Below are 72,089 nucleotides of genomic sequence, written 5' to 3'. Positions count from 1 at the left end.
TGTCTACGTTGGATTGCGTGTTGTTGATTGATGATTGAGATTAGACGGTGAGCCGTACGTTGGTGCTCAAGATCAAGTATTTGAAGACCAGCAGGCTCAGGAGAGCTTTGATCAAGGCAAGTATAACTTGGGACCATCCTTGATTACCTATTCACTTATAACTACATATATATATCATATGCATGCTATCACCTTGTCGACCTTAGCAAAATCATAGATGATTGTTACCTGTATTCCTTGCTACCTACTTGATATGCATTTGGTGTAGATGTGCTAGTGCTTGATATAATCCATGATCTTGTAAGATGATTAATAGCTATGCAATGAACATAAAAGAATGACAAATAACTATATGAGATCTTGTCTGTAAGTGATCACCGGGACAACAGTGCAACCATGAGGGCTATAATGGCTCTGGCTTTAGCTCAGTATGAAGCACTTTTCTAGCTGGTTAGAGGTTACCCGAAAGGGCGGAGGGGCTGAACCGTTTTGGGTATAGTGTGGCCTCTGTCTGTATGAGTATAGGCTGCGAGTCATTGTGCCATCGGAAGGGGGGCTCTATATCTGCGCGCAAAGGAAACCTTGCGGCCCTAACTTGTTAGACGAACTTTTGAAAGGCTTCATAGTGATCCCTGCCGACCTCCCTAGGAAGGGGGTTAAGAGATTAGCTACCTCGGGCGAAGGGGTAAATCATGACTCATGGGTAAAGATGTACAACCTCTGCAGAGTGTAAAACTGGTATACTAGCCGTGCTCACGGTTATGAGCGGCCTTGGGGGTTCTTGCTGCGCCGACAATGAGCTTATTAAGTTGTTATGTTAATTTGATTATCGTTTATGCTATGAGATTAATTATGCTTACACATGATCATGGGATTAATGGATTATTTATGCTTCCTTGACAATTGCTATTTAATTATGAACATGCTATCCACTATTAAAAGCTAAATGCAGTCAAACCAGTGTCAGCTATTTGAGCCTCATGAACCCCTGGTTATACTTGTTGAGTACGATATGTGCTCACTCTTGCAATTTCCCAACACCTCAGGGTATGATAATGAAGATGACTGGAATGAGGATTATCGGTATGAGTACTAGGTTTGGAGTCAACCAGTCAACAGTGTCCCTGTGTGGAGCTTCCGTCGAGAGCGTTGTTTACATCTTGCTATCATTTATGTATAAGACTATGTGATTTCTTATGTTTCGCTATGTAATAAACACTGCAATGGTACATTTGAGATTTGTCTACTTATTTGTGCGACTATTCCTGGGGCACATATGAGTCTTTTATGCATCCTATCTTGTTCTTAAAATATGGGTGTGACAAATTGGTATCAAAGCTTTGTTGACTGTAGGACGCAAACCTAGTTAGCAAATGGTCGAAAATTTAGGTCCTTATTTTACTTACTTCATGCTTCCCACTATGGTCTTGTTATTTGTTAAAAGTTTATGCTTCTCTATCTTGCTCTATTGTGAAATTATTGCATCCATCTGATCTATGTCTAAAAACTTTTTGTAGATGCCGCCCCGCACCCGTAGTGCTGCACGCATGGCTGCTGAGGAGTACCGTGCCATGTTCAACCTAGGAGGACAACGTGTGGATGGAGTTCCTGAGCTGGAAGATGAGGAATCAAGGGTGGAAGCTCAGGAGGAAGGGCCTGAGGATGAGGAGATGCAAGATCTACCTCCACCACAGTCTGCTAATGCAAGGATGGGATGGACTACGGAGCTGTGGATTCCAGAGGCAGATCCCAAGGATTTCTTCCATGAGAACTTGGTGCTGACATTGAAACACCATTACCCAGATTTGCAAGCCACACTGGAGTATAACTGCACTGAGCACAAACACCCTCTGAGGAGATCACTTTGGATTGCAGAGCTGATAGTCAAGACACTGGATGCCACTAAGGGGATTCGAAAGGTGGAATCAAAACACATCGCTCGAATCAGCCGGGACACGATGAGAGAGAGCATGGCAGATGCAGCTTACCAGGCCTTGATCTTTTACCGTGGTAGACGCTTTGAGGATGTTCAGTATAATGCAACATACCACTATCCTCGCTTTGTACCAGAGAAGATGACTTGGGCCATAGAAGTTGCAGATGCTTCACAACCAAAGCTTCAAGCACAAGTGGAGTTGACTTATGAGCTGACACTCAAGGTGATAGAGTTGGAGAATGAACTACACCGTGAGAGGAAGCTGCTGGAGAAAGAGCAAAGGGAAGCGGATGACCTTCGAGCAGAGTTAGGCCGTCCCAAACTTCATAAGAGGCTGCATGTTGAACCCATCTTGAAGGATGCTGCACCCGAGGAATAGAAAAGAACCCATATGTAATAGGAACGTTAGTAGTTTACGAGTTATTTCGAGTCTTTTGCTATTGTGGCGTGAACTTGGTGTGTTTGCTGATTTGTTATTATGAATATGTGTGATTTGGATTTTTGTAATGAGTGCTGGGACTTTGTGGGCATGTCCACAAGTTCCCTAGTTAAGAACCTTAAGTAAGAACATGAATAAATAGTAGTTTGGGGTCATATCCTGTTTCTGTCTTTTGCTGTTTTCTGGACCAGTCTGCAATGATTCTGGAATAAATCAAATTCTGCTCGTGCAATGTTCATCAAATTTTTCTGGGAAAAAGTAGACTTTCATATATTTCCAATGCCGCAAGAATGACCAAATTATCTATTATGAGCTGTGAGTTATGACTGTTTAAAGTTGAGGTTTCTGCGCAGTCTGGAATTCTGGAACAGTTTCGGTTGTACCCAGTTTTTGGTTAATCTCACGTTGGAATCTGGTAATATGATCTAAATGAAAGTTGTAGACAATTTCTTTATCTTTCCAACGGTGTACAGTATGTATCCTTTTGAATTCTGGAACTCGAGATATTACTGATTTTCTGACCTGCTGACGTTGGATGTTACCCAGAAAATTTCAGATTCGGTTAACTCTTGTAATTGTCATGTTGGGCATTACTAAGATGTGTTTATATACCTTGGAATGCAGATGGCAGCAAGAGGAAGAGGCAGAGGCAGAGGCCGTGGCAATGGCAATGACAATGGCAATGGTGGCAATGCCCCAATCACTGTGGAGGAACTCATGCAAACCCAAAATCAGATGATGCACGTTTTCATGCAGCACCTGCAGCAACAACCTCCACCAACACCACCACCTGTTCATGTGAGGGACAAGCGTGGAGAGTTTATGAAGGGAAGACCTCCGGTATTTACACACTCAGCTGATCCCATGGAGGCAGATGATTGGTTACGTGCGGTGGAGAGGCAGCTAAACATAGCACAGTGCAATGACTTGGAGAAGGTGTTGTATGCTTCTGGACAGCTTCAAGGTGCAGCTCAGACATGGTGGGAGTCGTATCAAGCTGCTCGCCCCAACAATGCTTCTCCTGTCACATGGCTGGAATTCTGTAGGGACTTCAGAGCTCGACATATAAATGAAGGAGTGATGGAGCTCAAACAAGAAGAATTCAGATCACTCAGGATGGGCTCCATGACTGTGGCAGAATATCATGACACATTTGAACAGTTGGCTCGCTATGCTCCGAATGATGTCAGGGAAGATGCTGATAAGCAGCGTCTATTCATGAAGGGCTTGTACTATGAACTCAGGTTGCAGTTGGCAGGAAACACTTACCCTACCTTTCAAGCTCTTGTGAATCGTGCCATCGTGCTTGATAATATGCGGAAGGGTCAGGATAAGAAGAGAAGGATGCTGGCACAAGGATCTGGGAGCAACAACCGTCAGCGATTCAGTTCTCATCAAGGCCATCAGCAGAGGTTCCAGGGACCAGTTAGTCAGTGGAACCGTAACCAGCAACCCCCGCGTTTCCAGAATCAGTCGCAGAGTGGGAACCAACGTCCTCCATTCCAGCAACGTAACCCCCGACCGCAGCAGTTTAGTCAGCAAACACCTCGCACCGGGAATTCAGGTGCTACCCCCATGAAAAGAAGTGCTTCCAACACTCCTACGAGGTGTTTCCAGTGCGGAAAGGAAGGGCATATGTCATACGATTGTCCTGAGAAGTTTAACAAGCAGAACAACCAGAAGTCTACGGCTTATGCAGTAACAGTGAACAATGTGGCTACGGAGACAGTTCAGGAGGGACCAGAGATTATGATGGGTACGTTCAGCATCAACTCTATCCCTGCTACCGTTTTATTTGATTCTGGAGCTTCGCATACTTTTATATCACAAGCATTTGTTAGAGTTCATAGCCTTCCACTAGTTGCAATGAAAACACCTATGCTAGTTAATTCACCGGGTGGGACTATACCAGTTTCTTTACGTTGCCCCTCAGCAAGTCTTTCTTTAAGGGGGGTAGATTTTCCTATCAGTCCCATGGTTATGAGCACCTCAGGCATAGATGTGATCTTGGGTTTGGATTGGATGAAGCAACATGCGACAAATATTAATTGCAAAGAGAGAGTGGTGGCTCTGACAACACCAAAGGGAGAAAGAATCAGTGTTGATGTAACAATGCAAGCACCACCCACAGCTAAAGTGAACCAACTGACTGATGATGTTGATCCTCCGAATCTGGTAGTGGATGAGTTTCCGGATGTCTTTCCAGATGAATTGCCAGGTATGCCACCTGACCGAGACATTGAATTTATTATTGAATTACTACCTGGTACTGCACCCATAGCTAAAAGACCATATAGAATGGGGGTTAAAGAACTAGAAGAACTTAAGAAACAAATTAAGGAATTGCAAGATAAAGGGTTCATTCGTCCTAGTTCATCACCATGGGGTGCACCAGTTATCTTTGTTGATAAGAAGGATGGTAGTCAGAGGATGTGTGTTGATTATCGGTCACTTAATGAGGTCACTATCAAGAATAAATATCCATTGCCTAGGATTGATGACTTATTTGATCAGTTAAGAGGTGCTTGTGTGTTCTCTAAGATTGATTTGCGTTCTGGTTATCATCAATTGAAGATTCGGAATTCAGATATACCAAAGACAGCTTTCACAACAAGGTATGGGTTATATGAGTATACAGTTATGTCTTTTGGTTTGACCAATGCACCAGCTTACTTTATGTACATGATGAATAAAGTATTCATGGAGTATCTTGATAAGTTTGTGGTGGTCTTTATTGATGATATTCTGGTATTCTCTAAAACCAAGGAAGAACATGCTGAACATCTGAGATTGGTCTTACAAAAACTTAGAGAACATAAGTTGTATGCTAAGCGTAGTAAATGTGAGTTTTGGTTGGAGGAAGTTTCTTTTCTTGGTCATGTTGTCTCTAATGGTGGTATTGCAGTGGATCCTAGTAAGGTGAAGGATGTGTTGAATTGGAAACCACCTACAGATGTAAGTGAAATTCGCAGTTTTCTTGGTTTAGCAGGTTACTATCGTAGGTTCATTGAAGGGTTCTCAAAACTTGCAAAGCCTATGACTGCTCTATTAGAGAAGAATGCTAAGTTTGTGTGGTCTGATAAGTGTCAAGCTAGTTTTGAGGAGTTCAAGAAGAGATTGACCACTGCACCTGTGTTGGTTTTGCCAGATCTGAGTAAGAGTTTCTCTATCTATTGTGATGCTTCTCGTCTGGGTTTGGGTTGTGTTCTTATGCAAGAAGGTAGGGTTGTTGCTTATGCATCTAGACAATTGAGGAAACATGAACTGAATTATCCTACTCATGATTTGGAGTTAGCAGCTGTGGTTCATGCATTGAAGATTTGGAGACACTATTTGATTGGGCATAAGAGTGACATATACACTGATCATAAGAGTTTGAAGTATATCTTCACCCAGACAGATCTGAATTTGAGGCAACGAAGATGGTTGGAACTGATAAAGGATTATGACTTGGAAGTGCATTATCATCCTGGAAAGGCGAACGTCGTAGCTGATGCACTTAGCAGAAAGAAATATGCTAATGAACTTCGGGCGACACCTGAATCTGAGGAGTTGTGCGCTGAATTTGCATATTTGAACTTGGGAATTGTAGTAAATGCTACGGAGATTGAGATCACTCCTACCCTAGAGGAAGAGATATTGAAAGGACAGTTGGAAGATGAGAAACTAAAGGAGATAACACAGAATGTGGTACTAGGCAAAGCACCAGGATTCAGAATAGATGACAATGGTGTATTGTGGTTTGGAAAAAGGATATGTGTTCCGGAAGTGAAGGCTATACGAGATATGATTCTGAGAGAGGCTCATGAGTCAGCCTATTCCATTCACCCTGGTAGCACCAAGATGTACCTAGATCTGAGGCAGAAGTACTGGTGGTATGGTTTAAAGAGAGATGTAGCTGAGTATGTTGCTTTGTGTGATACTTGTCAGCGAGTGAAAGCTGAACATCAGAGGCCAGCTGGACTGTTGCAACCAATGAAGATTCCGGAATGGAAGTGGGAAGAAGTGGGTATGGATTTTATAGTGGGATTACCACGTACACAAAGAGGGTATGATTCAATATGGGTGATAGTGGATCGTTTAACCAAAGTTGCTCATTTCATACCTGTCAAAACTTCATATAGTGGAGACCGGCTGGCAGAATTATACATGGAAAGAATTGTTTGTTTGCATGGAGTACCTAAGAAGATTGTGTCAGATAGGGGTACTCAATTCACATCTCACTTTTGGAAAGCAGTGCATGATTCCTTGGGAACAAAGTTGAATTTCAGTACAGCGTATCATCCACAGACAGATGGACAGACCGAGAGGATAAATCAGATATTGGAGGATATGTTGAGAGCTTGTGCCTTGCAGTATGGGACTAGTTGGGACAAGAGTTTGCCATATGCAGAATTTTCCTACAACAACAGCTATCAGCAAAGTCTTAAGATGGCACCGTTCGAGGCACTGTATGGTCGGAAGTGCAGAACACCCTTGTTTTGGAATCAGACGGGAGAAACTCAGGTGTTTGGGACAGATGTGCTTAGACATGCAGAACAACAAGTGCGGACCATTCGGGATAACTTGAGAGTTGCTCAGTCTCGTCAGAAAAGCTATGCGGACACACGTAGGAGGGAGCTGGTTTTTCAAGCAGGTGATTATGTCTACCTGAAAGTGTCACCAATGAGGAGTGTGAAAAGGTTTAATATGAAGGGAAAGCTAGCTCCAAGGTATGTTGGTCCGTTTAAAGTATTAGAAAGGCGTGGAGAAGTAGCATATCGGTTAGAATTGCCGGAAAGTTTGTCTGGTGTGCACGATGTGTTCCATGTGTCTCAACTTAAGAAGTGTTTGCGTGTACCTGAGGAGCAACTACCATTGGAAGAACTTTCTGTTAAAGGTGATCTCACTTATGAGGAGTATCCGGTCAAAATATTGGAGACAGCTGAGAGAGTCACCAGAAGTCGGGTCATCAGAATGTGCAAAGTACAGTGGAATCGGCATTCGGACGCGGAGGCAACTTGGGAAAGAGAGGATGATCTGAGGAAGTCATACTCATATCTGTTCGAGTAAGCACCGTTCCATCTCGAGGACGAGATTCTTTTAAGGGGGGTAGAGTTTGTAACATCCAAAATTTGAATTTCAATTAATAGGATTTAATTTGAAATATTTAAGAATTTTAGTGAGCATTTAATGTAGCAAATAAACAATTTTGTGGAAATTTAAAATTTATCATAAGCTTAGTAACATGATTTTGTGCATTCATGCTGAGACATATTTTATTTTGTGTTGATTGTATTTAGTTTATATTTAATTGTCCTCAAAATCCTTTTTGAAAAAGGTTTTAAAAAAAAAATAAAACAAAACAGAAAAAAAAAAGAAAGGAAGCCTTCCAGGCCGAGGCCCAGCTCCCCTTCCCCGCGCCCCTCTGCCTTGGCTCGCTGACGAGCCGGCCCCGCAGCACAGTGTCTCCTTCTTCCTTGCGTAACAGAACCGAGGAGAACTCCGGCTTCCGTTGGCAAATCCCGATTTCCACGGGAGTTATCGAGTAGGAGATCTTCCCGGAGCCCTATAAAGCGCTCACGCCACCCTGCAGCTTTCCCTTTTGTCCCCAAGCTCCATAATCCGAGCCCTAGCCGCCATTAGAGCACAAACCGGATCTCGCCGAGCTCGTGCTCTAGCCTCCATCACCGCGCGCCGTCTCTGCACCTTCTCGGCCCCAACCAAGCGCTTAGACGAGATCGTGGTGAGCTCCTCTTCATCCCGGTGTTTTCCTTTCGCGAAACGGTGCTCGGAATCGAGAAGTCCGTCGTCGCCGGCGACCTCCATGGAGCCACCGCACCGGAGCTGGTGACGGTCGGTTGAAAAAAAAAATGCTTTTTCTGCTATTTACAAGATTGCCATTGATTTTGTTTTGCTCATAAAATATTCGTTTTAACTCCGTTTTTATCCATTCAAATTGCGTCAGGTTCGTAATTATATGCTCTACATGTTAGAAATATTAGTTTACTGTTTTGAAACTTTTTAATTCTGCAGTAGCATTTAATTAATTATTTCTCTATAGGAAATCTTAGAAAATTCATATCTTTCACGTTTTAATTCCGATTTTCGTGAACTTTACGTTTGTGTGATCGTAGCGCTGCGTAGAATATTTTGATAAACTTTTATATTTGTTTTACCACTGTTTGGTGTATTGTTCTAATTATATCTTGTTTGCTTCGTGTATGTTTGTCTACGTTGGATTGCGTGTTGTTGATTGATGATTGAGATTAGACGGTGAGCCGTACGTTGGTGCTCAAGATCAAGTATTTGAAGACCAGCAGGCTCAGGAGAGCTTTGATCAAGGCAAGTATAACTTGGGACCATCCTTGATTACCTATTCACTTATAACTACATATATATATCATATGCATGCTATCACCTTGTCGACCTTAGCAAAATCATAGATGATTGTTACCTGTATTCCTTGCTACCTACTTGATATGCATTTGGTGTAGATGTGCTAGTGCTTGATATAATCCATGATCTTGTAAGATGATTAATAGCTATGCAATGAACATAAAAGAATGACAAATAACTATATGAGATCTTGTCTGTAAGTGATCACCGGGACAACAGTGCAACCATGAGGGCTATAATGGCTCTGGCTTTAGCTCAGTATGAAGCACTTTTCTAGCTGGTTAGAGGTTACCCGAAAGGGCGGAGGGGCTGAACCGTTTTGGGTATAGTGTGGCCTCTGTCTGTATGAGTATAGGCTGCGAGTCATTGTGCCATCGGAAGGGGGGCTCTATATCTGCGCGCAAAGGAAACCTTGCGGCCCTAACTTGTTAGACGAACTTTTGAAAGGCCTCATAGTGATCCCTGCCGACCTCCCTAGGAAGGGGGTTAAGAGATTAGCTACCTCGGGCGAAGGGGTAAATCATGACTCATGGGTAAAGATGTACAACCTCTGCAGAGTGTAAAACTGGTATACTAGCCGTGCTCACGGTTATGAGCGGCCTTGGGGGTTCTTGCTGCGCCGACAATGAGCTTATTAAGTTGTTATGTTAATTTGATTATCGTTTATGCTATGAGATTAATTATGCTTACACATGATCATGGGATTAATGGATTATTTATGCTTCCTTGACAATTGCTATTTAATTATGAACATGCTATCCACTATTAAAAGCTAAATGCAGTCAAACCAGTGTCAGCTATTTGAGCCTCATGAACCCCTGGTTATACTTGTTGAGTACGATATGTGCTCACTCTTGCAATTTCCCAACACCTCAGGGTATGATAATGAAGATGACTGGAATGAGGATTATCGGTATGAGTACTAGGTTTGGAGTCAACCAGTCAACAGTGTCCCTGTGTGGAGCTTCCGTCGAGAGCGTTGTTTACATCTTGCTATCATTTATGTATAAGACTATGTGATTTCTTATGTTTCGCTATGTAATAAACACTGCAATGGTACATTTGAGATTTGTCTACTTATTTGTGCGACTATTCCTGGGGCACATATGAGTCTTTTATGCATCCTATCTTGTTCTTAAAATATGGGTGTGACACTAGCGTTATAAAGACTAGAGCACTTGATGCAAGCGGGAATCCAATAAATAACTTGAATGTAAATAAAAGTAATTAAAGAACTCAGGAATTATGAATTGAAGAACCTGGAGAACGATGAAGAACGAACCAGATGCTGCAAAAGTATAATGTTGAAGAAGATCCGACAGATCCGGCTCCTCCTCCGCTCTCCTCTTCTCTCTCCCTATTTTCTAGATTACAACTAGAACTAACTAGAACTAGAACTAGAGGAACTAGAACTAGAACTAGATGAACTAGAACTAGATCTAGATGAACTAGAGGTAGAACTAGAAGAACTAGAGGGATCCTCTCTACTTGGATGAAGAATTGAAACCCTAACTTTGATTCTGTAGAAGAGGTATGATCTCCAGGGGCTAGGGGGTCTGGTTTTATAGTCCCTTCAAGTGAATATGGGCCGTTGGATCAAACCGACTTAGATTGAACGGTTATCCTTGATCCTTTAGGTCGGTGGAGATCTCCCGCAAAGCAGAGTCCTGATTGGACTCAGGAGGTGGGCGGGCGCCCAGTAGGACAGGGCGGGCGCCCTGTCTCTGGCCCCGTTTCGCCTCCGCTTCGGTCTCGTGGCTTCTGGAGTCTTCTAGATGTAAGATAATTGCGCAGCACGTTAATATCTCTATGTAAACCCGACGTGTGGGCCTTTCCTCCGTATTTCCTGATATCCCCCTACAGAAATAGACAAACACCAAAACTCGTGGAATTCTGTCAGATAAAACCCTAAGTCTATGTGTTGGTTGCATTTGGATCCTTTTCCATGATTAGTTAATGCTTAAATGTGAGCATTAAGGACCGTCAACAAGCTCCCCCAAGCTTAACCTTTGCTCGTCCCTGAGCAAAGATGGACTCAAGAGTTTCTGCAGTGGTTTCATAACTTAAAGATACACATGCGTTTAAACAAGATCTCATCTCTGGTTAGAGTAAACTGTTAAGACTTAAAACTTACTCATTTACCTTTCACCATGGGACTTGTAACCGTCACTTCTGTCTTGAGTAGTTAAAAGATAGAACAGTCTAGTCAAGCACCATGTCTCTTGTTCTTCGATTAACTATAGCTCTGGAGTTTTTGCATATTTTCAAATAAAACTCAGAGATTCCTTGTATGACTCTCTCTAGTCTCTCTTTTGTGGTATTTCTGGATCCTTACCAAGGTATTAATGGTGTATGCCTTCTCTCAAAGTATGTGGTATTTGTGGTATAAGGCATAGTGATATTGCCTTTTCTCTCACCCTACTCTAATAAGGCTTTTGATATCTGGAGCTCATAGGTGGAAGACAGCTAATACATACTTACAAGACATTTATTGCATAGTCAAACCATGGATCCAGAAGAACAAGTCAATAAGTCAAACCAAGATGTGAATGTGTGGCGAATGAATGGTGTATGGTGATGATGGTGATAACAATGGTGAAAGTCTAATTCTACTTATGCTCTTTTGAGGGGATACATACCTTCCTTGCTCTTTTGAAACTTTTTGAGGAGAATGAGATGCTCTATATTTTCTTTTTTTTTCTTTTCTCTCAGGTGGGTATCTTGTACCCCTAATTCTACTGTCGAACACTTGTCCATTTTTACCTCTCGTCTCACTTTTTTTTCTTTCGAGGTTCCGGGCACTTGCCCCTTTTTATTTCCTCGTATCTTTTTTTTCCCTTTTTTTTTATTAGAGCACTCATCTCCTAAAATAATATAGCAAGTGGTAGTAACCAAGATAACTTGAGCATTTATTTCAAGGGGAAAAACAGAAATGTTTTTGGCTATTCTCTCCCGGATTAGGAGTAGAATATTTTTTGGTGGCTCTGGAGATGGAAATGGGTGGATATATGTGGATGGTACTTCCGGAGTAGAAGTAGCATGTGTGAGTGAACGTGCAAGTGAATCTTGACTTAACCACATGACAAGCTCCTAAGGGTCTACACAGCTTGACCACACTCAATGCTCATAAGCAGTAAAAAGTAAATGTGTGGCTCAAAGTCTAGCAAGCATGTATATATGGCTGTGGTAGGAATTTAAACTCTCATCATACAGGAACTCATCATGTGATATTTTAAAGATTTTCAAAGATAAAATTCTCCAGAATTCTAGCATCTCTAGGAATAGATAAACAGCAGCTCAACCTTCCCATATCGTATCCGTTAACGACTTAGACTTTAGATCAAGTACTCTCTCCACAAGTTCAGGTTTAGAGAAAATCTTAATTAATAACAGTCATGCCTAAACTTGAGAGAGATTTTAATTTTGAGAACTAATCATGACAGAGCAACTACTCATCATATCCATGTGAGAGCTTATCATGAGGGTTCATAACGATCTTTATTTATTTATTTATTTAGCAAACTAAGCAAAGATATATATATATATATATATAAGCACAAAATATTTATTTGGGTTTTATGATTATGCATCTTTTTATTATTAGAGTAAAGTATAAACGTGAGTAGAATACTTAGCTGGATAAACGGGGGTGCTCTCCCCCAAGCTGGATTTTTGACGTAATTTCTTCTGATGTAGCTAGCAGGTGGTGGAGGTGTATTTGAATGTCGGCAGCATCTTGACAGCGGTTAGGATGTCCTCCGTCTGCTAGTCTTCTTTGATCCTTGAATCCTCTTGGCAAGGCGTTCGGTGTTTTTAAGTCCTCCGAACGGGGCTCTCCGTTTTCTCAGTCGTCTTGGGATTCCCTGGATGGCGTAGTCGGTGGTTCCGGCGGTGCCTCCTCTTTGTGTATAACTATCTTCTCTCTCCACACCTGACTCGGTACTACGATCTCCTCTAGACAGTTTTGTTCAAGCTGTATGTCTTCTGACCTTACAACTTCTCCTTCATAGTCCGCCCATCCGTCCTTGATAATTTGCCTCCTCTGTTTGCGGTTGCGTCGTCTTCTTCTTGTTCTGACCTGCTTAGAGTCTTCAACTATATAGTTAGGGTCAGTAAAATAGCGGCGTACCTTCTCAGAGGGGAAGTTCATGTGGACTTCTCCGGTTCCAATGTAGATGATTGCTTTAACGGTGCTGAGGAACGGTCTTCTAAGGATGATGGGTGGATCGTACTCGTCTTCTCCCATGTCAATAACCTTCAATCTTTCAGAATTTCTGATCTGCCATCTAGAGCTGAATGTATGTTGGTTGTAGGGACATGGTTCCATACAGGAGCTGATAAGTGACTGCGGCCATTATGTTGACGTTAGATCCGGTGTCGTAGAGTGTCTTCTGAAAAGAATATCCATTGATTGTGCACTCGATGCTTGGAACACCAGGGTCGTCCTTCTTGATCAAGAAAGGCGACTTGAGTTGACGATCTTGACCTCCTTGAACTACAGTGACCATCTTAGCTGACTCGGTCTACATTTGCTTGTTCCTGTTCCTCCTGTTGGTCCTCTTCCTTGGTTCATGTCGGGAATGCTCTGAGATTTGTGTAGTCTTGTTTCTTGAAGGAAAACGTCTCCTTCCTCCCCTCGATGTAGAAACTGATCTTGGCAGCACTAGCGTAGATGATAGCTCCCGAGGTGTTCAGGAATGGCCTCCCTAGGATGATGGGTGCCCTCTCATCAGTATCAGTCTCTATCACCACGAAGTCTGCTGGAGCGTATAAGGTACCAACTCAGACGTAGAGGTTCTTCAATATTCCCTTTGGGAAACTTAGCGTACGATCTGCAAGCTGCAAACACATGGTTGTTTCGAATAAAGGATGTGTAAAGAATTTTTCATAGAGTACCCTGGGCATAATGTTGACGCTGGAGCCAAAGTCGCAGAGTGCTTCTGGGAAGTCCACCATGCCAATGGAGATCGGGATAACGGTGCATCCTGGATTGCCTCTCTTGACCGGCAGAAGGTCAGTAATTACTTCCACAACAGGGTTACTCCAGTAGTTATGTCCTCAAGCATCTCAGGGCAGTGATTGCCTGAGTGTCCAGTATCCCTAGTGTGTTTGTGCTCGTAGATCTAGGTACTTCACTTGGTGAAGTCTGGGAGTTATAAAAGTCCTTCATATCTTGCTCGAAGTGTTCCTGCTCATAGAGACAAGGCAGAGATCAAGTGCATGGGCCCTGTTGGTGGAAAACACCAACAGAACCAAAAGTGTATTTGTTCTCTCTAACCTTAAGCATAGTGAGCAAGACAAAGTTGATGGATAATAAGATCATGAGTGTAGCATTTAAAACATTTGTCAGATCAGATCACTCAACCTAATGGAAAGATAATCTATCTATATATATGTTTTGTTTATATCTTCCAAAGATTGAGTGTGCAACATTTTAGCTAATATGAATAGGAGTGTGGGATCACAACGGTGGAAGGACTAAACATATTGAATCGATTGGGCTGGTTAATCTAGAGTTGTAAATCATACATGTTTGTCTTTTTTATTCATGTGAACGCCAGAACCAAGGAGAAGCTTATAAAAGTGATAGCCAAGTACCTTAAGATGTTACCTTACATGAAGAGTGATGGTAAGTATCACCTTGTGGAAGCTTTCCTTTCTTAGTGGTTGTGCATCGTATTTGTAGCACCCTCCATGGATCATCTCTTGTGAGCTATGCCTTCCTTGTGTAAATTGTTAAACTTCATGTGTCTCCTTTATCTCTAATGAGTTTGTATATCAGGACTTCCCAGGTCGATATTGAAAGTTTTCCTGCAGGGGTTAGTCCAACAAAATATCCAGTATCTACTATAGCATACTATCGGCTCAAAGATCAACCTAGACACCATGTCTAAATTGATTTAGGAGGGCATTTTAACCTAAGCACCATGGTTAATTTAAAACCCCTTGGAAGTAAGATCATCATTCCTAAACTAAGCACCAAGCTTAATTAAGAGATAAATGAAACTACTCCAAACCTAGACATATACTAAAGCAAATAAAGGTAGCATGAGAGCATTTATAGAGTTCTACTCAAGTGGAGATGAAGTAGTGTGATTAGTATTTAACAAATTGAGCATGTCTCAAAGGTAGGGACAACCAACATAACAACATGGCAAAGGATGTTTTTATGTAAGTACTCCCCCAAGCTTGAATTTTGCAAAATTCAAGTTTGGATGAATTTAATTCAATGTTGTATGATAGTTGGTTGGACATACCTTGTGCTTGTCATTCATCCGATCTTCTTGCTCCAATCCTGAAAAGGTTAGTGACAAGAATACCCGAAGGAATTTTTTTACAATTATCCTTACATGCTCAATACACAAGGTAATGTTGTAAATAATTAAAAGCTCATGTTACAATCTGATCACTGCTTGTTTTAGGACACTAAGCTTGTCCTTGGGAAACCATCAATTTATGTTGGCGAAGTGGTTCCCCCTCCAACACCAACCTATATCAAGATCAACTCAACGAGATCTGCAATATTTAATATAGACATATGCATCGACAACCGCCCTTTTAAAGTTTTTATAAATAGAAAGAAAGAGGGGGTTGGAGATCTCGAATGTGGTGATGTTGGAGAGACCAATGGATTGTGAAGATGTTGCATATGAGCATGGAGTAAATGAAGTGCCTATGAAATAAATTCCATGCTCATTAATGCTTAGAGTGAAATCCATGTGGTATGGTGAAAATGATAAGGTGAGTGTGGTAAAAAAGGAAAAGAAAAAGGATACACAGATGACTTGGTTCGAAACTAGCACAGCTACCGTTCCCCGGCAACGGCGCCAGAAAGCTTGTTGGGTATTTTAAACGCAAACAGAAAAATCCGCAAGCGCACGGATACCGATGTAGCCTTCACCCGGGAGTATTCCAGAGTATCGATTTTCCACAGGGAACGTGAGTGTACTAATTAAGATCCAAGATCGCCCAAGGATAACTATATAATTATTTTTGGTGGGAAGAGAGGAAGTTTCCTGAGAGTTCTCTAGTTGATCTAAGAATCAAGAATTACTTCAAGATTATCTATATCGGGACATCAGAACACTAGCCACAGAAAGAGATGAGAAGGGGGCTAGGAAGCTCCGACTACGGTCCTACAAACACCGATCCGAACATGGTGGAATACGTCGACCGTTAGGGCTGTCACTACCCTAGGGCTACCACCACAATCCGCAGGATTGGGTGCAATTCCAGGTAATCGCAAGACTAAACACCACGTCTAATCTATTAATTACTACTCTAGCGTTATAAAGACTAGAGCACTTGATGCAAGCGGGAATCCAATAAATAACTTGAATGTAAATAAAAGTAATTAAAAAACTCAGGAATTATGAATTGAAGAACCTGGAGAACGATGAAGAACGAACCAGATGCTGCAAAAGTATAATGTTGAAGAAGATCCGACAGATCCGGCTCCTCATCCGCTCTCCTCTTCTCTCTCCCTATTTTCTAGATTACAACTAGAACTAACTAGAACTAGAACTAGAGGAACTAGAACTAGAACTAGATGAACTAGAACTAGATCTAGATGAACTAGAGGTAGAACTAGAAGAACTAGAGGGATCCTCTCTACTTGGATGAAGAATTGAAACCCTAACTTTGATTCTGTAGAAGAGGTATGATCTCCAGGGGCCAGGGGGTCTGGTTTTATAGTCCCTTCAAGTGAATATGGGCCGTTGGATCAAACCGACTTAGATTGAACGGTTATCCTTGATCCTTTAGGTCGGTGGAGATCTCCCGCAAAGCAGAGTCCTGATTGGACTCAGGAGGTGGGCGGGCGCCCAGTAGGACAGGGCGGGCGCCCTGTCTCTGGCCCCGTTTCGCCTCCGCTTCGGTCTCGTGGCTTCTGGAGTCTTCTAGATGTAAGATAATTGCGCAGCACGTTAATATCTCTATGTAAACCCGACGTGTGGGCCTTTCCTCCGTATTTTCTGATAACCCCCTGCAGAAATAGACAAACACCAAAACTCGTGGAATTCTGTCAGATAAAACCCTAAGTCTATGTGTTGGTTGCATTTGGATCCTTTTCTATGATTAGTTAATGCTTAAATGTGAGCATTAAGGACCGTCAACAATCACCAAAATTCTGCTCACCGCCTATACCCGATCTCAATCATCAACACACAAACAATTAGAGCCAAACATACACGAAGCAAACAAACCTATAATTAGAACAGTACACTAATAGGAGCAAAACAATATGAAAAGTTTATAAAAGGATTCTACGCATCGCTACAATCACACGGACATAAAGATTACGAAAACCGGAGCTAAAACGGGGAAGATATGAATTTTCTAAGATTTTCTATAGAAAAGAAATTAATTAAATAGGGTCACGAAATTAAAAAGTTTTAAACTGGTGTAGCAAAGTTACTAACATGTAGATCTCGTGAATACAAATCTAACACAATTTGAACGGGTCAAAATGGAGTTAAAACAAATATTTTGTAAGTAATATGAAATCACAATTCTGTAAATATAGAAAAACATATTTTGAATTGAAACAGAGAAACTACGAGTTCAAAGAGAGAAAGCGTATTCCTTGAAAGGCGCCTTAGGACTGCGGGTTTATTCTCAGAAAACACAGGGACTCTTTAGCATATTTACAATCGAAGGGGTATCTTCAATTTTTGGCCGTTGATCTTGAATCCAACGACGGGAAACAATCCAGTGGATGAGGAGGGTGACTGCTGGCTGGAACAATGTCATTGCAGTGGCGCCATGGTCGGAACATCACCGGAGCTCGTCGTTTTGGCGTTTTAGTGCACGATTCAATAAACAAAAAAACACGGGAAGAAAGAGGAGTTCAAGGGGATCTATGTAGGGCAAAATCGAAGGCGCGGAGGGCTTTGAGGGGAACGACGATGAGAGATGGCGGATTAGGGAACCTCCTGCAAGTTCAACGTCGATGTGAGAGCAGTATAGTGTGATAGAGAGTAAGAGGAGAGGCTCAGCATCTTCGTCACCTCAACCCAAAGCTCGGCAAGGTCTTGAATTCGATGACGCGGCAGCGGATAGTGAGCTTCACCACAGCGGCGAAACTGCTGGCTTAGCGAGATCCGAAACGCACGGAGCGAAGGCTAAGGCGAGTCCAAAATTGTGAAACTAGGAAAAAAGATACGCGGGGGAGGTCACGAAGCTTTATAGAGCGCTCGGTTACGCGTTTAGGCAAGGAATCTCGGAGGAAATCAGGATTAGGGCTTGATTTCTATCGATGGAGAGTCCGGCTTGAGGAAGGAGAGGATGATGCGGCTGACTTGTGGGTCCCACCTAGCGGTGACTCAACGCTAGGGGCCGGTTTGCCACGGAGAAGGAGAGGGTGACGTCCACTGTGGGGGAGGTCATGGGCCGGCCTGCTGCACGCTAGCCAACGGTCCGAGAAAGACAGGTGGAATGGGCCTGCGGGTGAGAAGAATGAGGCTCGACCCTAGAGAAAGGGGAAGAGGGAGTTGGTTTGCAGCTGCTGCTAGGCTAAGAAGGCCGAGTGGGCCAGATAGGGAGGAGTGAGGGATTTTTTCTTCTTTTCTTTTATTTCAAGGCCATCTTGAAATCATTTCAAAAATATTTTGAATCATTCTGAGTTTCTAGTCAAAACCACTCATCTCAACAAATAAAATGCAGTGGCATGCATGCTCAAACACATTACTAACTCCTATGAAAAATTTTAATTTAATAAAAAATACTATTTCTCTATGTTTCATGAACACAAAAATACATGAGTAAATCATTTTAGCTCTATTTTCAAGAAGACAAATTTTAGGGTGTTACATAAACAAGGCCTTAGTCCATAGCCCTCGGTGGGTGGCTCACCCATATCACAACTACATAACAATTTTCAGGAACAACTTGCATAAGCAGCTCTATTACCAACTACCTCTAAACACTAGTACAAAAATGATTTTGCAAGACGGTGCTCTTTTATTAACGGAGGCAGTCATAAAATCCAATCACCTCGATTCATGCCTGTGATTAACTGAGGCGGGCATTTTTCATTTACCGAGGCGGTCATGTTTACCCACCTCATAAAATCATTTACGAAGGTAGGCGGCGTAAGGGAACCGCTTCCAAAAATGCTCTATTAATGGAGGAGGTCACGGCAAATGCCTCCAAAAATCAATTAACGGAGGTGGGCACACTATACGGAACCGTCTCCAAAATGCTCTATTAACGGAGGCGGTCATCTTAAGCCAAACGCCTCCAAAAATTAATTAATGGAGGTGGGCACATTGACCCAGCTCCCAGCCTAGGGCTCATCTCTACCATTCTACCGGGCTTGTATATAAGCAACAGTTAACAAAACCCTAGCCTCACATTGCTCCTCCACAACACTGCTCCCCTCCCGACCCTCATCGCGATTCCGCAGCGCCGTTCCACATCATGACTCTCCCTAGCGCCCTCTCACCAGCGTCACTCCCCTCCTAATTCTAGAGCCAGATACAACACCACTCCCTCTCCTCTCTCTCTCTCTCCCTATCTCCTATGGCTCGAGAGGTCTCTCTGGCGGCATCCTAGTGTGGAGGCTCAGACGCGTGGGTCCTGCTCGCAGTGTTTCGACGAGTGAGCGGCTCCTCCTAGCGAGCGGGGCTACAACACAAGTGACTCCTCCTGGCAAGCTCGAGCGACTCCTATAGGCGACCAGGCCGGCGACACAACCGACTCTTCCTAGTGGCGGCCCGACGATGCAACTTTGGCTGGTGGGTGCAGGAGCTGATGCAACAACGACAAGTGCTAGAGTCTACGGCAACAACCGTTGCTTCACCCCGATGCTCGACGACGAGCCACACCCCTTCTCCACCCTAACGGTGGCAGATCCATGACCCTTCCCCACCATAAAGCTCCTAGCAGTGCGCATCCTCTGGTGCGTTGGGGCTCATAGATTCGATAGATGCAACATCGGGGCTCATGGTCAGACGTGGGGGCTCACAGATCCAGTGGCAGGGCTCGTGGATCTATCATCGAGGCTCACGGATCAGGCGCCGGGGATTGCAGATCCAGCAGCGGGGCTCCTGGTGACACGGGCTTGCTGGCGGTCTCAAAAATAGGATCGCCATTGGGCTTCTATTTTTTTGTTTTTTAAATTGATTTTCGCAGGCAGAAGCAGTATAATGCCCGACTCCTTTAATTGATTAATGGAGGCAGGCCATTCAACCACCTCTGTTATGTCACGATTAACCGTGACCTATCATTGGAGGTGGTTGTAATGCCCACCTCCATTAACCCTTTTGCCCACCTCCAATAAATTTTCTGTACTAGTGAAAATGATTTCTAATTCGACTCTTCTCTAGAAACCGGTTTATAGAGCCAACTGAAAAGTCAAATCGTCTCTAGAAATACAAGTTCTATTGTGGATAGGTTTTTTGGCCATCCCTAAAAATAGAGGTATTTCTAGAGACAATTGGAAATTCGACCCAACTTTAGAAGTGCTTTTTTAGAGACAGTTGCAAATATGACCATCTCTAAAAGTAGATGCAACACACTAAAATTTATAAATTCTTCAAATCAAATTGGATTGAGACAAAACTACATTAAAGTTATAGTACTCGAAGTGATCTAATTTTTTTCATTTGGAATCATTTAAGGTCTAAAAATTTTATTTGGAGTTTTCATAATTTAAACCATAGTTTTTATGATTTTAACGATGATATCAGATGGATAAGTGACCTAAACCTAAGTGTAGTGATCAAAGAGATCTACAATTTTGTAGTACATTATTTTCATTTCAAATCATTTAGTGCCCAAAATTATAGTTAAATTTTTAAAATTTGAAATCCATTCTTTTGAATTTTCAAATGGCTTGGGTGCAGAAGATACCTAAACCTTACTTGTATTAGTTATATAGATCTAAAAAATTTTAGTTCAATTTTTTTATTTGAGTTAGTTTAGAGTTTCAAATATGAATTGCAATATTTGTTGAAATTGATACAAATGGATCATGCCAACCACTTGATTAAGAGTGATTTTGAGTTGGAGTGGTAAGCAAGGATTAAGCGAGGCTTGAGGTTATGAGTCTGATCCTCGCGGCTACATGCACCTGAAAACCACGTGACTTTTGAGCTTCCCTAGGTTAAAAATGTTTTTGCTATTTTTAGTTTTGATTTACAAAATTCTATATAACAGTTTCAAGAGTCAACTAGATTTTGACTACGGGTGGATAGGTTTGGCCTCTCTCTAGAAATGAAATCGATTTCTAGAGACACTTGGATATTCACCTCTCAAATTATTGGTGTCTAGAGATATACTAGTAGAGACGAGCCAAATAGCTGCCTCCGTAGTAATGCGTATAGCATCGAAACTACTCCTCAAGTCTTCACGTATAGTATATTAAGAGGGATTGTGCAAATCCATGATCCACTACGAGCATTTGCTATGCTACATGATTTGATCTTTATTTCTCTTGCAAAGGATTCCATTTGTTCTAAATGATAAGTCATTGTGGCTTTATAACTTTTACTATATGTTTAGACATTATGTATATTTAGGTGTATATTAAAAGATATATGTCTAGAAATATCATAACAACTTATAATTTGGAATGGAGTGGTATAACTTATAACAATAAAAGATTAATAATTATTTCTAAATACAATATATCCGCAAAAAAGTACAATATAATGTATCTGATTTTGTGCTACAAACTTTTTATATGATTATGGTAATTGCTGATCAAAATTTTTTTGAAATACATACATGCCTTATATTTTAGAATGCTTGGAGTATAATTCTTTCTTTATTCAGTTTTTGAAGGTGTAGATGTTGTTTTCCACACAGCCGCTGCGGATCCTAGCAAGAACAACTTGCAACTTCACTACAAAGTCAACGTGATCGGTGAGTAGAAGAATACTCTGTTCAGTACAAATTTAAGGACGTTGCGTATCACAAAGTTGATTGCATTGTTTTATTGTCAGCAGAATTGTTAAAAAAGATAAATAGTTGTACGACCAATAAGTAATAGATAGTTTCAAAACATAACTAGGTATACTTCCTTTTTCTATATTTATTTACATTAAATCCAACCTTAAGAACTATCACTAATACAAAACCAAATTTGAGAGGCGCCTTGATTTTTTTCAACATGGTTACTTTTTTCTTGCTGCTCTAAAAATAAATTATATTTCTAGAGGTAGTTGATTACACTAACCACCCAAAAAACACTTCATATTTTTAGAGATGATTAGTTTACCATTCACATCTAGAAATACTATTTATAAATACCATTTATACATGTGGTTCACATATAGGCACCTCTTGGAATCCAGGCTCACCACCAAACCGTTCAAAATTTCCAAGAGTAAAAAAATGTGGGGTCCACTCATTCGCTCAATATTGTATAACCATCATCCTCTTAATCTTTTATCACTGCCTTGTGATTGTGTGGTGGGGCCTTCCGGGAACTGGGATTATTTTATTTTGCTATTTTTTTTGCCCAGATTTGAGAATTTTGGAAAATAGATTTATAGGGGTGGAGCCCTCAGCAGCCTCAGAACCACCCGCACAAATCAGTGATTTGTAGAGACACCTGCGTGACTGCCCCTACAAATGGTCTAGAGCCACCCTATAGTGACTTCATGTAGTAGTGCCCCGGCCGCTAGGAGTAGCATAACCAGACAATTAACCAATCGGTAGTGCTAGCGCCCGGACGTCCGGCGCCAGCAGCGCGTCCGGACGCCGAGCTCCCTACCCGCACAACACGGAGAAAAAAACCATCAGCCTCCCAACTAACTCGCCCCATGCAAAGGACCACCTTTCGTCCGCTCCCCCGCACAAGGAGCCCATCCCCACCTCCACGAGCACGGGATCTGCCCGCCCCCCACCTCGCCGCACCCTAGCATATCCGTCTGCCGCCAACTCGTTCCCACCGAAAACGACTCCTGCCCCGCGTCCGCACAGAGAAGAAAGGCGACCCCCACGTGCACAGATCTGTCCGCCCACAACCTTGCCAACCCAGCACCTCTGACCCAACCACCAGCTCACCACCATAGTCTGTCCTCTAGCTACAACTATTGCAAACATCAAAGGACATCTAAAAATGCAACAAAAAAGAGAAAACATTGCTAAAACAAACGGAAAAAGCTATTGAAACAATGGAAACCATCTAATGCAACAAACAAAAAAAAATAAACTTCAACATCAAAAAAACGTCTACTGCAACATTGAGGGAAATATACTAACAATGAGAAAAAACTATTACAACATCTCAATCACTACTAATGTAACATCGAAAAAAACACATGTTGCAACAAAAAATCTACTGCAACATCGAGAGAGAATCTGCTGCAACAATGAGAAAAAACTATTACAACATCTCAATTACTACTAATGCAACATCGAAAAAAACGCATGTTGCAACAAAAAATCTACTGCAACATCGGGGGAGAATCTGGTGCAACAACGAAAAAAACAAAATAAAACATCTCAAGAACTGCTCTACAACATCAGAGAAATGCGTGTTGCAACAACCAAAAAAGATATTGTTGCAACATTCCACATCATCTGTTGCAACATTGAAAATGAACCATTGCAAAACAGCGACGAGATCTGACTCACTGAAACACCAGCTACCACAAAAATCCTTAGATCTAGAAGGGGAAGAAGAGGAGGAGGAGGTGCAGCAGGAGGGAGCCAGATCTGGGTCCAGTAGGAGAAAGAAGGGGGAGAGAGACCTCAGATCTAGATCCCTCCCTACCTACCTCGTCGGAGCCACACATGGAGGTCGCAGCACACGAGATGCGAGAGCAGGGAGGGAGGGAGGGTGCACGGCTCACTGGAAGCTGCCCGCCATGGCCCCCACTCCGACGGCTATGGATGTCACAGAGGAGGGAAGAGAGGATCATCTTCGGTGGCACGGAGGTCACATAGAGAAGGAGGGAGGCAAGGATGGTGCGGCTCGCTGGAAGTCGCTGCCATCGCCCTCCTCTTCGTGTGACATGGAGGTCGGAGGGAGGGAAGAAGGGAGGAAGGGAGAGGGAACAAGCGAGCTGGATCTGACTGTGCCTCCGTCTTGGTGAGCAGCAGCGAAGGCAGCGCAAGCAGTAGCAGAGCGGAGCGAGCGAAGATGGAGCCACGGCGCGCAGAGAAAAAAGTGACGAGCGGGTGCGTTGGGTGGATAAGAAGCCACGAGACGCGTCGTGTCCTTTCCCTGGTTCGCTCGGTGGAGTAGGTCCGTCCGATGCGGACGGACGCTCTAGAAGTAGCATTACCGTTAACCAATACATGCTCCCGATAGTACCTACTGAAGGATAAGGATGTTACCATTCACACATGCTAAATTTACTAATTGTATTTTTATTTATATTCTACCTACTTAGGAACAAAGAATGTAATTGGTGCTTGCAAGATATGCAAGGTGAAGAGGCTTATACACACCAGTTCTAGTGCTGTTGTGTTCGACGGAGTTCATGGTCTATTTAACGTAAATGAATCGTTGCCATATCCAGATAAGGTTGTATGACGATATCTTTTGGATAACTTTATATACATATATTATAATATTAGATATTGGTCACATGCAAGCACTTTATGTATTTTTTACTATCTAAATTGCATTTATTTTCTTCTAGCAATGAATCACAAGATGATGGGAAAGTGACAACTGACGTGTAGAGCTTTTTTAGCATGCTTGCCTATAAATTTTTTCTTTAAATATTTTTTGACTTCACAAATATTTGAAGTATAGTCTATACTGGATATGCTTTTTTACTAGTTGTTATTTTTAATTTATTTTCTATTGACAGTTTCCCGATGCATATGCACAAACAAAAGCAGAAGCAGAGAAGTTAGTCATGGACGCCAACGACACTAATGACCTTCTGACTTGTTGCATACGTCCTGGTAGCATATTTGACCCAGGCGATCTGGTGATGCCAACTTTGGATCGCTATGGAAGGACACACGTGAGGAATTCTATGCTATGTTTTACAGAACTAACTAGTTACATGAGCTAAAGACAAGAGTACAAGACGTATGCAAGTGGCAAATTATGATGTTTAATTCATACGTGGTTATTTTCTATCATAATTATAAGAAAACTTATGGGTTCTCGCTAACAAAAGGCAGGACACATAGGAATCACACATCTAACAACATTAATTAGGCGCACCTGAGTCATTTATTTCCACAAACCAATCTGTCTCATACAAATAAACTATTTGTTGTGCTAAGTGAGTATAAAATCAAACAACAGTTTTCCTACAATTTTTTGTCTATTGGAGTTTGGTTCACATATTTCTCTTGATGAGAGAGGCCTAAATTTCCAAGTTGTGTTCATGGTTTCCTGTACTACAACACTATTGAATCAAGGCCAATTATGGCACTGCCTAAAAATACCAGATCAAGAAAAAATAATTCAAGATTAGCATGCCCACCAATGACATTGTTAATCATGTTTAAGTAATATAATTTGGAACCAACGAAAGAACTGATTGAAAATTTTATGACAGTTGATATTTCTATATGTCAATCTAACAAATGAAGTATGACTGCAGTTCACCGTTGGTGATGGGAAGAATTATGATGATTTTGTGTATGTTAAAAATGTTGTACATGGTCATATATGTGCGGATAAGACTCTTTCTACTATGGATGGCGCAAGAACTAGTGGAGGAAAAGTATGTTCGTACTATTGAATAAAAACTCATAGCTGAAGTATAAATTATATCATGACATATATATGAACTTTTTAGGCCTACTTTATAACTAATATGGAGCCAATGAATATGTGGGACTTCCTATACACTGTTCAAGAAGAGCTTGGATACAAAAGGTGCTGTTTCTAACGATCAACGCTTATGTCATGATAAAGCACCCACGTTTTATAGCATTTTTTTGCAAAATAGCTTGTGTGGACCTATATCTATTTCATCTGGTAACTAAAGAATTAATTTATGGTGTAGTACATTTGTTTGTTTATACATCTCAATGATATCTACTTCATGTTCACCGATTCTTCATAAGAAATATAACAATTATTTTTGTGAAGTTTGCTTTAATGTAAAATGGAGAGACACTGTCACACTAGCAGTTATAATATGGGACTATTTTTCTTCATTTTTAGCTTTCACTGAATAATTCATTTTTTTCAACTATCTAGTAAGTTATACATATAAATTAAATCTTTGTTTATACTGCTAAGTATGAATAACTCATTTTTGAGTATTTTTTCATACTTAAGAGTACATGTTGTAAAATAAAAGTTATATTGGTAATATGTTTTTTTTGACCGAAGTCAGCAAGGGAAACCCTAGCCTATTTTTTTTCATTTTTTGATAATGCAGACCTGTTTAAATTCGCTCAAAAGGGGAGTCGAACCCAGGTCTGCTTGTGCTACTCAGGTGCTCTAACCACTAGGCTAGATGCCCTTTCGCTATATTGGTAATATGTTATTGCACTTTTTCATACTTATGAGTTGAATATTTATTGCAGACTATTCAAGATAAGGATACCTATACATGTTATTAAGCCTATAAGCTATTTGTAAAATATAAGTTATATTGGTAATATGTTATTGCACTTTTTCATACTTATGAGTTGAATATTTATTGCAGACTATTCAAGATAAGGATACCTATACATGTTATTAAGCCTATAAGCTATTTGGTAGAGGGAGCATACAAGGTTTTATATCATTTTGGAATGCCGACGCCTCAAATTCTAACACAGGCTAGGATTAAGTATGCGACACTCAATCGAACATTTAGTTGTGACAAAGCTGTCAAAGAACTTGGCTATAAACCTATTGTGAAACTCATGGTACCAAATTCTCTTTTGATGTTATCCTCATAGTTCATTTTTCTACTAGTCTTAACTCTTTCTTTATTTCAAATGTTAATACATTTTCTAATTTGTGGTTCAAGATGGTGTAAAGATAACAGTAAAATTATATATTCAATTGAGAAATAAAGATTTATGAGCAGAGTGAAGGTATCAATCTTAACATCAGCTGTCATTGTACTTTATGACATTATATATCAACCTAGAAATAAAGTCGATCCTACTAAATCTACAATCTCTAACTAATATTAAAGAGCGAAGCATTTCTTCCAACCTACTCTTTTATTTCCAAAACACCTCAACACTGCACGTGATCCTTTCTTTTATCATGGTTTTTAACTTCCCAAACTGCGCGCCCTGACACCCTCCAAGTTTTTACTGCTACGATATTGATTAGGTTATTAGTGTTTTTTATTTTAGCCCCAAGGACTTGTATCAAAACAATTATAATTACATTATTTATGCAATCTGATACTGACTTTATAATTAGTTGAAAATTGGATGCCCGTAATAGCCGAGACATCCTAGGAAAGAGTTGGAATTTCTATATTTGAAATTCTAGTTCATTTTACAACCCCTAGGTAGCACTCGCTTAGGGTCACAAAGACGACGGTGAGATGAATGACCTCGTGTGACATTAGTCATGGAGCCATAGCTCGTAGACACAAAGCGGCTCATGGAGAAAAGTATGTGTTGGGATCTTGAACCCGACGAGATGGGATGGGATGAAGGATCGGCATGACCTTTGACGCCGTAGGCCTTTGTGTCTCCTCCTTCGGGGTTGGTATATCCTCTACCTGAGCTTTCCTGTGAGCTATCAGTAAAAAATGCACTAGTGTGGTCTTTTCTGCATCTACCTTGGATGCTCCCCAATCCATCATGGTCTTGATGAACAAATAATGGTGACGATGGTTGGGGATGGAAGAAGGACACGGACAGGAGGTCGGCGATGACAAAGGCTAGGAGAGCATAATATAAGGAAGACCTATATGTGGGCGCAAATGAGGAAGAAATGGATAGTTTCCTCCCCACCAACCTTTAAGCCTCCTACACAAGCACCATTAGAGTGGCATACCCTATGCCATTATGCAATGGCTCCATAGCGCCTCATCCATTGGCACTGCCCATGTGCGCTTATGCATAGATCAAGGAGCCACACCCCTTCGAATTCCTAGCAATTGGCCGATGACCCAGATGTGTGTGCCCAAAAAAACCCATATGTGAATGTCATAAATTATGTCTAAAAAGGAGTGTTCTCTCCTCATAGAGCATGACATACCATGCCTCATTAACTCTCCATGTCTTTGGGTAGGAATCAAGGAATATAAAAGACTCTATGCCCACAGGCGGTCCAAGTGCGAAAGCATGCTTCACCCAGTAACACTAGAGGTTTAAAGGCTAGCTGATGGATGACATGTGGCTGCCTCTGGACCAAGGGAATAATTGAGCAACCAACATAAACATGATGAGCTCACTAGCGATCATAGGCCGAGTGTGCAGACCACCCTAGTCATTGTGCGATGTGCAATCTGGGCGAGTGAAGCTACCATAAACCCCTCAGTGAGGGTGGGACCCTTAGCGATGCAATGGAACCAAGCCAAGTCACTCAAACCCATTGCAAGCTAGGTACGCGGGGCACCTCATCACATAGGCCCAAGTAGGTCGCCCTTTGAGGGATCGTTTGGGCCCTCGCTCGGGCTCTACAAGTTTGATCTCACTGAGTGTGTTTCCCAACCAAGAAGTCATGATGGCATCCCTCACATTCTTAGAGAGACATCAAACCTAGCCAGGGCCCTGGCTTGGTAGTCGAATAGTTGAGAGTAAAAAGGATATCCCCTCACTATCATCCTGGAGATGGCTCGAGAGGCTATGAGGGGCTCGAGGGCTCCTGTTGAGTACCTAATAGAGGGTTACTAAAACCCTTGGTAGCATCGTGACAATGCGATTAACCCCCTAGCTGATTCTCCTTATTAGCCAGGGGCTCAGGTCCTACACCCGTCATGTGTGCTCGCAGTCATAGTCTGGACCACTACAAAGGCCTTCAGGGCCTAAGATGACCCACTTCAACAAATGACCCAAGTCTCTAGGAGTAGGCCTGCTACCAAGTCACTATGCCTGGGGGCTAGAAAGCCCACGTGCTCCTTACCTAGGATGTCCAGCGCCGACCAAGAGAGGATCAAAAGGCGTTGATGTCATCATATTGTCTTGACTAAGCCTATCTCGAGCAACATGAGGAATCCTCCTCCAGAATTTGTTAGATGCTCTAAGGCAGACATACAGGAAGAGGCATAGGGGCCAGGCCTACCATGGCTTTGTACCCTCACCCCCACGAGGTACTGTCGGCCGCTTGAGGCTTTGGGTCGGGGAATGACAGAATATGACAAGGACACGCGCGCAACCACTACATGGGGAGATACAGCCTGCTAGTTAGCCTCTCCCTGCATGTTGAGTATTTCCTTCCAGTTTTACTAAATTTATTCTAGATGACATATGACGTACTATATAATATGGACTTAAAGGCATTATATATATATATATATTCCATTTCTTGGGACACTTGATATTACCACCACCTCTAAAAATGAAAGCCATTCTTAGGGATGGTCGATGTTACCATTTGTCTCTCGAAAGTTACTCAGTTTTACTAGTATATGTATATTTATTAAAGTGCTATCCATCTTAGACAAAAAATTTCTTAATTGACATTCAGTTGTCGTTCATGGATTCATATGTTGCATTCTTCTTCTAGTTAGGAACCATACTTGCTAAGTGTTTATACTCAATCTTCTATTTATTTGGTTCTAGGTACCAATTAATTGTGGCACAAATGGTGATCAGGAGTAACACACTCTTCTCGAGCACAAACACACTTAAATTTACATGTGTTTAGCTCATTGTAATAAAGTTTTAGAATGTAATTGGATATTTTGGTTACATTAATGTCGTTCATGGATGAGATGGCCTTATGGTACGGTTGGATTTGCTCATTGTTTTGGTCATTGGGATAGACGCTGTTTGGAACAAGGTGAACATATGTCCCACATAAAACACCTAACAAACACAGCGGAAAAAGATGTTTTGAACAACTTAGTTTTCCTATGCTTAAATTTTAAGCTAGATTCCTTGACAAGCTAGATTTTGAAAGAAGCAAAACGGGAGAAAACCAATTATTTGGTGGTCATATTCTTCACGAGGTCTGTAGGGAGCAACAACAATAGCTGATGGGGGAGGAACAGTTGGAAAGATGACGATGTGAGGGGGGGGGGGGCAGCCATGACAAGCCAGCTGCATTTTCCCATGTCGTCGCTACCACAGTGTCCCAAGTGCAGGATCAAGTCCAGAGGTGCCCCTAGTCACATATCAGCTGCAGCAAAGGGCAAAGAACGAGGACACCATAGAAGGAGATGCAGGCATAGCCAACGGAGGAAAGAGCGATGCGAGCACAGCCGGTGGCGCTCAAGTGAGAGAGAAGGGAGATGGAAGCATAGGGGCTGACAAGCCAGATGACAGAGACTGAGAAGCCATGGGAGATACGGGGGCTGGCAAGCCAGAGGACGATAAGGCCAGTCTCAATGTGAGTTCTATTTGTATTAAATATGTTGTCACATAGGCTTTTTTATGACATGATGGTATATTTAAGAAGAGAGAGAAGAAATGAGATTCATCTAGATGAAACTCCTTTGGCACGATTACTTACTCTCTATGAGTTTTGGAATTAAATGCCTATAAAAGTATGAAATAAAACTCTATTGAGAGTGCATGTTTTATCCAAGTTTTATTTCATTTCGCATGATATGGTAGTCTTGGAAATTGTAACACCCTAAAATTTGATTGTTTTTGAATAGTTGAATTTGAATAGTTTAAATCCTCCCTCCTTGTCTATTTAGATGGCTCATAATGAAGAGACCATTGGCATGAATGGACAAAAGGACCTCGCTTCGCCACCCATAAAAGCATTTGACAAGGAGAAGCTTCTAGCCATGCAAAAGCAAAGAGTGGAAGGAATGTGTAACACCCTAAAATTTATAACTCTTGAAGTAGGTGAAAAAAAATGATTTAATTTGTTGTTTTTGTGCCCATGAAACATAGGAAAATAATATTTTTCATTAAATTAAAATTCATCATAGGACATAGAAACATGTTTGAGCATACATGTCATGGCATTTTATTTACTGTGATGAGTGTATTTAAACTCAAAACTCAAAATATTTAAAAGGATTCTTAAATAAGTTTCAAATGGCTTTTGAAATAAAAGAATAAAAAAAAAGAGGAAACCAAAAGCCCTCCCTCTCCCCTTTTTCCCCTCGCGCGGTCCAGTTCCTCACCACGGCCCAGATCGCGGGCGGCCTGGCCACCCAGCGCGCGCAGCAAGCCTGCCCTGGTCTCCCCCGTAGGCCCAGCAGTAGCCAGGCCGCGACCCCGCTCTCTCCTCTCAGGCCCAGGTCGCACGCGCCGCCCCTCTCTTCCTTGGCTGGCAAGCGGACCCCGCGCCTCCGGTAACCGACAGGTGGGCCCCTCAAGTCAGGCATTTTCTCCTACCTTGAGTCGGGGGCGAGCAGGACTCTGCCCCGACCCGAACACCGCGATCCGTTTCCAAATTCTTCCGTGATTTTGCGTGATTCGTGGTTTTTGGTTCTATAAATGGGATCGGGAATCATACCCCCTTTCTTTCCTTCCTGTTGCGTGGACGCGAGCTCCATCTTGCCCTAGCCCAGCTTGCAAGTGCCGCCGCCATCCTGCAGTTTGACGCCGAGCGTGGATCGGCGTTTCCACCGCGATATTGCCTCTGTAAGCTTGATGACGGGATTCGAAACGAATTTGCAAAGTCCCCGGACCCCTTTTCCCCTAGTTCTTTGCTCTGGTTTGATCTCAATTGAGTGCCGAATCCTCTGCAGGGACTTCTATCTGCCAAATCGCGTGGCCAGTCATCTCCGAGCCCTCCTCGCCATCGCGTTTTGCCCTAGGTAAGTTCGCACGAAGCTTCTCTATCTCCCAGTACTTTTCCCATCGAAAACCGAGGCCGAAACCGTATTTTGATAGAACTCCGGCGAGCTCCACTCTATCCCGGCCATGGCGCCGCCGCTCAGGCCGCCGGCGGTTCCCTCTCCCCCTCCTGTTTCTAATCTGAGCCATCGGATCGAAATCCAACGGCCGAAAACAAAACTTACCTCTTCGGCTGGGATTTTTGTTAAAGAGTCCTCGGGAATGTTTGTTTTTCAACCCGCGGTCCATAACGCCCATAGAAAAATACGCTTTGCTATGTTGAAAACGTAAACTGCCACAGTTTGAATTCAAAATACGTTTTTAGTATTTACAAGTTTGCCACTGATTTTATTTAGCTCATAAAATCTTCGTTTTAAGTCCGATTTGACCCATTCAAATTGCGTTGGATTCGTCTTTGAAAGATCTACCTGTTAGTAAAATTGTTTACTCAGTTTGAAACTTTTTAATTTCGTGACTTTAATTAATTAATTTATTTTCTACATAAAATCTTAGAAAATTCATACCTTCTCCGTTTCAACTCCGATTTTCGTGATCTTTACGTCTATGAAATCGTAGCGATGCGTAGAATCATTTTATAAACTTTTCATACTATTTTTGTATGATTGGTGTACTGTTCTAATTATAGCCTTGTTTGCTTCGTGTATGTTTTCTTCGATTGTTCGTGTATCAATGATCGATGATCGAGGTTAGGCGGTGAGCATTTCGTGGTGAACAAGAGTACTTCAGTGATCAAGATCAGAGCCTTGGACAACTAGTAAGATCACCAGGATCAGCAAGAGCATTTGGATCAAGGCAAGTATAGCATTTGGATTATATTTCTGTGACCCGTGATCCTGTGACTAGATTAATGTTAAGTAATAAACGATAAAAATGACTTTTTAGCAACTTGATGATTTGTCTGTACGTGATCACCCGGGACAACAGTGCAACCATGAGGGCTATAATGGCTCTGGCTTTAGTTAAGTATGAGTAACTTTTCTAGCTCGTTAGCGGTTACCCGTTGTGGCGCAATTGGGGAATAGCAGACCGTGGATTCCTGCGGGTGAATCACACGGACTGACTAATGAAACCAAGCGGCCCTAACTTGTTAGACGAACCTTTGAAAGACTTCATAGTGATCCCTGCCGACCTCCCTAGGAAGGGGGTTAAGAGATTAGCTACCTCGGGCGAAAGGGTAAATCATGACTCATGGGTAAAGATGTACAACCTCTGCAGAGTGTAAAACTGGTATACTAGCCGAGCTCACGGTCAGGAGCGGCCTTGGGGACATCTACATTAAGGGTGATGATTCTTGTGTGTTAAATATGCTCATTGTTTATTGTTTAATTCTTTACATTATTTATGTCACATTGATCATGAGATTGTGGGAGCTATACAATCTAGTTGCTATACTTGTGGAGTTCGACATGGACTCACTCTTGCTATTTCCCCCAAACCTCAGGAGAAGTTTAGGCTTGTGATCAACTAGTCAGTTGGATCCTGTAGAGTGGAGTTAATACCCGAAGTTGGAGTTATCTATCCGCTGTTTGCTTTTAAAGGTTATCTCTTTTATACTAAGTACGTTATATATTTATGCATTGTCTTTTGATATTACCCCTTATTTGTAGCTATATGTGAGATTTGACTTCTAAGACTCACATATGGTGCATATCTGGTTTTGTCCTTAAAATCGGGTATTACAAAGTGGTATCAAAGCAATGCTGACTGTAGGACGCAAGCCTAGTTAGAACTGGACGTTTTGGCATGCTTCTATCTTTGCTTACTTCTTGCTTTTCGCCTTGACCTTGATAGTTGCTAAAAGTTATGCTTACCTCTTGCCTAGTTCTTTTATAAAATCTTGTCTCTATTCTAAATCCTCTCTCTTTGTCTCTTTAGATGGATCATAACGAGGAGACCTTTGACAAGAAGGAACGAAAGCACCCAGATTTTCCAACCGTAAAAGCATTCGACATGGAGAAGCTTCTAGCCAGGCAAACACAAGTAGTGGAAGGAATAACTCAGAATAAGAACTCTCAACAACGTATCTCAGGACCCGTGAGGAGACAAGTAGCAGAAGCTTGGAAAAATATGAGAAATCATGGAAGCGTTGGGAGTAATACATCAGGATATCAGGATCAATGCCACTGTTGTGAGCATTATGGTCTTCCTTGTCTTCGGAATATGTCATCTAAGAAGGAAGTTAAGACAAAACCAACCTGTGTGACTAATGAGGATAAGAAGAGGAAGGCAAAAGCACTAGAGCCGAGATTGGGAAGTGATCAACACCCAAATCCCAAGATGTCACATGTAGCTTCAAATTCTCGTCAGGAAAACTCAAACCTTGGAGATGAACAAATTCCCCAAGCTAATCCCACTGCTCATGAGGTATGCATAGATGGGTGGACAATTACTTATAGAGAGTTTCAACCTCGGAGGATCAAGCAATGTAGAAAGAAATCTAACCAGGCAAAGATAAACCATGAGAGTATGCAAGTTGATAACACACCGAACAACACTTCAGTGGAAAATAACATCACAGAGGAACCAGCTAAGAGAAGGTGTTATCACTGCCAACAAGAAGGACATTATATAAGCTCTTGTCCACAAAAGAAGCAACAGATGCATCGTGAAGATAACCACACTAAGGCTAAGATATAGGTGTCCGTGTCCCCTGGTGTAATAAAAACGCTAGTAGCGAAAGTTGAGTTTGTGTGCCTTGTGAACCTTTAATGCTTAATTGCTTGTTATTATGTTTATGTTTGATTTGGATCTTTGTAATGAGTGTAATGATTTTGTGAAGTTCTTCACAATTTCATTTAGTTTATAGAACTAAGGCATACGGAGTAATGACATAAGTAGTTGGGTTTGGTTATATCCTGTTTCTGTCTTTTGCTGATTTCTGGAGCAGTCTGCAATAATCATAGTGTATATCAAGATCTGATCGTGCAAAGTTTACTAAACTTTTCTGGAAACAACTAGACTCCAAGATCTTTCTCTGACCACAAGAATCACCGTCATAACTGTTATGGTTTGGAAGTTACAAAAATCACAACAGGATACAACTGTGCTGTCAAGAACCTGGACCAGTTTCGGTTGCTTACTGTTTTAGACATATATAACTATAGAATTTGGAAGAGTATTCTATAGAAAAGTTGTAGACAATTTTCTATTCTTTCCAACGGTATAATCTGGAACTTATTTGGATAAGTAGAACCTGAGATATGATATTTACAATTGGATGTTTCTGTTCTGTTTCAAAATCTGGATAGATCTGGCAATTCCTATTCTCAGCCAAGCTTAAAGACAGAATCTGGGGAAAAGTTGTATACGAAAGTTGTAAAGGATTTCATAAGCTTTTGAACAATGTAAGGATCATCTCCATATGAGTTAAGTAGCTCGAGGTATAATTTCTGGAATTTACTGCATCCTTGCTGAGATATTATCAGGAAGGATATTATGTTTGGCTGTTTTACCTGAGCCTAAATACAGAACCTAAGGACGTCTTCTACAGGAAAGTTGTAGGGAATTTCATAATCTTTCTAACGGTATAAGCTACAACTCTATTGGATTAACAGAATGGGAGTTATACCTGTTTTTCTATGCTGGTGTTTTTCATATCGCGGGAAAATTTCAGGATACATGTTTGTTCTCTTGCACAGAAGCTCTTTGGGATGTCATAAGTTCTCAATGTTAGTTAACTTGTCTGGAAAACATGCTAGCTACCTTTCTTGTGTCCCCTAGATGACCTTTAATAAGGGGGGTAGCCTAAATAAAGGGGCTACATGGAGAAGAATTGGATAATGTTGGAACAAGAGACTCGGTACCACGAATGTAAAAGACTATGATGTGTGGCGTCCAAAAAGGATAGGAGAACTAGTCCCTAGTGTCCCCAATCAATCTAATTTTAAGGGGGGAAGTACCTTGATATCACGAGTGATGCATTTTAAGACTAGCTTGGAGTGATAATTGTCTTCTAAGATATTCTATGGTTATGATCATCTATCCTTGCCGTGTTACTGACGTTGGTCACTTGATGACAGGGAGTGTAGTGTCCCATGAATCCGGAGCACAATATGACACCTCTCATGGATAGGTGGGAAGAATATGATCATCTTGATTTTGAAGAAAGATGCTATGAGTATGACAAAGCTGAGTGTTATCAAAATAATAATATGGAAGAGCAAGTTGACAACGAATCAAATCAAAATCCACAACGACGGAAGCGTAAAAGGAAAGCTCGTAAGAAGCCCGCTCCTGGAAATAAAGTACAGCGAAATTATATCAATGCAAGACTGAACAATGTGGATAGGCATAACATTCAAGGAGCCACCAAAGTGGTGGGAGGCTATATTCAAGTGGACTCAGTACTAGTTTTTGCTCTGTTTGACCGAAGTGCTTCGCATTCTTTCATATCCATTGACTTGGTAAAGACAATCGAACGGGTGAAGTGTCCGACGAGAAAGCCTTTGTTAGTTCAAACCCCAATGGGAGAAATACAGGCAGATCAGGTTTGCTCAAATATCAATCTTGTCATAAAGAAGGAAAACTTCACTGTAAACCTCATTGTGCTAGAGTCACTCAATATTCCTTTGGTTCTTGGCAATGGATGGTTATGTGCACACAAGGCAGTGATCTATGCTACCCAGTGGAAAATTTTCTTAACTGCACCATCAGGGAAAAGAATTGAGTATCAAGGTGGTCCACTCCTACCTGAGGAGGCATATCCATGCCGAGGTATCACGTCTTTGAGTTGTATAAGCTGAAAAGTTGGTAGTCAAGATGGACAATGAGCAATTACGAATAATAGACATCTTATGGAAGTTTTGTTCACAAGTTGTAATCCCGAAACATAAGTGCTTGCATTTGGAATACAAGTTGTCAAGTTGAAATAATGATCAATATCTTATTCTTGATTATGTTTTGGAATCCGTGTCTTTTCCGAATCTCGAGGACGAGATTCATTTTAAGGGGGGTAGATTTGTAACACCCTAAAATTTATAACTCTTGAAGTAGGTGAAAAAAAATGATTTAATTTGTTGTTTTTGTGCCCATGAAACATAGGAAAATAATATTTTTCATTAAATTAAAATTCATCATAGGACATAGAAACATGTTTGAGCATACATGTCATGGCATTTTATTTACTGTGATGAGTGTATTTAAACTCAAAACTCAAAATATTTAAAAGGATTCTTAAATAAGTTTCAAATGGCTTTTGAAATAAAAGAATAAAAAAAAAGAGGAAACCAAAAGCCCTCCCTCTCCCCTTTTTCCCCTCGCGCGGTCCAGTTCCTCACCACGGCCCAGATCGCGGGCGGCCTGGCCACCCAGCGCGCGCAGCAAGCCTGCCCTGGTCTCCCCCGTAGGCCCAGCAGTAGCCAGGCCGCGACCCCGCTCTCTCCTCTCAGGCCCAGGTCGCACGCGCCGCCCCTCTCTTCCTTGGCTGGCAAGCGGACCCCGCGTCTCCGGTAACCGACAGGTGGGCCCCTCAAGTCAGGCATTTTCTCCTACCTTGAGTCGGGGGCGAGCAGGACTCTGCCCCGACCCGAACACCGCGATCCGTTTCCAAATTCTTCCGTGATTTTGCGTGATTCGTGGTTTTTGGTTCTATAAATGGGATCGGGAATCATACCCCCTTTCTTTCCTTCCTGTTGCGTGGACGCGAGCTCCATCTTGCCCTAGCCCAGCTTGCAAGTGCCGCCGCCATCCTGCAGTTTGACGCCGAGCGTGGATCGGCGTTTCCACCGCGATATTGCCTCTGTAAGCTTGATGACGGGATTCGAAACGAATTTGCAAAGTCCCCGAACCCCTTTTCCCCTAGTTCTTTGCTCTGGTTTGATCTCAATTGAGTGCCGAATCCTCTGCAGGGACTTCTATCCGCCAAATCGCGTGGCCAGTCATCTCCGAGCCCTCCTCGCCATCGCGTTTTGCCCTAGGTAAGTTCGCACGAAGCTTCTCTATCTCCCAGTACTTTTCCCATCGAAAACCGAGGCCGAAACCGTATTTTGATAGAACTCCGGCGAGCTCCACTCTATCCCGGCCATGGCGCCGCCGCTCAGGCCGCCGGCGGTTCCCTCTCCCCCTCCTGTTTCTAATCTGAGCCATCGGATCGAAATCCAACGGCCGAAAACAAAACTTACCTCTTCGGCTGGGATTTTTGTTAAAGAGTCCTCGGGAATGTTTGTTTTTCAACCCGCGGTCCATAACGCCCATAGAAAAATACGCTTTGCTATGTTGAAAACGTAAACTGCCACAGTTTGAATTCAAAATACGTTTTCAGTATTTACAAGTTTGCCACTGATTTTATTTAGCTCATAAAATCTTCGTTTTAAGTCCGATTTGACCCATTCAAATTGCGTTGGATTCGTCTTTGAAAGATCTACCTGTTAGTAAAATTGTTTACTCAGTTTGAAACTTTTTAATTTCGTGACTTTAATTAATTAATTTATTTTCTACATAAAATCTTAGAAAATTCATACCTTCTCCGTTTCAACTCCGATTTTCGTGATCTTTACGTCTATGAAATCGTAGCGATGCGTAGAATCATTTTATAAACTTTTCATACTATTTTTGTATGATTGGTGTACTGTTCTAATTATAGCCTTGTTTGCTTCGTGTATGTTTTCTTCGATTGTTCGTGTATCGATGATCGATGATCGAGGTTAGGCGGTGAGCATTTCGTGGTGAACAAGAGTACTTCAGTGATCAAGATCAGAGCCTTGGACAACTAGTAGGATCAGCAGGATCAGCAAGAGCATTTGGATCAAGGCAAGTATAGCATTTGGATTATATTTCTGTGACCCGTGATCCTGTGACTAGATTAATGTTAAGTAATAAACGATAAAAATGACTTTTTAGCAACTTGATGATTTGTCTGTACGTGATCACCCGGGACAACAGTGCAACCATGAGGGCTATAATGGCTCTGGCTTTAGTTAAGTATGAGTAACTTTTCTAGCTCGTTAGCGGTTACCCGTTGTGGCGCAATTGGGGAATAGCAGACCGTGGATTCCTGCAGGTGAATCACACGGACTGACTAATGAAACCAAGCGGCCCTAACTTGTTAGACGAACCTTTGAAAGACTTTATAGTGATCCCTGCCGACCTCCCTAGGAAGGGGGTTAAGAGATTAGCTACCTCGGGCGAAAGGGTAAATCATGACTCATGGGTAAAGATGTACAACCTCTGCAGAGTGTAAAACTGGTATACTAGCCGAGCTCACGGTCAGGAGCGGCCTTGGGGACATCTACATTAAGGGTGATGATTCTTGTGTGTTAAATATGCTCATTGTTTATTGTTTAATTCTTTACATTATTTATGTCACATTGATCATGAGATTGTGGGAGCTATACAATCTAGTTGCTATACTTGTGGAGTTCGACATGGACTCACTCTTGCTATTTCCCCCAAACCTCAGGAGAAGTTTAGGTTGTGATCAACCAGTCAGTTGGATCCTGTAGAGTGGAGTTAATACCCGAAGTTGGAGTTATCTATCCGCTGTTTGCTTTTAAAGGTTATCTCTTTTATACTAAGTACGTTATATATTTATGCATTGTCTTTTGATATTACCCCTTATTTGTAGCTATATGTGAGATTTGACTTCTAAGACTCACATATGGTGCATATCTGGTTTTGTCCTTAAAATCGGGTATTACAGAATGACTCAGATTGGGAACTCTCAGCAGTGCATCTCAAGACCAGTGAAGAGACAAGTAGCAGAAGCTTGGAAAAATATGAGAACCCATGGAGGTGTTGGTAGTAATACATCGGGATCTCAGGATCAATGCCATTGCTGTAGGCATTATGGTCTTCCTTGTCGTCGGAATAGGTCATCTAAAAAGAAAGTTAAGGTAACATCAAATGGTGTGACTAATGGGGATAAGAAGAGGAAGGCAAAATCAGTAGAGCCAGCATTGGGAAGTGAACAACATTCAAATCCTAAGTTGTCACATTTAGCTTTGAACTATGGCCATGAAAATCCAAACCTTGGAGATGAAGAAACTTCTCAAGCTAACCCCACTGCTCATGAGGTATGCATAGATGGATGGACAATCACTGATAAAGAGTTTCAACCTCGAGGGATCAACCAAGTTAGGAAGAAAGCTAGCCAGCCAGAGACAAACCTTCAGAGTCAGCAAGCTGATAACACACCGAGCAACACCTCAGTGGAAAATGACATCACAATGGATCCAGCTAAGAAAAAGTGTTATCACTGCCGACAGGAAGGACACTATGTAAACCCTTGTCCACAAAGGAATCCATAGATGCATCATGAAAGAAGCCACACTGAGTTTAAGATATAGGAGTTTGTGCCTTTGTGTAATAAAAACGCTAGCAGCGAAAGTCGAGTTTGTGTGCCTTGTGAACCTTTACTGCTTGGTTGAATTGTCTTTATGTTTATGATTGATTTGGATCATTGTAATGAGTGTAATGATCTTGTGAGTTTCTTCACAATTTCATTCAGTTTACATGTCTAAGGCATAAGGATTAATGACATAAATAGTTAGGTGTTGGTTTTTCTCTTGTTACCTTCTCCTGCCTTTCTAGAGTATCTCATCTTTATTGGTTTATGTCTCTGTTCTTGGATGACTAAAAATCATGAGAAAATTCTGGATGATAGTAGACTTCAATATCTTTCTCTTGACCACAAGAATCGCCCCCATAGCTATTATGGTTTGGAAGTTACCAAAAATCACAAGACGATACAGATGTGCTGCCAAGAATCTAGACCAGTTTTGGTTGCCTGCTGTTTTGGACAAATATAACTATAGAATTTGGAAAAGTGTTCTATAGAAAGGTTGTAGCAAATTCTCTAAGCTTTCTAACAGTATAAGCTATAACCCTATTGGATTAACAGAACAAGAGTTATGTCCATTTTACTGTGCTGGTGATTTTCATATCGCGAGGAAAATCAGGATATTTGTTTCTTCCTTGCACATAAGTTCCTTAGGATGTCAAAAGGGTCTCATTGCAAGATAACTTGTCAAGAAAAAGTTCAAGCTACCTTCCTTGTGCCTCCTAGTCAACCTTTCTTAAGGGGGGTAGTACCTTGATATCACGCGTTGATGCATTCTCAATTTATCTTGAAGAGAGTGTTGTCTCTTGAGATATTCTATGATTATGATCATCTCTCCTTCTCGTGCTACTGATGTTGGTCACCTGATGACAGGGAGTGTAGTATCCCATGGATCAGGAGCCCTATATGATGCCTCTTACTGATACGTGGGACGAGAATGATGATCCTGCCTTTGAAGAATGTTATGAGTATGATGAAACTGAGTGCTATCAAAACAATGGTACTGAAGAGCAAGTTGGAAGTGAATCAAATCAGAATCCACAACAGCGAAAGAGAAAAAGGAAAAGCCGTAAGAAGCCTGCTCATGGAAGTAAGGTGCAACGAGACTATATCAATGGGAGACTGAGCAATGTGGATAGGCATAACATTCATGGAGCTACCAAAGTGGTTGGTGGCTATATTCAAGTAGACTCAGTGCAAGTTTTTTCTCTGTTTGACCCGAGTGCTTCGCATTCTTTCATTTCCGATGACTTGGTAAAGACGATCGAGTGGGTGAAGTGCCCAACGAGGAAGCCTTTACTAGTTCAAACCCCAGTGGGAGAAATACAAGCAGATCAGGTGTGCTCAAATATCAATTTGGTCATAAACAAAGAAAACTTCACTGTAAACCTTATTGTGCTAGAGTCACTTGGTGTTCCCTTGGTCCTTGGTAATGGATGGTTGTGTGCACACAAAGGAGTGATCTATGGTAATCAGTACAAAATGCTCTTAACAGCACCGTCAGGAAAAAGAATTGAGTATCATGGTGGCCCACTCCTACCTGATGAAGCAAATGCATATTAAGTTTCCATGTCTCTTGGAGTTGTAAGCTAAAAGAAATTAGTAGTCAAGATGGACTTGGTCAACTATGAATAATAGTTATTCAATGGAAATGTTGTTCACGAGCTGTGACCTTGAGGTATAAGTGTTTACATTTGGTATGCAAGTTGTGAAGTTGAAAGGATTATCAAGATATTTTCCTATTTCTCTCAGAGGATCTGAGACTCTTCCGAATCTCGAGGACGAGATTCATTTTAAGGGGGGGAGAATTGTAACACCCTAAAATTTGATTGTTTTTGAATAGTTGAATTTGATTTTATTGTTAATTTTTGTGAGCATTTCAATATGGGAAAATAATAAATTTTGGGAGAATAAAATTAAATATAAGTTTAGACTAATATTTTGTTGCATACATGCTGGTGCACTTCTTTTATGTGATGAGTGGTTTTGAGCAAAGGAATTTGAATTCAAAATTCATTTTTGAAAAGAGTTTGAAAAATTTGCTTGGAAAATAAAAAGGAAAAAAAGCTTTTCTCTTTCCCCCTTCCCCTTTTCGGCTTTTGGCCCAGATCATTCCCCCCCACGCTCTCCTTCCTGGGCCGCGGCCCAGCCAGCCTGCCAGCCGACCTTTCTCCCCCTTTCCCCTCTCTCTCACCAACAAGCGGGGCCCGCTTGTCAGTTCCTTCCCCCTCCTCCCCAACCGCTCTCTCTCTCTCCCCGGCAGAGCCGCAGACAGCAACCCGATGCTGCCCCCGCTCCCACGTTCTCCACTCACTAGCCCCCGCGCCTTGGCGATTTGAGTTGCGTGCGAGCCCGAGCCCCATCCTCGCTCCATTCCCCTCTCTCCCTGCCCCTACCTTTGCCTTGGAGCGCGCAGCAGCCGTAGCGAAGGACGCCGCCGACGACATCCGCGCTAAAACTCGAAGAACCGAGCCGTCCCCGCCGAAATTAGTCGCGTTGGTGAGCTCCTCTTCTTCCCCGCGCTCTTCCCGATCAATTTTCTCATGATTTGATGCTCTCTAGTGCTCTAGCCGCATGCTCCGACGAGTTCCATGGCCGCCGGCCATGGAGCATGCTGCGCGAGCCCCTGCCCGGCCTCACTAGGGACGGGAGCGAACTCCCCTCGCTCTCCTTTTTCTCCCGGAGTTTTTGGTTTGGGAAATGGTGCTCCGTAGCACGTTGTTCGCCAACTCCGGCGAGTTCTCGTCGCCGTTAATGGTGGCGCCGCCGTCTCCTTCTCCTTCTCCGGCCAGGCGCGCCGCTTCTCCCCCCTCTCTCATCTCTTTCTCAAATCTCGGCCATCGGTTTCTAATCCGAGGACCCTGGATGCTCTATACCCCTTTGGGGGCACATTTTGTTAAAGAGCCCCTTATCTTTTCGCATTTAACCCACGGTCCTTAGCGCATTTCGTAGATTACGCTTTGCCGTTTAGAAAGCGTATTTCCTGTCGGTTAGGTCAAATTACGCTTTTAGGAAATTACAGAATTGCCACTGAGTTTGTTTTGGGCATAAAATATTCATTTTAGCTCCGATTTGACCCGTTCAAATTACGTTAGATTCGTAATTAAATTCTCTACATGGTAGTACCACTGTTTCTGTAGTTTGCAACTTTTTAATTTTAGGGTTAGGTTTAATTAATTAAATGGCTATAGGAAATCGCCGTAAATCCGTAATTTGGTCGTGTTAGCTCCGATTTTCGTGATCTTTGTATCTATGTGATCGTAGCGAAATGTAGGTTCTGTTTTTAAATATTTTATTTCATTTTTGATCTGTTGGTGTACTGTTCTAATTGTAATCTTGTTTGCTTCGTGTATGTCTGTCGTCGATTGTTGTGTGTTGATGATCGATGATCGAGTCTAGTCGGTGAGCATTACTTCGGTGATCAAGATCAGAGCCTTGGAAGCAAGTAAGATCAGCAGGACCAGCAGGAGCAATTGGATCAAGGCAAGTATAGCATTTGGATTTTAATTCTATGACCATGATCTTGTGACTAGATTGATATAAAGCAACAAATGATAATAATGACTTTTTAACAACTTGAGGATTTATTCGTAAGTGATAACCGGGATGAAAGTGCAACCATGAGGGCTATAATGGCTCTGGCTTTAGTCAAGCATGAGTAATTTTTCTAGCTTGTTAGAGGTTACCCGTGTGGCGCAAATGGGGGATAGCAGACCGTGGATTCCCTGCGAGTGGTAGAATCACACGGACTGACTACCGAAACCAAGCGGCCCTAACTTGTTAGACGAACCTTTGAAAGACTTCATAGTGATCCCTGCCGACCTACCTTGGTAGTGGGTTACGAGGCTGATCACCTCAGGCGAAAGGGTAAATCATGACTCATGGGTAAAGATGTACAACCTCTGCAGAGTGTTAAAAACTGGTATACTAGCCGTGCTCACGGTCACAAGCGGCCTTGGGAACTCTTACATTAAGGGTGATGAATCTTGTGTTAAGAAACTCATTGATTATTGTTTAATGCTCTATATTATTTATGTCACATTGATCATGAGATTGTGGGATCTATACAATCTAGTTGTTATACTTGCGGAGTTCGTCTTGAACTCACTCTTGCTATCTCCCCCACACCTCAGGAGAAGTTTTGGGCTTGTGATCAACCAGTCAGTTGGATCCTGTAGAGTGAAGTTAACACCCGAAGTTTGAAGTTATATTCCGTGGTTTGCTGCCTAAGGTTGTTTCTGATTTTCTATGTCCGCTATGTAATTTATGCGTTGTCCTTTGATATTACCCCTTATTTGTAGCTATATGTGAGGCTTGTCTTCTAAAACTCACATATGGTGCATATCTGATTTTGTTCTTAAAATCGGGTGTTACAGAAACAATGCTATAAAACTCTCCATTGAGACTAGCCTAGCTAAGCCGAGGAAAGTGCAGGGGCGGTAAGGGAGAGGGAGTGTGGGGTTCGGCGAGGACAAGGAAAGCACGGGCAGACGGAAACCAAGAAGTTGAGGTGATTTTTCCACTGCTCTCTCCGAGCCGCTTCTGAGCTCACGTGTAAATGCCATTGTGCAAAGAATGGTGGGGGTGAAGAAGCTAGGCATGAAGCAGGCCGTTTGGCCGTCCATTCACTTCTTTCCAACACAATCGGTCTAGAATCTGTTCCAAACGCCGCACAGTCCCCTCTAGATTCTAGGTTGTGGTTTCTAAAACCAGTTTGCAATGTTTTGTTTATTAACGTTTTCAAGTGTGCCATATAAGCAAATAGGGTGTTCAAATGATGAACGAAATGGTCTATGCAATGAATTGTTTCGTTTCTAACAATTTTTTATTATATATAGGGAGACACAAATTGATATGGTTTTGTCTAAATGAAACTCATATGATCTCTCTCATTAATCTCTTTTACTAAGTCAAAAAAGATGACATGGTACACCATTTAATGAATTGGATGACTCTTCATGAAAGAAAAAACCTAGAAATAAAAACTTAGACATTTCACCAGTAGTACCGTACATACCAAATCTATATGCTTCCAAGATCCTCTCTTAGGGCACCCGCAATGTTTGATGCACATTAAATAGGGTGCCACATAAACAAAATTGCTGACTTGACAGAGTCATTAAATAAAGGATTTTTATCATATGAGAGAGGAATTTCATCCCCATAAAACTCATGTAGCTCGGTTACCTAGTTTATAGTCTTGGTAACTGTGCCATAAAACTATGCATTGAGACTAGCCTAAGCTAACTTATCCAACAGTGCTAATTTTTAGCACATACTCCTTCTGTCCATAAAAAAAATACAACTATGGGATTTGTGTCAGTCAAAGTTTAATTTTGATCAAGTTTATGTCAAACAATATTAGCATTTATGTCTCCACATAAATTTATTATGAAAATATATTCTATAACTAATCTAATACTCCCTCCATTCATTTATCTCCTTCTATTAGTTTGGAACTTACCTACATTTATTGCCCTCTTGTTGCTCATTGGCTGCCACTTGACTGCATTTATTGTCTCTTTGTTGTTCATTAGTTGTTCCTTGCCCATGACTCCTCATGTGCGCTCAATCTGAGATGGTTAAATGTAAAGTGAGTGTTTTTGCTTTGCTCCTTGGTCATTGCACCGAAGGCTAAAATGATGCAGATAAATGAATGGAGTAATACTTATTTTATATCTTGATTGTTGGTACTTTTTTACTTAAACTTAGTCAAAGTTCGAACCATTTGACTCATCGAAAAACAAGAATTGCATTCTTTTATGGACAGAGATAGTAGCTTTTAATATGGATAGTCTCATACAACACCCTCCTATAACCTTAAAGTATGTATAAGACATTAGCTCTTGATTAAGAAGAGTTAGCCTTTCTCTCTCCTTCATTAAAACATAAACAAATCTTTAGAGCTAACCTAAAGGTCGATCGTTGGAGATCCAAATTTTTTTGGGATTTTGACATTATAGCACTTTTGTTTTTATTTAACAAATATTGTCCAATCATAGAGTAACTACGCTTAAAAGATTCATCTCGCGATTTACAGGTAAATTATGCAATTAGTTTTTATTTTTATTTATATATTTAATGCTCCATGCATGTGCCGTAAGATTCGATGTAACGAGAAATCTTGAATTTTTTTTGGTTTTTGGGTGAACTAAGGCCTTGTTTAGTTTCACCCCAAAACTAAAAATTTTTCAAGATTTCCCATCACATCAAATCTTGCGGCACATACATGAAACATTAAATATAGATGAAAACAAAAACTAATTGCACAACCTGTAAATCGTGAGATGAATCTTTTAAAACAATAGTCCATAATTGGTCAATATTTGTCAAATAAAAAAGAAAGTGCTACAGTGGAAAAAAAAATTTCGTGTAGAAACTAAGCAAGGCCTAAGTAATTTTACATTATTGACACTCTCACAGTAGCCGCCTCGAAACACACGCTGTGCACGTTGTTCGGCAGAAAGCGATCGGTGCAGTGCAGCTTCATTCAGACGCTGACGCGTACTTTGCACAATCGACATTAAAAAATGGGTATGGGCGGCTTGCTATCTGTTCATTTCACGAGCGTTTGTATCCGTGTCATTGTTCGTCGCGTGGCTATAAATACATATGCATAATATGCAAGGGAGAATGCGTGAGCACATACAAGGTGCGCGTAGTACTGCGGCCACTGCACTATACTTTCTCTAGCTCGCTAGATAGATGGGCTCGCAGAACGACGATGGCAATGGTGGTCGCCGGCGGGAGACGAGGTGGTGCGCGGTGACCGGCGGCCGGGGGTTCATGGCGAGGCACCTGGTGGCGGCCCTGCTCCGCTCCGGCGAGTGGCGCGTCCGGGTCACTGACCTCACCCCTACTATTGTCCTCGGCCCTGGGGAGACGGAGGAGATCTTCGGTGATGCTCTTCGTGACGGCCGTGCAATCTATGCCTCGGCTGATGTCTGCAACCTAGAGCAGCTTATCGAAGGTAAAAAGGAAAATTATATATTAGTATATGATATATAATAGCTGTAGAAGAATTACAGGCTCATTTTTCTTGCGAAATATACAGTCTCATTTTACTCAGTGCCATGAACTATTGTCTACAGCACTGACCAACCTAAGATGCATGCTTCAGGAAAGAAGGAAGCTTACTTGTACTAAATTAACCTTGTAGTACTTAAATAGATCCAAAACTTTTTAGTTCAAATATTTTTTTTGAGTAAGTTTAGAGTCTCAATAAATTACAATATTTGTTGAAATGCATACAAATGGATCATACCAACACCAACTTGATTAAGAGTGATTTTGAGCTGGAGTGGTCTGGTGAGCAAGGATTGAGCGAGGCTTGAGGTTTCGTGGCTACATGCACGTGAGAACCACGTGACTTTTGAGCTTCCCTGGGTTAAAAATGTTTTTGCTATTTTTTGGGTCTGATTTAAAAAATTCTATATAACAATTTCAAGAGGCAACTAGATTTCAACTAGAGGTAGATAGGTTTGGTCTCTAGAGATATACTAGTAGAGATGAGCTAAATAGCCGCCTCTAAAAATGCTTTTCGTAGTAATGTTTAGCACCGTCACTGCTTCTCCGACCTTCATGTACAGTACATTTAGAGGGTTGTGCAAACTCATGATCCACTATGTGCATTTGCTATGCTGCGCAATTTGATCTTCATTTTCTCTTCCAATTAATATATTTTATTTGTTCTATGTTATAAGTCATTCTGCCTTATCTAGATATATAATTTTTACTATGTATTTGAACATAGTGTATGTTTAGGTGTATATCAAAAGCTATATATCTAGAAATATCATAACAACTTATTATTTAGAATAGAGGGGTATAACTTATAATAATAAGATACTACTAGTGGATAGACTAACAAACAACACAACTGCGAGAAACCCATTTCTGTGTATTCTCTGATATGCAACATGCACGTATGAATTTGCATCTATTGTACTATTTGCGGTAAGCTCTCTTAACATATAAAATTGTTTTTTTTACAAGAGGGTCGAAGACCCTACAGCTATACAGAGTATAATTTTTTTAATTCAGTTTTTGAAGGGGTAGATGTTGTTTTCCACACAGCCGCTGCGGATCCTAGCAAGAACAACTTGCAACTTCACTACAAGGTTAATGTGATTGGTGAGTAGAAGAATCATGCCAAGGACACTATGACACTAATTACTGACTAGCTATAAGGATGGAGATGGTGCTCTAAATGGGTACCCATGGTTTTTTCTAGTCTAATTTAATGAATTAAATAGATAATTTCTTTCTTTATTTTTTTCATTTACTTCATTTAGTTATACTAGAGAAGAACCGCGGGTATCCATTTGGAGGGCCATCCCCATCCTTAACTAGATATTCAATACTGTTCAGTACAAATTTAAGGACGCTGCATATCACAAAGTTGATTGTATTGTTTTCTTGTCAGCAAAGTTGTTAAAAAGATAAATATATAGTTGTACAACCAATAAGTAATAGATAGTTTCAAAACATAAATGGTATACTTCCTTTTTCTATATTTATTTAGATTAAATCCAACCTTAAGAATTATCACTAATACAAAACCAATTTTGAGAGACAACTTGATTTTTTTCCAACATGATTACTATTTATAGTTGATGACACTAACCACTTCAAAAAAAACAGTTCATATTTTTATAGATGATTAGTTTTACCAACTCTCTAGAAATACTATTTATAAATACCATTTATATATGTGGTTCGCATATAGGCACCTATAGGAATCCAAGCTCCACTATATAAAAAAATCCAAGCTCCACCAACCACCACCGTACCATTCAAAATTTCCTAAGAGAAAAAAAAAGCAAATGTGGGGTCCACTGAGATTGTCTAACCATCCTCTCTCTCTTTTATCACTGCCACGTGCCTTACTCTTTTTCATGAACACTTCTCTTTTTAGCACGAACCGAGGCTCGAGTGGCTAACGGTGGCAGCGGCCATGGCCATTGCAGCCGCGCACGGGCTCAATTCCTTACTGAACTCATAACTCGCACAAGACCCTCCTCATAAAAAGTAGGGTTATTTAGAGGGATCATTATAATTTTTGTGCTTATGAGATATGATATTATTATTTAGAGACTTATCATTATAATTCTTCTCCAACTTGAATTATATTATTTTCTACGTATTCGACAGCACTGGGCCAATGCACATGTGACTAAAAACTATTGTATTCACGTATGGACCAAATACCCCTAATGCTTCTCCCTCCCTTCACTCGCTGACGCATCGGCCCCACATGTTCACTTCTGATAGCATATCAATGCCGTGCTCGCTGTCATATGCCACGGCCTCTGGTACCCTCGCGCAACAACCATAGACGACACATCGGCCGAGCACCCGCTAATTGCCTCCCTTTGCGTGCTCTGTCGCCTTGGCTTCTCTCCCTCCCCCTTGGTCGCAGTGGCGCTGTGGCCCTTCCTCTGCGCTGTTTGTTCCTAGGACGATGATGCCACCGTCACCTCTGCCTCGCTTGCCGCACTCCATGAGGTCCTATCTCTCACAAGCCCATGCTCTGGTGGTCGTCCAGCCATCACCTGCTATCAAGGATGCCATGCTCATCGCAGGGCTCAGGGACAACCATGCTACCACCATGGCTGTCATCCAATGGCAAGGCCACTGTTGTATCTGTCGTCATAGCCATCTATGATGCTCAGCCTTGTGTCTGCCGTGATGGCACCAGCCACACCCGTGACATGTGTATGCCGGAGCACTCAGCCTCGTGTCCAACCTGCTCGCGTCGTGAATGGGGTGTTGGAGGGGGTGGAGGATGGCTGAAGATAGAAGGAGAAGCTGACATGTAGGACCCACCCATCAATGAGTGGAGGAGAAGAGGGAAGATCCAGGGCATTTTGGTCCATATGAAAATATAATAGCCTTTGGTCACCTGCGCATGAGCCCGATGCTGCTAAATATTTAGAAAATGACACAATTCAAGCTGAAGAAGAAGAAGAAGAATTATAATAGATGAAAATAATGACATATCTCAGAAATGCGAAAATTGCAATGACATAAATCCAAATAACCCTAAAAAGTATTTAGCCTTTTTTCACTTAGAGCCACAAAGGTGTAATACCTGATTTGAAGGACAAAACCAGATATACACCATATGTGAGTTTTAGAAGTCAAATCTCACATATAGCTACAAGGGGTAATATCAAAAGACAATGCATAAATTATATAACATACATAATAAATCAGAGATAACCTTAGGCAGCATATAACGGAAGATAACTCCGGGTATTAACTCCACTCTACAGGATCCAACTGATTGGTTGATCACAAGCCTAACACTTCTCCTGAAGTGTGGGGGAAATAGCAAGAGTGAGTCCATGTCGAACTCTACAAGTATAGCAACAAGATTGTATAGATCCCACAATCTCAAGATCTGTTTGATGTCCCCGTCGACAGCGAGGCGCCTATGGTGACTTCATGAATCTCAAGATCTGTCGCCTTAGTTCTTCGAAGGTGCTCATAGAGGTAGAGTTTGCATACATATATTTATAGGGGTGAGTGTGCGTGCATGTTGTTGGTGTCTATGTTGTACTGTGTATTTTTTTTAAAAAAACTTTGCATTGCGGGCAAGGGCAATATGGTAAATATATTAGAAGGAGGGTCCACATATGGCTTGATCAAGATAAAACCTCCTCTCTCCTCTCTTTTCATTAATCATTCCTTTAAGTTAAAATTACAAAGTGTATTAGGTTTCATTCAAGATATGATCGACAACTACTATATTAATACACAGTTCTTGATATTATTATATTAGTACTAAAACAAATTTCTTTTGGATGAGGAGTACTTATTTGTGACATCACTAGAAATACAGACATGACACCATAATTCATGAGGATGAACACTCCCGTTCAGAAGTAGCTTAACTAGACAATTAACAAATACTCCTTGGCTGATAAGTCATGGCAGAAAGTACTGTTGGCTGATTAATTGTGAGAGAAAAACACTGCTGAATGGCTGGTAGATTTGGCTGATAAGCTCAAACGAACAAGGCGACACCTCTGGTTTAAAGATCAAGAACACATTAATTCTCTCTCACAGCACTAGTAGTACTGCATTTATGTTTGTGAGAGAGCATGCCTTATATTATGGGACATGAACAAAAAGTAGTTACGTCTTATATACTAGGACAGAGGGAGTACAATCTCTACAACCTACTATACCAAAGGATAAGGATTTTACCATTCACTTGCTAAGTTCACTAATTGTATTTTTGTTTAATTCTGCTACCTACTCAGGAACAAAGAATGTCATTGATGCTTGCAAGATTTGCAAGGTGAAGAGGCTTATACACACCAGTTCTAGTGCTGTTGTGTTCGACGGAATTCATGGTCTATTTAACGTAAATGAATCATTGCCATACCCAGATAAGGTTGTATGACAAAATCTTTTGAAAAACTTTATATACACATATTATAATATTAGACATGGTCACATTCAAGCGCTTAATGTATCTTTTTACTACCTAAATTGCATTTATCTTCTTCAAGCAATGAATCACAAGATGACGAGAAAGTGAAAACTGACGTGTAGAGGTTTTTTAGCATGCTGGCCTATACTATTTTTCTTTGAATATTTTTTACTTCACAAATATTTGAAGATAGTCTATAGTGGATATGTTGTTTACCTATCTTTAATTTAATTTCTTTCTATTGATAGTTTCCCGACGCATATGCACAAACAAAAGCAGAAGCGGAGAAGTTAGTCATGGACGCCAACGACACTAATGACCTTCTGACTTGTTGCATACGTCCTGGTAGCATATTTGGCCCAGGCGACCTGGTGATGCCAACTTTGGATCGCTATGGAAGGACACATGTGAGGAATTCTATGCTATGTTTTACAGAACTAAGTAATTGCATGAGCTAAAGACATGACATATGCAAGTGGCAAATTATAATATTTAATTCACATGTAGTTATTTTCTATCATAATTATAATAAAACTTATGGGATCCCGCTAAATTTCCAAGTTGTCTTCATGGTTTGCTGTATGGCAATGTTTTTGAATTAAGGCCAATCATGACACTGCCTAATAATACCAGATAAAGAAAAAATAATTTAAGATTGGCATGCCCATCATTGACATTGTTAATTATGTTTAATAAATTTGGAGATGATGAAAGAACACGATAGTTGATATTCTATAAGTCAATCTAACAAATGCGATATGATTGCAGTTCATCACCGTTGGTGATGGGAAGAATTATGATGATTTTGTGTATGTTGAAAATGTTGTACATGGTCATATATGTGCGGATAAGACTCTTTCTACTATGGATGGTGCAAGAACTAGTGGAGGGAAAGTATGTTCTTACTATTGAATAAAAACTCATAGCTGAAGTATAAATTATATCATGACATATATAAAATTTTTAGGCCTACTTTATAACTAATATGGAGCCAATGAATATGTGGGACTTCCTATACACTGTTCAAGAAGAGCTTGGATACAAAAGGTGCTCTTTCTAATGATCGGTGCTTATCACTCAATTTTTATAGTAAATTTTGCAAAAGAGCTCTTCCTTGTGGACCTATATTTATTTCATTTGATTTGTTTCATCCCAATTTAGAGTACCTTTCCTAGCTATATATATTGTACTATACATCTTAGTCAAGAAATACTCCTTGGCAAATGGTAACTTTAATTATAGTAATTTTATGGTACACAAAGTGTATAAATATTATCTATAATAGTACTAGGAAAATTTGTGCAATACAAACAACCCAAATTACTTGCTGGAGGCTTGGATTTACATCATCAACGCTTGAACATAATGATGCATTGTATTTTTATTACTCATATGGAATGTATATAATTGATATCCGCTAGTTTTTATTTGCCTATGGAAGCATAATATGAATATTAATTTCTTTATATTACAAAATTTTTGTGATTTCTATAGCAACATCTTATGATATTATTCAAGTTTTCTATTTTGTCTACTAATCCAATGTTACTAAATAATTAATTTATAATTGTAGTACATTTGTTTGTTTATGCATTCAATGATATTTACTTCATGTTCATAGATTCTTTATTAAAATTGTAGGCAATATTTTTGTTAAGTTTACTTTTAATGTAAAATGTATGGGCACTGGTTCTAATATGGAACTATTTATCTTTATTTTAAATTATACATATAAATTATATCTTTGTTTATTCTCCTACATATGAATAACTCATTTTTATTATTTTTTTGTACTTAAGAGTACGTGTTGTAGAACAAAAGTTATAATGCTAATATGTTATTGCATTTTTCATACTTAGGAGTTGAATATTTATTGCAGACTACTCAATATAAGGATACCTACACATGTTATTAAGCCTATAAGCTATTTGGTAGAAGGAGCATACAAGGTTTTATATCATTTTGGAATGCCGACGCCTCAATTGCTAACACGGGCTAGGATTAAGTATATGACACTCAATCGAACATTTAGTTGTGACAAAGCTGTCAAAGAACTTGGCTACAAACCTATTGTGAAAGTCATGGTATAAAACTCTTAACTCTTTTGGTTGTTATCCTCATAGTTCATTTTTCTATTGGTCTAACTCTTTTTAATTTCAAATGTTAATACATTTTCTAATTTGTGGTCTAGGATGGCATAAAGATAGCAGTAAAAGCGTATATTCAATTGAGAGATATAGATTTATCTGAGCAGAGTGAAGGTATCAATCTTAACATCAGTTGTCATTGTACTTTATGACATTATATATCATCCTAGAAATAAAGTTGGTCCTACTATATCTAGAAGTGTTTCCTCCAACTCATTTTTTTTATTTCCAAAACACCCCTGCACTGCACATGGTCCTTTTTTTATCATGCTTTTTTAACTTCCCAGATGTCCTCCATATCTCATATGTGACACACAAATTCATGACTCATGCTAATTTTTTGTTAGAACAACTCGCATCCAACAATGATAGAGACCCTAATGTTGCTTAGAGGGGGAATAGACTTATCTAAAAATTTGACACAAAATTCAAAACAACTTATTAGCAACTGTCAGAAGTGCTGACGCAACTATCATCACTACTGACACCTACGGGAAATGAACAACAAGTGCTAAAATGAACTTTGTGAGACCAATAACTTACAACCTCACTTTCTAGTGGTAAGATGAAGCTATCCAAGTACTTCCTTGACCTTGGAATGCTACCAATTCATAGATCAGGACCAACCCTAGAAATAGCTTGAGGGAGAGAGACAACGGAGAACATGTATAGAACAAAACAAAGCAAGACCACAAGAGATAAAGTATTTATCCCATGGTTCAGCTCGCCACCAAGATTTGCCTATGTCCACGTTGTTGAAGAAGTGTCACACCCATATTTTAAGAACAAAATAGGATGCATAAAAGACTCATATGTGCCCCAGAAACAGTCGCACACATAAGTAGACAAATCTCAAATGTACCATCGCAGTGTTTATTACATAGCGGAATATAAAATATCACATAGTCTCATACAAAAATGATAGCATAAAGTAAACAACGCTCTCGACGGAAGCTCCACACAGGGACACTGTTGACTGGTTGACTCCAAACCTAGTACTCATACCGATAATCCTCATTCCAGTCATCTTCATTATCATACCCTGAGGTGTTGGGAAATTGCAAGAGTGAGCACATATCGTACTCAACAAGTATAACCAGGGGTTCATGAGGCTCAAATAGCTGACACTGGTTTGACTGCAATTAGCTTTTAATAGTGGATAGCATGTTCATAATTAATGAGCAATTGTCAAGGAAGCATAAATAATCCATTAATCACATGATCAAGTGTAAGCATAATTAACTCATAGCATAAACAATAATCAAATGAACATAACAACATAACAAGCTCATCATCTTAATGTAGATGTCCCCAAGGCCGCTCCTGACCGTGAGCTCGGCTAGTATACCAGTTTTACACTCTGCAGAGGTTGTACATCTTTACCCATGAGTCATGATTTACCCTTTCGCCCGAGGTAGCTAATCTCTTAACCCCCTTCCTAGGGAGGTCGGCAGGGATCACTATGAAGCCTTTCAAAAGTTCGTCTAACAAGTTAGGGCCGCAAGGTTTCCTTTGCGCGCAGATATAGAGCCCCCCTTCCGATGGCACAATGACTCGCAGCCTATACTCATACAGACAGAGGCCACGCTATACCCAAAACGGTTCAGCCCCTCCGCCCTTTCGGGTAACCGCTAACAAGCTAGAAAAGGGCCTCATACTGAGCTAAAGCCAGAGCCATAATAGCCCTCATGGTTGCACTGTTATCCCGGGTGATCACGTACAGACAAGATCTCATACAGTTATTTGTCATTCTTTTATGTTCATTGCATAGCTATTAATCATCTTACAAGATCATGGACTATATCAAGCACTAGCACATCTACACCAAATGCACATCAAGTAGGTAGGCAAGGAATACAGGTAACAATCATCTATGATTTTGCTAAGGTCGACAAGGTGATAGCATGCATATGATATATATATGTATAGTTAATAGTGAATAGGTAACAAGGATAATCCCAAGTTATACTTGCCTTGATCAAAGCTCTCCTGAGCCTGCTGGTCTTCTAATACTTGATCTTGAGCACCAACGTACGGCTCACCGTCTAATCCCAATCATCAATCATCAACACGCAATCCAAGGTAGACAATCATACACGAAGCAAACAAGATATAATTAGAACAATACACCAAACAGTGGTAAAACAAATATAAAAAGGTTTATCAAAATATTCTACGCAGCGCTACGATCACACAAACGTAAAGTTCACGAAAATCGGAATTAAAACGTGAAAGATATGAATTTTCTAAGATTTCCTATAGCGAAATAATCAATTAAATAGTACCAGAAAATTAAAAAGTTTCAAAACAGAGAATAAATAGTTCTAACATATAGAGCATATAATTACGAATCTAACGGAATTTGAATGGACAAAAACGGAGTTAAAATGAATATTTTATGACCAATTCAATTTCAGTGGCAAAATTGTAAATAACAGGAAACGTATTTTCACCCATCCCGAACCAGAATATGCTTTTAGAAAGTGAAAGCGTAAATCGGAAATGCGCAAAGGGACCGCGGGTTGTTTTCTCCGATTCCTGGGGTCTCTTTAGCAAAATATACGCCGAACCGGTATCTTCTAATCCTGGCCTTGGATTCTCCATCGGACGGCTGACGATCGCCAGGGGGAAAACAGCGGCGGCCGGCCGCCTGAGCACAGGAACGGCGCGGCGGCGCCATGGACAGGCTCATCGGAGCTCTCGGTTCTCCCGCTCCCGAGCACCAAAACGCGAAAGAACAACTCCGGGAGGTCGAGGGGGAGGAGGCGAACCCACCTAGGCGGTTTGCTCGAGCCGAGAGAAGGCGAGGAGGGTGTGCCACGGCGGCGGATGAAACTTCGCTCGGTGAGATCCGAAACGCAATACTCGAGGCGGCTAGGGCTTGGAAAAACGCTCGGGTGGAAAAAAACAAGGCACGGGGCGTCACGGGGACCTATATAGGGGTTTGATTCGCGCCAAACGGCAAGAAATCACGGCCCCAAGATCCGGTTTGGCGTGGAGTTTGTGTCCAGCTCGAGCACGGCTGGGGGAGGGAGACGGCGCTGACGCGCGGGTCCCGCGTCGCAGTGAGAAGGGCGGGGTGGGAAGGTGGGCCGCTCGCTGGGCCGACGCAAGGGGACAGGGCGCGCGCGGCCTGGCCTGCTGCTGGGCTGTGAGCGCTGGGGAAAGTGGGCCGAGCGCGATGCGGGAGAACAGGCCGGGGGGGGGAAACCGCTGGGCTTCGGCCACTGGCCCAGGCCGAGGTCAGTGGTGTGCATTTTTTTTCTTTTTTTTTTCCAAAGTCTTTTCTAAATAGAGTTTTGAATGTAATTAAATTTTAGCCAAGGTACATCAACACAAAGTAAAATATGATCCAGCATGAATGCACAGTCAAGGTTACTAAACCTATGATAAATTTTATGTCAACAAAATTATTCATTCACTAAATTAAATACCCACAAAAATACTTAATTAAATCAAATTAAATCCTATTAATTCAAAATCAAATTTTGGGTGTTACAAACTCTACCCCCCTTAAAATAATCTCGTCCTCGAGATTGAACGGTGCTTACTCGAACAGATATGAGTATGACTTCCTCAGATCATCCTCTCTTTCCCAAGTTGCCTCTGCTTCCGAATGCCGATTCCACAGTACTTTGCACATTCTGATGACCCGACTTCTAGTGACTCTCTCCGCTGTCTCCAATATTTTGATCGGATACTCTTCATAAGTGAGGTCACCTTTAACAGAGAGTTCTTCCAACGGTAGTTGCTCCTCAGGTACACGCAAACACTTCTTAAGTTGTGACACATGGAACACATCGTGCACACCAGACAAACTTTCAGGCAATTCCAACCGATATGCTACTTCTCCACGCCTTTCTAATACTTTAAACGGACCAACATACCTTGGAGCTAGCTTTCCCTTCATATTGAACCTCTTCACACTTCGCATAGGCGACACTTTCAGATAGACATAATCACCCACTTCAAAAGCCAGCTCTCTCCTACGCGTATCTGCATAGCTTTTCTGACGAGATTGAGCAACTCTCAAGTTATCCCGAATAGTCCGCACTTGTTGTTCTGCATGTCTAAGCACATCTGTCCCAAACACCTGAGTCTCTCCCGTCTGATTCCAAAACAAAGGTGTCCTGCACTTCCGACCATATAGGGCCTCGAACGGTGCCATCTTAAGACTTTGCTGATAGCTGTTGTTGTAGGAGAATTCTGCATATGGCAAACTCTTGTCCCAACTAGCCCCATACTGCAAAGCACAAGCTCTCAACATATCCTCCAATATCTGATTGATCCTCTCAGTCTGTCCATCTGTCTGTGGATGATATGCTGTGCTGAAATTCAACTTAGTTCCCAATGAATCATGCACTGCTTTCCAAAAGTGAGATGTGAATTGAGTACCCCTATCTGACACAATCTTCTTAGGTACCCCATGCAAACAAACAATTCTCTCCATATACAGCTCAGCTAGGCGTTCTCCAGTGTACTTAGTTTTAACAGGTATGAAGTGAGCAACTTTAGTCAAACGATCTACTATCACCCATATTGAGTCATACCCTCTCTGTGTTCGTGGTAAACCCACTATGAAATCCATACCCACTTCTTCCCACTTCCATTCCGGAATCTTCATTGGTTGCAACAGTCCAGCTGGCCTCTGATGTTCAGCTTTCACTCGCTGACAAGTATCACACAAAGTAACATACTCCGCTACATCTCTCTTTAAACCATACCACCAGTATTTTTGTCTCAGATCTAGATACATCTTAGTGCTCCCAGGGTGAATGGAATATGCTGACTCATGAGCCTCTCTCAGGATCATATCTCGTATGGCCTTTACTTCCGGAACACATATCCTTTTTCCAAACCACAATACACCATTGTCATCTATTCTGAATCCTGGTGCTTTGCCTAGTACCACATTCTGTGCTATCTCCTTTAGTTTCTCATCTTCCAACTGTCCTTTCAATATCTCTTCCTCTAGGGTAGGAGTGATCTCAATTTCCATAGCATTTACTACAATTCCCAAGTTCAAATATGCAAATTCAGCACACAACTCCTCAGATTCAGGTGTCGCCCGAAGCTCATTAGCATATTTCTTTCTGCTAAGTGCATCAGCTACGACGTTCGCCTTCCCAGGATGATAATGCACTTCCAAATCATAATCCTTTATCAGTTCCAACCATCTTCGTTGCCTCAAATTCAGATCTGTCTGGGTGAAGATGTACTTCAAACTCTTATGATCAGTATATATGTCACTCTTATGCCCAATCAAATAGTGTCTCCAAATTTTCAATGCATGAACCACAGCTGCTAACTCTAGATCATGAGTAGGATAATTCAGTTCATGTTTCCTCAACTGCCTAGATGCATAAGCAACAACTCTACCTTCTTGCATAAGAACACAACCCAAACCCAGACGAGAAGCATCACAATAGATAGAGAAACTCTTACTCAGATCTGGCAAAACCAACACAGGTGCAGTGGTCAATCTCTTCTTGAACTCCTCAAAACTAGCTTGACACTTATCAGACCACACAAATTTAGCATTCTTCTCTAATAGAGCAGTCATAGGCTTTGCAAGTTTTGAGAACCCTTCAATGAATCTACGATAGTAACCAGCTAAACCAAGAAAACTGCGAATTTCACTTACATCTGTAGGTGGTTTCCAATTCAACACATCTTTCACCTTACTAGGATCCACTGCAATACCACCATTAGAGACAACATGACCAAGAAAGGAAACTTCCTCCAACCAAAACTCGCATTTACTACGCTTAGCATACAACTTATGTTCTCTAAGTTTTTGTAAGACCAATCTCAGATGTTCAGCATGTTCCTCCTTGGTTTTAGAGAATACCAGAATATCATCAATAAAGACCACCACAAACTTATCAAGATACTCCATGAATACTTTATTCATCATGTACATAAAGTAAGCTGGTGCGTTGGTCAAACCAAAGGACATAACTGTATACTCATATAACCCATACCTTGTTGTGAAAGCTGTCTTTGGTATATCTGAATTCCGAATCTTCAATTGATGATAACCGGAACGCAAATCAATCTTAGAGAACACACAAGCACCTCTTAACTGATCAAATAAGTCATCGATCCTAGGCAAGGGATATTTATTCTTGATAGTGACCTCATTAAGTGACCGATAATCAACACACATCCTCTGACTACCATCCTTCTTATCAACAAAGATAACTGGTGCACCCCATGGTGATGAACTAGGACGAATGAACCCTTTATCTTGCAATTCCTTAATTTGTTTCTTAAGTTCTTCTAGTTCTTTAACCCCCATTCTATAAGGTCTTTTAGCTATGGGTGCAGTACCAGGTAGTAATTCAATAATAAATTCAATGTCTCGGTCAGGTGGCATACCTGGCAATTCATCTGGAAAGACATCCGGAAACTCATCCACTACCAGATTCGGAGGATCAACATCATCAGTCAGTTGGTTCACTTTAGCTGTGAGTGGTGCTTGCATTGTTACATCAACACTGATTCTTTCTCCCTTTGGTGTTGTCAGAGCCACTACTCTCTCTTTGCAATTAATATTTGTCGCATGTTGCTTCATCCAATCCAAACCCAAGATCACATCTATGCCTGAGGTGCTCATAACCATGGGACTGATAGGAAAATCTACCCCCCTTAAAGAAAGACTTGCTGAGGGGCAACGTAAAGAAACTGGTATAGTCCCACCCGGTGAATTAACTAGCATAGGTGTTTTCATTGCAACTAGTGGAAAGCTATGAACTCTAACAAATGCTTGTGATATAAAAGTATGCGAAGCTCCAGAATCAAATAAAACTGTAGCAGGGATAGAGTTGATGCTGAACGTACCCATCATAATCTCTGGTCCCTCCTGAACTGTCTCCGTAGCCACATTGTTCACTGTTACTGCATAAGCAGTAGACTTCTGGTTGTTCTGCTTGTTAAACTTCTCAGGACAATCGTATGACATATGCCCTTCCTTTCCACACTGGAAACACCTCGTAGGAGTGTTGGAAGCACTTCTTTTCATGGGGGTAGCACCTGAACTCCCGGTGCGAGGTGTTTGCTGACTAAACTGCTGCTGTCGGGGGTTACGTTGTTGGAATGGAGGACGTTGGTTCCCACTCTGCGACTGATTCTGGAAACGCTGGGGTTGCTGGTTACGGTTCCACTGACTAACTGGTCCCTGGAACCTCTGCTGATGGCCTTGATGAGCACTGAAACGCTGACGGTTGTTGCTCCCAGACCCTTGCGCCAGCATCCTTCTCTTCTTATCCTGACCCTTCCGCATATTATCAAGCACGATAGCACGATTCACAAGAGCTTGAAAGGTAGGATAAGTGTTTCCTGCCAGCTGCAACCTGAGTTCATAGTACAAGCCCTTCATGAATAGACGCTGCTTATCCGCATCTTCCCTGACATCATTCGGAGCATAGCGAGCCAACTGTTCAAATGTGTCATGATATTCTGCCACAGTCATGGAGCCCATCCTGAGTGATCTGAATTCTTCTTGTTTGAGCTCCATCACTCCTTCATTTATATGTCGAGCTCTGAAGTCTCTACAGAATTCCAGCCATGTGATAGGAGGAGCATTGTTGGGACGAGCAGCTTGATATGACTCCCACCATGTTTGAGCTGCCCCCTGAAGCTGTCCAGAAGCATACAACACCTTCTCCAAATCATTGCACTGTGCTATGTTCAGTTGCCTCTCCACAGCACGTACCCAATCATCCGCCTCCATGGGATCAGCTGAGTGTGTAAAGACTGGGGGTCTTCCCTTCATAAACTCCCCCCGCTTGTCTCTCACATGAACTGGTGGTGGGGTCGGTGGAGGTTGTTGTTGCAGGTGCTACATGAAAACGTGCATCATCTGGTTTTGGGTTTGCATGAGCTCCTCCACGGTGATTGGAGCATTGCCACCATTGTCATTGCCATTGCCACGGCCTCTACCTCTGCCTCTTCCCCTTGCTGCCATCTGCATTCCAAGGTATATAAACACATCTTAGTAATGTCCAACATGACAATTACAAGAGTTAACGGAATCTGAAATTTTCTGGGTAACATCCAACATCAGCAGGTCGGAACATCAGTCATATCTCGAGTTCCAGAATTCAAAAGGATACATGCTGTACACCGTTGGAAAGATAAAGAAATTGTCTACAACTTTCATTTAGATCATATTACCAGATTTCAACGTTAGTTTAATCAAAAACTGTGTACAACCGAAACTGTTCCAGAATTCCAGACTGCGCAGAAACCTCAACTTTAAACAGTCATAACTCACATCTCATAATAGATGATATGTTCATTCTTGTGGCATTGGAAAGATATGAAAGTCTACTTATTCCCAGAAAAATTTTATGAACATTGCACGAACAGAATTTGATTTATTCCAGAATCATGGCAGACTGCTCCAGAAAACAGCAAAAGACAGAAACAGGATATGACCCCAACCCACTATTTATTCATATTCTTACTTAAGGTTCTTAACTAGGGAACTTGTGGACATGCCCACAAAGTCCCAGCACTCATTACAAAAATCCAAATCACACATATTCATAATAACAAATCAGCGAGCACACCAAGTTCACACCACACTAGCAAAAGACTCGAAATAACTCGCAACTACTAACGTTACTATTACATATGGGTTCTTTTTCTATTCCTCGGGTGCAGCATCCTTCAAGATGGGTTCAACATGCAGCCTCTTATGAAGTTTGGGGCGGCCTAACTCCGCTCGAAGGTCATCCGCTTCCCTTTGCTCTTTCTCCAGCAGCTTCCTCTCACGGTGTAGTTCATTCTCCAACTCTATCACCTTGAGTGTCAGCTCATAAGTCAACTCCACTTGTGCTTGAAGCTTTGGTTGTGAAGCATCTGCAACTTCTATGGCCCAAGTCATCTTCTCTGGTACAAAGCGAGGATAGTGGTATGTTGCATTGTACTGAACATCCTCAAAGCGTCTACCACGGTAAAAGATCAAGGCCTGGTAAGCTGCATCTGCCATGCTCTCTCTCATCGTGTCCCGGCTGATTCGAGCGATGTGTTTGGATTCCACCTTTCGAATCCCCTTGGTGGCATCCAGTGTCTTGACTATCAGCTCTGCAACCCAAAGTGATCTCTTCAGCGGGTGTTTGTGCTCAGTGCAGTTATACTCCAGTGTGGCTTGCAAATCCGGGTAATGGTGTTTCAAGGTCAGCACCAAATTCTCATGGAAGAAATCCTTGGGATCTGCCTCTGGAATCCACAGCTCAGTGGTCCACCCCATCCTTGCATTAGCAGACTGTGGTGGAGGTGGATCTTGCATCTCCTCATCTTCAGGCACTTCCTCCTGAGCTTCCACCCTTGATTCCTCGTCTTCCAGCTCAGGAACTCCATCCACATGCTGTCCTCCTAGGTTGAACATGGCACGGTACTCCTCAGCAGCCATGCGTGCAGCACTACGGGTACGGGGCGGCATCTACAAAAAAGTTTTTAGACATAGATCAGATGGATGCAATAATTTCACAATAGAGCAAGATAGAGAAGCATAAACTTTTAGCAAATAACAAGACCATAGTGGGAAGCATGAAGTAAGTAAAATAAGGACCTAAGTTTTCGACCATTTGCTAACTAGGTTTGCGTCCTACAGTCAACAAAGCTTTGATACCAATTTGTCACACCCATATTTTAAGAACAAAATAGGATGCATAAAAGACTCATATGTGCCCCAGAAACAGTCGCACACATAAGTAGACAAATCTCAAATGTACCATCGCAGTGTTTATTACATAGCGGAATATAAAATATCACATAGTCTCATACAAAAATGATAGCATAAAGTAAACAACGCTCTCGACGGAAGCTCCACACAGGGACACTGTTGACTGGTTGACTCCAAACCTAGTACTCATACCGATAATCCTCATTCCAGTCATCTTCATTATCATACCCTGAGGTGTTGGGAAATTGCAAGAGTGAGCACATATCGTACTCAACAAGTATAACCAGGGGTTCATGAGGCTCAAATAGCTGACACTGGTTTGACTGCAATTAGCTTTTAATAGTGGATAGCATGTTCATAATTAATGAGCAATTGTCAAGGAAGCATAAATAATCCATTAATCACATGATCAAGTGTAAGCATAATTAACTCATAGCATAAACAATAATCAAATGAACATAACAACATAACAAGCTCATCATCTTAATGTAGATGTCCCCAAGGCCGCTCCTGACCGTGAGCTCGGCTAGTATACCAGTTTTACACTCTGCAGAGGTTGTACATCTTTACCCATGAGTCATGATTTACCCTTTCGCCCGAGGTAGCTAATCTCTTAACCCCCTTCCTAGGGAGGTCGGCAGGGATCACTATGAAGCCTTTCAAAAGTTCGTCTAACAAGTTAGGGCCGCAAGGTTTCCTTTGCGCGCAGATATAGAGCCCCCCTTCCGATGGCACAATGACTCGCAGCCTATACTCATACAGACAGAGGCCACGCTATACCCAAAACGGTTCAGCCCCTCCGCCCTTTCGGGTAACCGCTAACAAGCTAGAAAAGGGCCTCATACTGAGCTAAAGCCAGAGCCATAATAGCCCTCATGGTTGCACTGTTATCCCGGGTGATCACGTACAGACAAGATCTCATACAGTTATTTGTCATTCTTTTATGTTCATTGCATAGCTATTAATCATCTTACAAGATCATGGACTATATCAAGCACTAGCACATCTACACCAAATGCACATCAAGTAGGTAGGCAAGGAATACAGGTAACAATCATCTATGATTTTGCTAAGGTCGACAAGGTGATAGCATGCATATGATATATATATGTATAGTTAATAGTGAATAGGTAACAAGGATAATCCCAAGTTATACTTGCCTTGATCAAAGCTCTCCTGAGCCTGCTGGTCTTCTAATACTTGATCTTGAGCACCAACGTACGGCTCACCGTCTAATCCCAATCATCAATCATCAACACGCAATCCAAGGTAGACAATCATACACGAAGCAAACAAGATATAATTAGAACAATACACCAAACAGTGGTAAAACAAATATAAAAAGGTTTATCAAAATATTCTACGCAGCGCTACGATCACACAAACGTAAAGTTCACGAAAATCGGAATTAAAACGTGAAAGATATGAATTTTCTAAGATTTCCTATAGCGAAATAATCAATTAAATAGTACCAGAAAATTAAAAAGTTTCAAAACAGAGAATAAATAGTTCTAACATATAGAGCATATAATTACGAATCTAACGGAATTTGAATGGACAAAAACGGAGTTAAAATGAATATTTTATGACCAATTCAATTTCAGTGGCAAAATTGTAAATAACAGGAAACGTATTTTCACCCATCCCGAACCAGAATATGCTTTTAGAAAGTGAAAGCGTAAATCGGAAATGCGCAAAGGGACCGCGGGTTGTTTTCTCCGATTCCTGGGGTCTCTTTAGCAAAATATACGCCGAACCGGTATCTTCTAATCCTGGCCTTGGATTCTCCATCGGACGGCTGACGATCGCCAGGGGGAAAACAGCGGCGGCCGGCCGCCTGAGCACAGGAACGGCGCGGCGGCGCCATGGACAGGCTCATCGGAGCTCTCGGTTCTCCCGCTCCCGAGCACCAAAACGCGAAAGAACAACTCCGGGAGGTCGAGGGGGAGGAGGCGAACCCACCTAGGCGGTTTGCTCGAGCCGAGAGAAGGCGAGGAGGGTGTGCCACGGCGGCGGATGAAACTTCGCTCGGCGAGATCCGAAACGCAATACTCGAGGCGGCTAGGGCTTGGAAAAACGCTCGGGTGGAAAAAAACAAGGCACGGGGCGTCACGGGGAACTATATAGGGGTTTGATTCGCGCCAAACGGCAAGAAATCACGGCCCCAAGATCCGGTTTGACGTGGAGTTTGTGTCCAGCTCGAGCACGGCTGGGGGAGGGAGACGGCGCTGACGCGCGGGTCCCGCGTCGCAGTGAGAAGGGCGGGGTGGGAAGCTGGGCCGCTCGCTGGGCCGACGCAAGGGGACAGGGCGCGCGCGGCCTGGCCTGCTGCTGGGCTGTGAGCGCTGGGGAAAGTGGGCCGAGCGCGATGCGGGAGAACAGGCCGGGGGGGAAACCGCTGGGCTTCGGCCACTGGCCCAGGCCGAGGTCAGTGGTGTGCATTTTTTTTCTTTTTTTTTTCCAAAGTCTTTTCTAAATAGAGTTTTGAATGTAATTAAATTTTAGCCAAGGTACATCAACACAAAGTAAAATATGATCCAGCATGAATGCACAGTCAAGGTTACTAAACCTATGATAAATTTTATGTCAACAAAATTATTCATTCACTAAATTAAATACCCACAAAAATACTTAATTAAATCAAATTAAATCCTATTAATTCAAAATCAAATTTTGGGTGTTACAAGAAGCCACACAAGCTTTTTAGGTCTCTTTCAACCCTATCCTCGTTCTCAAGTCAAGAGAGGAATCTCTTGAGATAAGGCATAATTTCATTAGATGATTGGAGTGATTACAAACCTCTCGGGGCTGCCACACAAGTTAGAAGCTCCATAGGCAGCGCCTAGCCGGCTAGGGGCAACGCCCCAAGAGTAACAAATGCAAATCCAATTGGCTTGACAAAGAAATCAATTGCTCAAGCTTTCTTTGATGTTTCTCTCACCAAGAATCCTTCTCTCACTCAATCCCTTACAGAATTTGAAGTTAGGAGCAAAGGGGATAGAAGAGAGGAGCTTTTAGGAGCTAGAGAGGTGCCTTGGCTAAAGGTTTAGTCGAGTGAAAGAGTGGGTAACAGTTAGAAATGAGGAAGAGTTATTTATTCAAGAAGCTAAAATCTAACCGTTCAGATCTACGTCAGATATTCTGACGTAGATCTCAGGACTTCTGACATATACTTAAAACACTATTCACCTTGGTTAGAAGTTTGCTTAAAACCAGTCAACGTCGGAAGTTCTGACATACATCATCACTTTCAATACACGTCATCTCTTCTGACGCACGTCATCACTTCCGACACACGTCATCAGTTTCGATGTACGTCATCACTTCTAATGCACGTGCGAGCAGAGGTAGCAAGAGGGTGAGGTGTTGGAACTTCCGACACACGTCATCACTTTTGACGCACGTCATCACTTTTGATGTACATCATCAGTTTTGACGTATGCATGAGCAGAGGTAGCAAGAGGGCCAGGTGTTGGGACTTCCAATGAATGTAAGGACTTCCAACACAAGCGTAGTCACTGCACAAACCATCGGGAGTTCCGACTCACGTCGGGACTTCTCACATGCACAGTACCACAAAAGGTGTCAGGACTTCTTAGACCCCAAGTCTCAAAAACTATTCTACGTGCTCATGATGTACTAGAGTGTCTCTCTTTTGATTGTTTTAATACTTGAGCACTCTATCTTCCTCAGACCAACTAAATTTGCATCCCTCTTTATAGTGCAACATATCTCAAACTCAAGGTCAAAAGTATATAACCATTTTAACCACTTGAGTCCTTAATGTATTCATATGCCACTTCTTCTTAATATCACTTCATACGGGATGCAATTAACTTTGTCGCCTCTCTTTGAGTAAATATAGCTTGAGCATGTGACTTGAATCATTTCAACACATGAGAGTTCAATCCATGGCTTCAAGTCACTTCCACTAATGATTTGATCCTCAACACAATGCGACTCCTCATACTTTGATTAGTACCTTGACTCAATGCAAGTACTCTCTTCTTCAACTTATCAATGGTACCTTGGTCTACAAGTCATTGCTTGCCTTTCACCTTCACTTAGTCCCTTGAAACATTTTCCTTGCTATCTTCACCCTATTGAGCCATACTCAAGTCACATCATATTAAGCATCCATTAAAGAACCATTTCTTGAATGTTGTCATCCTTGCTTGAATATCTCCTTGATATAAGTGTTAATATCAATCAAGCTTTAGTTTATAACAATACACAACTTTGGCCTCCATTTGAATATTATTTGAAATACCATCAAGTTTGCTTTCTTGTTGAACCTTTGATACAATTCGCAAACTTATTAGACCTTTAATTGTGTAGTCATTCAATTCATCAAAACCCACTAAAGGGCAAGATGCACTTACACTATGGCATGGAGTGGATATCGGATAAGTCCATGGTGGGCCCTCTAAATTTACACCGTAGGATTTCCCCTACACCCCATTTGGATGTAGATATTGTAGCTTAGACTTTGGAATTGGAATCAGATTTCCTCAATATTGCTATTTGGATGCATGTGGAATTGAGATTTGGCATTGCAAACCCAATTCATTGGTATTGAACTATAACTAGAAGGGTCCTATCCCAATACAGAGTTAGACCCCTCCATATTTGGTGGAATTGGGGCCTCTTCTCCATGACTAGTGGCATGAGGGCCAGCACCCACTTCCCCACGTCCACCTGTCAAGGTCGCTGCCCCTGACGCCTCTCTCTCTCCTTCCCTAATTAAGTTCAGCCTCTCTCTCCTTTTCCCAAAGTCTGGCCTCCCTCACCTTCTTCTCCAAGTCTGGCCTCCCTTGCCTTCTTTCTCAGGTATGGCCTCTCTCTACTTCCCTAGGTCTAGTAGGTTTGGTGTGGGCTTGGGTGGCGTGAGGGCATGGGTAGGGCTTTGTCCGTGTGGATTTGAGCTTGGTCGCATGGGCATGGTGGAGGGGAGCAAAGACTGGGGAAGGGGGGATGCTCAGTCTGTGAGGTGCGAAGGACATGGATGGGGCTTGGTCTACCAGCTTGGTCTTATGGCAGGCTTGGTCGCTCGACCATGGTGGGATCAAGATGGAGACGTGGCATTGGCGCAAGGTCATGCGAGGCAGGCGCAACACAAGGCACACCTCCATTTCTTCCTTGTGGCCAATCCAAAATAGCAACTTGGCATCCAAACATGATTTGGTAGTTGCCATGTGAATGGATTCCATCTAGCAATTTCTTCTATATCCAAACATGTAATTTGGTATTGTAGCTACTTTTATAGCTAGTTTGATTTGGCATTGGTAACCAATTCAATTCTAGCCATCCAATATGTACATCCAAATAGACCTAGGGATTCTTTCCCTATCCAATTAAATGGTTAAAATATGTATGGTTCAATCGGGCTGCTAAGTCCTAGGAAACCCTTTTGTTGCTACCGTCATCTCTCGGTTTCACCAGAATGAAGCCATCGTCCTTCTATCCATTTCTTTGGACTGTTGATATTACCAACCACCTCTAAAATTGGAAGCCATTCTTAGGGGGCGGTCAATGTTACCATTTATCTATGGGAACTTAATCCATTTTACTAGCAAATGTAATATTTATTCAAGTGCTATCCATTTTAGACAAAAAAATTACTTCTTAATTGATGTTCAGTTGTCATTCATGGATTCATATGTTGCATTTATTCTTCTTGATATGAACTGTACTTGCTGAGTGTTTATACTCACTCTTCTACTTATTTGGTTCTAGGTACCAATTAATTGTGGCACAGATGGGGATCAGGAGTAACACACTCTTGTTGATCACAAACACACTTAAATTTACATGTGTTTATATTTTGGTTACATGAATGTTATTCATGTATGAGATGGTCTTATGGTTGGATTTGCTCATTCAGTTGGTCATTGGGATAGACTACTATATATGCCTATGCATGTTATGGTTAACATTGATATTGTGGTTGTTTTATTTAATTAAAACTATGGGGGAGTCCCGCATGATGATCAAGATTTATATAAAAGATGGAAAAAACAGAGTGTAAGCCTTATACTCTTGAAATACTTATAAGAGAGGGCGGGGGATAGGATGATAGAGGGGACCATGTGAAATAACTGGTAGGAAAAATGAAATTAGAGGTTGTAAAGTAACTAAAATATTAGCCCCGTATCCTATTCTATAATCATATGAGCTTCAAGGAGGCTTGTTCCTTGAAGTTGTGCCATCACATGTGTAGAGAAGCCATAATTCCATAAAAAGTTAGATGATTCCTTATTTTCCATAGTAGCAGTTTGATAAACCTTTCCTACAACTGAATTGACATTGATAGTGTCCCCCCTACAACTCAATTGATAAGTGTTTGGATCTTATTCTCAAATAATTTTCTTAGGACTAGGAGATAAAAAACAATCGTGTAATATCACCGTGCAAGTAACGTAGTTTGTGAGATACTTTATGCATGCGCGCGGTCCTTGTGAGTAAGAATAACCATTCAATGATGATCTGCAGGAGAAGGCAATAAAGGTTTTTAAGTTTTGAGCCGGCTAGGTACTATACTCAATATAATAAAAATATGAGCAACAAGCAATATCTACACATCCCTCCTTTGCTCCGTCGAAGAGAACGCAGGGAGTTAAAAAGTTTTGTATGACTGCCGCACGCGCAGCATGGGTTCACATGCAAATTGTGGGGTGTGTTCAACCACGTCACGGGCAGCAATAGACGCAGCAGCACGTGCGGCGATCCCACATCCATCATAAAGTCTTGCCAACAACGTCGACCTGCTCTAGTAATGTTTGGAATCAATTAAGTTAGGACCATCGATGCTAGGCAGGTCACTTTATGCGGTCATCCTTCGAGAAAGAATTTTAGGCCACGTTTAGTTCACTAAAAGAAAACTTTTAGTTGTTACATCGGATATGTCGGTATACATTTAACGTATTAGATGTAGATTAATCAAAAAACAAATTGCATAGCTTATCTGAAAACTGCGAGACGAATTTATTAAGCCTAATTAATCTGTCATTAGCACATATAACAATCACTGGTACACAGAGCTACTATACAGACGGTTCGCAACCTCTTTCTACAAGCGGTTTGGCGAACTGTCTGCGTTGGTGACCTGTGAAAATAAATTTTTCCACATGCGGGTAACTGAGAACCGCCGCCTGTAGAAATACATTTCCACAGGCGGTTCTCTTAGCCAACCGCCAGTGGAAATCTTTTTCTAGAAAATACGAAATTGGCTTTTAAAAATAGGAAAAAAATTTAATCCCAGGGAAGGCCCACTGGCTAATCGCTCTGGGTCCAAGATCTGTGGTGCTGAGCAGTCTAACCTCGGAGCCAGGATTCTCGGCGCCGACCCCCTGGATCCAAACTTTGATTTAAGTTTCCAGAGGGGCCAAATGAATTTTTTTTCCAAAAAAGGGTTAAATTGTAAAAAATTGGGTTATGCAGCTGTATCAAACTAAAAGTGGTGACCTGAAGCTGACTGAGGATGAGAACACCCTATTGAAGGAAACGGTATGGCTTTAGCTTTTACAGAAACATTCTATTGACGTCCTGATGATATATGTTGTTGGTGGTGTTTTTCTTTGATTTGATGTCATGTGCCATTTATTTGCAGCAAATTCAGAACCCAACTACACAGGATGGCACAAGAGTGATGGCGACACTTCCACTGTGCTTTTATTGGGGAGCTAATGAAGCAGTCTGAGTGGTGCACAGATGAAGGTAATTTATTAATTTGTTCTAGAAGCATGTCTAATCTTCTCTACATTGGTGTATATTGATTTAATTTTATGGTTTCTGAAACTTTTTTTTACTGTATTTGAGATATCATGTTGGTATTTAGGAAATTAACTTACAACCATATTTTATGGACTAAAAATACACCCTGGTGCTGCATATAGAGTATAGTTTTGGGTGCTCCATATCTCTTTCTTTCCCCTATACAATCTTATTGCAAGGTACAAGCAAACTCCCTATGGTTTCATTTCATTGTCAGAATGGGATGTTTTCTTTTTTTAGAAGCCGGAGTGGCGGCAGCCAGGGCAGCGAGCAGGAGCAACTCCAGCTACTATGGAACATGTGAAGCCCTTCCTTGATCCCAAAACTACTGTCAAGATACATGTACGTTTTCACTGAGGCACAGACTACAGAACTTTTATTTTTGCTTCATAACATTGCTTAATGTCTAAAGATATTATTATGCTTTTAGGTTCTTGGGAACAAATGCCAAAGTAAGCTGCTCTCAGGAATAATGTTTTTTCTCACATAAATCAATTATATTGCCGTAGTGTTAGCACGAACAGTATATTATGATACATCTATCTCCTTATGATACATCAGTATCTCCTGTTGTCGGCTTTAATTTTGTCAATCTAGAGAGTTGAGTGATTCTGGCAAATATATAGTACTCTCTTGGTGCAGGATTGATATTGGGCATGTGCAAACGGCTGAAACTGAATGGAAAACCAATTCCTACAAGCGAAGCTTGAATTATTTTTCGAGTGTTTTTACCATTCACATCGCTGGTAGGCCTCGGCAGCTGCGACGAGCCGACGACGACTCACTGCGGTAGGGCAAGAGCAACTACTTTGAATGTGACCTTATGCCTTGTATGCATGAACATTTTCCATATAATATATACATGGTTATATACAATTGAGTGTGACTTAAACTATTGAAAAATGTTGTTGTTTGACTGTTTTTATGCGCGTTCCCAAAATAAAACCGTGGCGTTAGCACGGGCATTATACTAGTTAGAGAAAAAACCACTGAGGCCAAGAACGCTAGATCCATATCGTCGCTGCCCTAGCCTCGCACCGCAATACCACGCCGAACTCCAGGTGGCCGGACCTCTTCCTGCAACGCACGGGTCACATGCACGCCGCGTTTCACGCCGAGCGCCGCCACTGGCATTAGCGGCTGCGCGCGGCGTGCAGGGCGCCGTCGTCGCCATGCCCAGGCCACCACCAAC

The 72,089-nt window shown here is 41.6% G+C and overlaps 1 protein-coding gene across 1 annotated transcript; it reads left to right on the top strand.

Annotated features, from left to right (window-relative positions):
* LOC8077071 (3beta-hydroxysteroid-dehydrogenase/decarboxylase) lies at positions 46,491-69,030 on the top strand. Its single transcript, XM_002467672.2, has 9 exons — positions 46,491-46,810; positions 47,884-47,973; positions 51,111-51,244; positions 51,532-51,690; positions 52,052-52,177; positions 52,251-52,330; positions 53,163-53,367; positions 53,475-53,544; positions 68,861-69,030. The coding sequence occupies exons 1-9, from the start codon at positions 46,546-46,548 to the stop codon at positions 68,869-68,871; spliced, it is 1,140 nt and encodes a 379-aa protein (XP_002467717.2). The 5' UTR covers positions 46,491-46,545; the 3' UTR covers positions 68,872-69,030.

Source organism: Sorghum bicolor, chromosome 1 (genome assembly GCF_000003195.3).
Source record: "Sorghum bicolor cultivar BTx623 chromosome 1, Sorghum_bicolor_NCBIv3, whole genome shotgun sequence".
NCBI lineage: Eukaryota > Viridiplantae > Streptophyta > Magnoliopsida > Poales > Poaceae > Sorghum > Sorghum bicolor.
The sequence above is the reverse complement of the archived record's forward strand: the minus strand, read 5'-3'. Positions and strand labels throughout refer to the sequence as shown.

What these genes read in the sequence shown, in the direction of transcription:
- LOC8077071 (XM_002467672.2), top strand. Translation starts at nt 46,546, where the DNA reads ATGGGCTCGCAGAACGACGATGGCAATGGTGGTCGCCGGCGGGAGACG. An exon ending in CATTGCCATACCCAGATAAG is followed by an intron (nt 51,245 to 51,531) that starts GTTGTATGACAA and finishes TTCTATTGATAG; the next exon opens with TTTCCCGACGCATATGCACA. An exon ending in CAAGAACTAGTGGAGGGAAA is followed by an intron (nt 52,178 to 52,250) that starts GTATGTTCTTAC and finishes TAAAATTTTTAG; the next exon opens with GCCTACTTTATAACTAATAT.